Source organism: Neomonachus schauinslandi, chromosome 2, assembly GCF_002201575.2.
Source record: "Neomonachus schauinslandi chromosome 2, ASM220157v2, whole genome shotgun sequence".
In the NCBI taxonomy this organism is placed as follows: domain Eukaryota; kingdom Metazoa; phylum Chordata; class Mammalia; order Carnivora; family Phocidae; genus Neomonachus; species Neomonachus schauinslandi.
In genome coordinates this window covers 197,312,937-197,383,421 of record NC_058404.1, presented here as the reverse complement: position 1 = coordinate 197,383,421, position 70,485 = coordinate 197,312,937, and the positions used below count along the sequence as shown (strand labels likewise).

The window sequence follows — 70,485 nt, the reverse complement described above, 5'->3', positions numbered from 1 at the left end:
TTTGAGCTCTTGTCTTCTCTTTATAGCTTTTCTGTTCCCCAGCTTCCCTAGCGGGTCTCGCTGCTCTCAGACCAGCCTCCTGAGCATCGACAGCACCAGCTCCGGGAGGTCAAAGTGTAGGCTCTGGGGCCAGGGGCCTGGGCTCAAATCTCAGTGCTGCTATTTATTAGCGATGTGACCTCAGGCAAATGAATTAACCTCTCTGTGCTTCTGTTTCCTCCTCTCTCTCTCGAATAGGGATGATAACAAAATTCTGTGCTTCCTGAGGCTGTGGGAGGAATGAATGGGAATGAACACGGGAGAGCTCAGGGACCTGCCTGTGGGTAATGAAAACTCCAGACACAGTCACCATCACCGCTCCACAGCTGTTGAAGACTGGGAGCCCACGGCCATGTTCACGGCACTCGGGCCTCAGGAGTATCAAGGTTTTTCTGTGAGGAGCTGGGAGGCCACAGGCAAGGTCACCAGCCTGCGGTATCTGGGTCTGTCAGACCCAGAATCTTTCCCGTTCTTTCTTTTTGGCAAACTCTGGTTTGTAGCCTATCCCACACAGGGGCAGTTCTCTGGGTGAGTGAGGTGCTGTCCCTCTGTGTGCACCTGTGTGTAGGTGTTGCTAAAGGACACCTGGCCTTGCCCTCCTGGGGCCGACAGACAGAGGGCCCTAGGGGCTGTGTGCCCCTTCACGAGCTCCGCGGGGAACGGTCCCGGGATGGGGAGGAGTGTCCCTCACTAGGCCATCCAAGGGGGGCCGTCCAGACAGAAGGTCACACCCGAGACCTCTGATGCTCACAGGATCTCAGCAGGTGCTGGGTGAGCCTTGGCGGATGCGGGTCAGCTTCCTGAGGCCACAAGGCAGCCTCATGCTCTAAGCCTCCCCAGCACGCTGCCTCCCAGCTCAGCACCCCACCACCAGCCCCCAGCACAGGAGGGGACCCTTGACTGGAGCACACGCCAATAGCTGCAGAGGTGTTCGTCCACTCATTCATTCACGAACTCTCACCATGAGTCGGCCTGATGGGGGGCATTGGGACAGAAGGACCAGATGCAGCATATCCTCAGGGAGCTTCTGGCAGAGTCAAGAGACAGATAAAACACCCAGGGTCCCAGCCTCGGGGTCTGAGGCCCTTTTCCTCCTTTCTATTCCTCTCAGACCCTCAGGGATTCACTAAAAGGCCATGAGGGCACTTAAGTGAGTCTGGACAACCAGGACGTCTCCCTGTAGGAGGTGACACATAACTGAATATTGCTGGGCAAAGCCTGTGAGTCGGGCAGAGGAACTGGCACAAACCAAGACTCGAGGCTCCTTGTCAGGGGCACCCAACAGAGCCAGGGTTCAGGGGGAGCCAGGGCAGGAGAAGGTGCTGGGGCGGCTGGAGAGGCCAGGCTGAGGGGGTCTTGGATGCCGATGAGGGAGCTCGGCTCCACCGCGGGTGATGGGGAGCCCCAGGAGACAAGAGGCTGACACTGACATCCAACATTTGTGGGTCTCCTATCCTTGCTGAGGGCTGCCCCCTGCCACCTCCGTTGTCACCTAAAACCTATGGAAAAATGGGGCAGCCACTGTGGGACATCATCTGGCGGTTCCTCAAGAAGCTAAACATAGAGTTATCAAAAGACCCAGGAGTCCCACCTCTGGAGATCTATCCAATTCTACTTCTGGGTGCCTCCTCAAAAGACTTCATCAGGAAGAGAAAAGAATCCAACAAATACTTGCACACGAATGTTCACAGCGGCACTCCTCCTGCGAGCCAAGAGGTGGAAATAGCCCAAGTGTCCGTCCATAGGTGGATGGAGAACACGGATTGTGGGCTCAGAAGTAGATCACCAAAGGATGAATACCGATGATTCCACTTCCGTGAGGTCCCCGGAACAGATGAACTCAGCCGCGGAGAGGAGGTGTGGGTGCAGGGGCTCACGGGGTGAATAAGTTCATGGGGACAGAGTTTCAGTTTGGGAAGAGAAGGAAGGTCTAGAGATGGATGGTGGTGATGGTTGCACAATAGTGTGAATGTACTTCATGCCACTGAATTGCACACTTAAACAGGGTTGAAATGGTAAATTTGAGGTTATATATGTTTTACCTCAATTTAAAAAAACCCAGTGAAGTAAAGCTGACCATTATCCCCGTTGTACAGGGGAGATGGGGGGGGTGCACAGAAGGAAGGGGGAGAACCAGAGCACAGGGCCCCGCGGAGCACTGTTGGGGTTGGAGAGATGTCCGCAGGTTTGGGAATGAGCAGGATGCGGGAGCCTGAAGCAGGGCGGGCTGGAGGCTGGGGTCCGCGTGGAGGAAGAGAGGTAAGCGAGTGTGCAGGGAGATGTGGTTCTACCTTCCAGCAACTCACAGTGGGGCCCCCCCCCGGGGGTTTGGAATCCAGAGCCCACGAGCTCAGGGCGGAGGGGGTGGGAGAGAGGGTCTCCGTGAACTTGGCACTCTTGGAAAGAGCCGCATGAACACTCACATTCTGAGGGATGGGATTTACCCAGAGGCAGGGAGATATTTATGCGTTCACCCTTCATCTCATCGGATTGTCTTTCTGGCTCACAGAGGTTCTGGTGGGGGCCGGTGGGGCGGCGGCGGGGGGGGGGGGGGGGGCGGAGAACGGGGAAGGCCTTTAAAATAACTCACGTAGTAAGGAAGGCCAGTGTGAGCCGCGTTGAGCACCGCTGGGCATTTTTCTTCATTGTAAGGAGAGCCCAGTGTCACAGTCCCGGGCGGCCCCAAGGACACCATCCAGCATCCAGCCACAGCCCAAGGGCTTCCGCTAGGCCGAGAGAAAGGGAAGCTGACCTGCGGTACCCTGGGTCCGGGGGAGCCTGTGGTGGGTGAGGGTGGGAAGGGTGAAGGGCCCTCTGAGACCCTGGGGGTACTCGGTCCACTTCACAGAGCCCAGCTCCCAGCACCCCGGGGGGCCCTCCATGACCGGGGCGCCTACCACCTCCTTCAACAGCCTCCCCTGGAGGCTGGCTGGGCTCTGCCGGGACCCGCCACCCGGGTCCTTTGCGACGCTGGGCCCTGGACAGCCTGGTCCCTTGCTGTTCCTCCTCAGCCACATGACTGGGCTCAAGAGTCACCTTTTCTGGCAAGCCGCCCCCCCCCCGTCACAGGACAAGGGGAGTCAGCTGCCCCCTCCTGCAAGCCCCCCTCGTTAGCGGGGGGACCATTCACGGGGAGGGGCCCACATGGCTCATGTCTGGAGGTCTGTCAGGCCTGGGCCATGGCAGGTGTGTAATCGACGCTGACAGAACTGAATTGGGTTAAAATGAAATCTACTGCATAGAAACGAAACAAATTCAATAATAAATTCAGGGGCTATAGGTATATGTCACGAGTTGAAAGCTGACTCCCCAAAAGAGCTGTCCACATCCTAACCTCAGAGAGCCTGGAAATGCGACCTTATTTGGCAAAAGGGGCTTTGCAGCTGGAATTACCTGGGTAGGTTCTAAGTCCAGGGTCAGCGTCCGCATGAGACACTCAGAGGAAGGACAGATGAGGCCATGCAAAGTGGAGGCAGAGACAGGAGTGACGCGGCCACAAGGCCAGGAACAGTGGGAGCCACCAGGAGCTGGAAGAGACCAAGAAGGATTGTCACCTAGGGCCTTTAGAGAAGCTCGGCCCTGCAAGACACCTGGATTTCAGGCCTGTGGCCTCCGGGACTGGGAGAGAACACATTTCTGTTGGTTTGAGCCCCCGGTTTGTGGTGCTTTGTTCCGGCAGCCCCGGGAAGCGGATACGGGTGTTGGACAAAGAACGTGAGCTATTTGGATTCAGACAACATCAATGTGCTCTGCGTCTTGCTCTTTTTGTCGGATTCTTAAACCCCGTCAGTCTTGGTTTCCCCATGAGGGCCCTAATTCCTATTTCTGATGGTCATTCCAACGAGTACATTAACCTGGAACTTCTTGGTCAGTCACCACATGGAATTACTGCTCGACAAACATTTAGCGGGTCTTTAGTATGGGCTAGCTCCATGCTGGGCCCCCGTGAGGAAGTGAGAGTCCCTGCCCTTCAGGAATTCATAGCCTGGAGGAGGGGAAAGGGGGCCAAATGACTCATTTACGATGCAAGCAGGTGACAGCTGGGACGGGAGTGGCATAAAAGGTTGCAGAAGCAGAGGAAACTCCAACTCCCTTGGGGACAGTCAGAGAAAGGTTCACAGAGAAGATGGGAACTGATTTGGGTTTTGAAGGATGTGTAGGAGTTTTCTGGGAGTAAATAAACAAGCAGTGGATTTGGGGCAGAGGGAAGAGCATCAGCAAATGTGCAGAACAATGGAAGAGCATGGCCTACGGCTGGCGGGGAAGGACGAGGCTGGGAAGACAGGGAAGCTGTCTTATCCTGGGCTGAATAGCATCCCCCTGAACTTTCCATCCACCTGGACCCTCAGAGTGCAGCCCCATTTGGAGACAGGGTCTTTGCAGACCTCATTAGTTAAAATGAGATCATGCAGGATCCAGTAGGGCTGGGGTCCTTTTAAGAAGAGGAGAAGAGACAGACAGACGCAGAGCAGAAGGCCACGTGACAATGGAGGCAGGGATCGGAGTGGGACAGCCACACGCCGAGGAACACCCAGAGCCACCAGAAGTTGGAAGAGGCCGGGAAGGGTCCTCCCCTGGAGCCGACAGACAGGGTGCAGCCCTGCGTACATTGGTCTCAGGCCTGCAGCCTCCAGGACTGCGAGGGAGGACATTTCTGTTGTTCCAAGCGAGCCAGCTCGTGCTATTTGTTGTGATGGCCACGGGCAGATAACACGGGGCTGGCTCACGGCTGGGCGGGGGCGAGCGGGCAGGCAGAGGACCGGGTCCCCAAGGGGCCCCAGCCCGGGCTCTGCTCAGAGGCTGCGCACGTGTAGATGGCTACAGAGATCCCACGACGATGCTGACCCCAGCCCTGCCTCTCAGAGCCCACTGACGACTCGGGCCAGTCTGTAAGCTCCCGTGCCTCGGTTCCCTCTTCTGTAAATTGAGGGCACTGACAGGACAGGGCACCCCTCTGACACACAGCAGTCGCGCAGAAAATGTTAGTCCTTTCCCGCTTTGCTGTTCTGAGCGTGGGCGCCAGCGTCAGACTGCCGGGGTGCACACTCCGGCTCTGCACGTTCTGAGCGCACTCTACCCCTTGGCAAGTCCCTAAGTGCCCTATGCCTCAGTTTCCCCGTTTGTAAACGGAGCCTAGTACTCATCAAACAAGACATAGCACGCAAAGCCCTTAGGATGTTCCCTGCTCCCAGGAAGGGCTCAGCAGAAAGCAGTTGGTCGGCACAGGGAGCGGTGGAGATGGTGAGGGAGGAGGGTCCTGCCGTGCCTCGATGCTCGGGCGTGGCCCACCCGGGAGCTGGCTGGGAATGCAGAGTCCGCCCCCCCTCCCTGAGCTGCGCATTCTGCTCTGCGTCTAATCCGCCCCAGGTAGTTGTGTGCACAGGTGGAAACGCGGTGTCTCCTAAACTCTGAGAATCACCAGGGAATCCCCTGCCTGGACCAGGTGGTTCCGACTCTCGGAGGTGGGGCCTGCCCAACCCCCAGGTGATTCTCCCCCGCGCTGGGGGGGCATCTGGGAAACACCTCGAGAGGAGCCTTCCCTTGCCATGGGGTGGTTCCCACCTGAGCAGCCGGGGCTGCCCTGCAGTGGGGAGCCCTGCCAGTCGGTGGACATCGTGGCCTGGGGGAGGGTTACAGAGCTCAGAGGAGGGGACCGACGGCAAATCAGAGTAAGGAGTGTTCCAGAGATATTTGTTGACTGATTGACTGACTGGGTGAATAAATGAATGAAAGGCCACAGCGCCCTGCCAAAGGTGGGAAAACCCCCGGATTCTGGTAGACGTGTTCTAGCCCCTTGTGGGCAGAGTATCTGTGCATCCAAAGCCTGCATGTGATCCCACCTCGTGTCATATCTGAACTTAGCTAATATGTACGTGAGTACCTTACACACGCGTGTGCGCACACACACACACGAGTGTGCATGCACGGGGCTCAGGACCCGGCACCCTGGCCTCCCACCTCATCCCCACACCAGTTCCCACTGAGCTGTCAGTGGGCCCCTGTCTGGCAGCTTCTCTCTGCTCCCCGCATCGCACAGCCTTCGTCCTCTGCCCCCCTCTTGTAAAGACCCCTGTGACAACAGAGAGGGCCCAGCCACGTAATCCTGGACAGCCTCTCCGCCCCAAGGTCCTTAACTTCGTGACACCTGCAAAGTCCCTTCTGCTCTCTCCGGCGGCATTTACGGGCTCCGGGGGCGGGGGGGGCCTGGACCGTGCGGCTGCCCATGGGGCTTGCAGAGGACATCTGGGTGGACTGGCCTGCTGGGGGCCGGGGCCCCCAAGAGCCCACATGAGTGCGCACAGAGTGACGGCAGGCAGGACGTGGGGGGAGGCCACGGCCGGGGGCATTTCACGGCTGAGAGTGAACGTGAGCCGCCCACTCTGGCAGGCTGTCCTGCTGTTGCCCCAGGCTGGGGGGGCCGGGCCCACCCGGGGCATGGGAGACCCCTGCCAGACGAGCCAGGGGCAGCGGAGAGTCAGGCTGCACCCTCCCCACCCCGAGAACCAGAGCAGGGCAGGAGAGCTGGCGGCTGACCGGGCCAGACCTTTGATCCCGGGATAACTGAGAAAAGTTACAGACCTGCGGGGGGCACACGGGGGCCGGGTCTGCCAGGGCAGATGTGAGGATGTGGACACTTGCGTCCGCTGTCCCTCACCGTGGCTGCTTGAGCAATGTGCCCCTGGGGCTGCACCCCATCCTGGGGGGCTGGGGAGGCCTCGCTTTAAGAAAACTTGGTACCAGCACCACCGCCCCCGTGGGAGACAGCAAGCCGGCCGAGGCGTCTTCCTTGGCGGGGGATCCTCCCTGGGCTCCCACCATGAGCAAGCCGTACCCTGAAAATCGGTTTTAACGAGCAACAGCAGGGAGGCAGCTTTATCACGATGAATCATCTTTTATACAAGGGCGTCTACGTGTGCCACCGGCCATGACCCTGTTTCCCATGCCCTGAGCTCACGGGCAAATGTGTCTGTGTCCAGAACTGCTCTTGGCATTTTATTTTTTATTTTTAAATTTTTTTTAAAGATTTTATTTATTTATGTGACAGAGAGAGACACAGCGAGAGAGGGAACACAAGCAGGGGGAGTGGGAGAGGGAAAAGCAGGCTTCCCGAGGAGCAGGGAGCCCGATGCGGGGCTCGATCCCAGGACCCTGGGATCATGACCGGAGCCGAAGGCAGAGCTTAACGACTGAGCCACCCAGGCGCCCCATGCTCTTGGTATTTTAAACTAGAACCTGAGCCATGGGCCTCCACAGGGGGTCCTCCAGCCCCCCAACCATCCTTTTCACTCTGCTTGAACACCCACTCGTGTGTTCAGCACGGATGCATGATGTCAGTAAACCAGAGACTGGCTACCCTGGGAATCTCTGGGCGCTGTTGCCTGACTGGTTCTCGAGCCCTTTGTTCTAGCACATTCGTATCCATCACATAAACAGGACCGATGGGCGCCAGGCAGAAGCCAGGGCGGGGGGGCTCCCAGTGGGCAGCGTGCAGCCCCTACCCCTTAGGGCTCTCCCAGAACCAAGGAGCACGGGGCCCTGACAGGGGAGGGAGGACGTGCAGGGAGTGCGGAGGGATGACAGCATCTGGGCAGGTGTCCCAAACCAGGCCAGGATTTCAAGAACTGCCAGACGGCTTGCTGGGGTGCTAGCCAGAGGCTGACACTGGCAGGGAGGAGGGGGACAGAGGCACAGGGGTCCCAGGAGACGGGGCGCTGGGGCAGGGCCCAACAGCCCATCTTCTCCCCCTTTCAACAGCGTTGGGAGCAGTTAAGTCCTTGTCCTGAGCCTCCTCTGCTTGGACTAACTAGAGAGCCCTCTGTCTTCCCTGGGGATCTGTCCAGGGCACCTCGCCTATCATGAGCACCTAGCAAACACGGGGTCTCTCGCCTTCCCATCCCTCGTAACCGTTTTGTTGGGAGGTGTGAGAGGACCATCTGCTCCTTGGGCCCCCAGCACAACACGTCAGATGCCACCTTCTCAGACCTCTCCAGGGCTTAGTGGTTGCTCCCTCCATCAACTCATGCACACACCTGTTCTGTGAGCATTACTGAGGGTCTACTCTGCGTCAGGAGAAAACAGAGAGGACAGCACGTCTCCACAGCACGTCTGGATTCCAGCCTATTCAAGTCGACGATGTTGAATTTTACCTGAGCCCTGAAATCCCCCAACCCTTTGGTGTTCTGGAGAAAACGGCTTCCTGCCAAGCACCAGCCTTCCCATGTGACTTAGATCTGACTCGCAGATGTCCCCTTGTTTACCTGTGACAAGGCCAGTTACAAACCGTCCAACTCCCATTCTCTGCGCATGAAAGGTTAGCTGACCCATTTGCTGCCACCGGCCAGTCTGTCCGTTAAGGTCCAAACGTGCCCTTCTCCCCCCGTCCGGGAAGCCTCTCTCCCCCAGCAGGCTCCCTCTCAGCCTGACCCAGCATGCAGTGCCCCGCGGCTTCCCGAGAAAGCCTGGCCGATGACAGGACCAGGAATGACGGCCTCTGATCTGCTGTCCCCTCCTCCACCACCACGACCATCACGCCCCCACACTGGTTCTTTCCAGCCGGTAGAAGAAAGCCCTTCTCTGCCTGGCTTTGGGGTGCTTGCCTTGGTGAGCCCTCTCCCCAAATCAATCACCCCATTCCACAAAGTCCTTATCTAAAGTCCAGAACTATTTGTTTTGCATATGTGCTTATCTCTTCGGGGGGGGGGGGGGGGGGGGGGGGGGAGGAAAGAGGGAGAGAGAGAGAATCTCAGCAGACCCCGTGCTGAGCACGGAACCTGACCCAGGGCTCGATCCTACAACCCTGAGATCATGACCTGAGCTGAAATCAAGAGTTGGACGCTTAATGGACTGAGCCTCAAGGCTCATCCATGTATTATCGTGTGACGAGATTTCCTTCCTTTCTAAGGCCGAACAGCATTGCATCGAAGGCGCACACCAGGTTTTGTTTCTTCCGTCTGTGGACAGACACGTGGGCTGTTTTCACCTTGTGGCCAACGTGACCAACACTGCTCTGAACACGCGTGTGCAAATCTCTCTTCGAGCCTTCAGTTCTTCTGGATATATGCCCAGAAGTGGGGTTGCAGGATCAATTGTTCGTTTTTTAAAAAAATTAATTCACAATTTCAATTTTTAAGTTTGTTGAAGAGCCCCCACGCTCTTGTCCATAGTGGCGGCCCCATTCGATATTCCCGCACAGGGCACGGGGGCTCCAATTCCTTCCCATCCTCACCAGTGCTGGCTATTCTGTTTTTTCAAGAGTGGCCATCCCAGTGGGTACGAGGCCAGATCTGCTGTTATGTGACAACATCCACAGATATTTCTGAGCGCTTACGATGCTGCCGGCCCCAGTGGGCGCACGTAGCTTGGGTGGACGGACCAGAGGCTGGGGGAACGTGGTTCTCTTTCATCATGAGGGCAGACCATCTGAGTCTGCGCCCTGCAGAGGCCCAGGGGCCGCGGCGCCTGAGCGAGTCGCAGGGGTGTGAGGGAGGGCAGGCAGCAGGGGCTGTGACGTGCCCCGACACGTGTCCACTCGGGGGGAGGCACAGCCTAGTGAGAGACGGACACCCAAACTCACAGACCGCCTCCAAGACCTGCCAGACCGTGAGAACAAAAACACAGAGGATAAGAAGAGCCGTGGTCTGGGGGCCCATCACAGAAATGAGGACATTCTAGAACATGCACTTCTGACGGGGCTTTAGGGATTATTTCCTCCAGGGGCGTCAAAGACCTTCCTCTTCGGTGCAACCGGTCTGGTTGGCAATGTTTGGAGCACAGTGTTGAGAAGGATCCCAAAGGCAGCGTGAACGCAGGGGTCCACTGACTGGCGCGTCTGCCTGAAGTGTGAGCACGGCACACACTGGAGACTCCTGATGGTCTAACCCCATCACTTCACAGAGGAAGAAACAAGGCCCAGAGAGCGCGCCTGCTTTCCCAAAGGCGGCACAGCAGGAAGGGGCAGAATACAGATTGAGGACCCTTTCCTCAGCCATGTGGGAAGACGACCCAGAGCACGTATGTGATCCCAATGCTCTCCCTGTCGCTGACCTTGCGGGCCCAACCTCAAACACCTGGGACGCTCACGTCACACACGCCTGGGAAACGAGACTCCTCTCTCTCCACCAGAACCTGGCTGTGCCCGGCCCTGTGGCTTGGCCCGAGCGCGCAGCTCATATGGATCCCATATCAGCGTTTTCTCTCAAATGAAAACCAACATTAGCCACTGGAAGAGGATTATAAAATCTAAAACCACAGAGCTGGAGGGAAACTTAGCTTCTAGTCTACTATTTTCCAAAGGGATGATATTTGGGGGAAAAAAATTTCAGTGGCTAAAAAATTAAAAACAAAAAAAAATTAAGAATAATAAGAATGCCAGGTAACATTTATTCTTAAGCACTACCTGGGTGCCAGGCACTGCTCTGAGCACCCTGGACCTAGCAGTTCTCTTAATGTGGCCAGCTTAGCTCACAAGAACTACTCAGATTCCAGTAAGAGATTCCTTCTTTGCTTTGGCCACCGGGAAGCTCATGGCTGAAGGTGAAGCTCATGGTTGATTGGCAGCACCATATGTGTATTCCTCAGCCTGCCAGAACCAAATCCCACAAATTGAGCAGCTTAAACAACAGAAATTTATTGTCTCGCAGTTTGGGAGGCCAGAAGCCAGAAGCCCTAGATCAGGTGGCAGGGCTGTGCCCCCTCTGAAGCTGTAGGGAAGGATGTGTTCTAGGCTTCTCTCCCAGCTTCTGGTAGTTTCTTGGTTTGGGGCGGCAGAACTCCCATCTTTACATGGTGTCCTCCCTGTGTGTCTGTGTGTCCAAATTTCTCCGTTTCGTAAGGATACTGGGCATCCTGGGTTGGGCCCACCCTACTCCACTATGGCCTCATCTTGACTAAGTGTATCTGAACAGCCCTATTTCCAAATAAGATCAGTCTGAGGCACTGAGGGTTAGGACTTCAACATAAATCTGTGTGGGACACGCCGCCTTCCTGCTCGCCATGTCCTCACCCAGTCCTTTGTGGTGTGTGGGGGTGGGGAAGGGGGCCGTCGGCAGTTTCTTCTTACAAGGACACTCATCCTATCAGATCAGGGCCCCTCCCTCATGACCTTTTTAACCTTACTCGTGTCATTAGAGGCCCCATCTCCAAATAAAGCCACACTGGGGGGCAGGGCTTGACCATGTGACTTTGGGGGGGGACACAAACACAGAGTCCGTCACCCCCCGTAACCGTACGGTATACATTCCTATGTGACAACCGCAGCCCCGGTTTCACCTTATCCTGCCTCTATTTCTCCTCGTATACTTTAGAAATACAAAAATGTATTTGTATTTCCAAGGTGTTTTTGGAGCAAGGCAGGTCTTGATAACAAACAACGAAATAATGGAACTGTTCTATTTTGACATACAGGAGCCCAAATGGCAGGCAACGTTCCCAGCGGCCTCTTCTGTCCCTGAGGCTGGGGGTCCTCACGCTGTTCTCCTTGGAGTCCCCGAGGGTCTCGACGAGCCCGCTCAGGGTCCGCGGCAGTGGGGACAGTGATGAGGGCCCAGCACACAGGGCTCCGGCCCCCATGCTCGCTGAACCAGAGCGTCTCGATCCTTCTGCTCTGTGGACCGGGCTCCCGTGTAGCCTGTTAACAGATGAACGGTCCCGTGGCCAAGACCGTTGGGAAAACCCTGAGGCCAGAGCAGCATCAGCAGGTCAGCCAGCAGGAAAAAGGTCTCTCCCCAGAGCCGACCTCCATTCTCTCTGCCTGCCTTTCCTACAGTCGAAGGGTCGGGCAGTCCACAGCCAAGGGACTGAGAAACTCTCCTGGTCATTTGAGACTCTGACAGACCCAAAGTAAAATGACCAGTTCTTTTAGCAGTTGGACTCGTGTGTCCCCGGCCTTGCTGCTGATTCCCTCTCGGGTCTGGGAGGCACAGGCAGACTGATGAACTGGGTCACCCAGCGCAGTGTCGGTGCCAGGCCCTGGGGGTGTTCGAGCGGCTGCCTCTGCCCCCCAGCCAGCAGGATTCGTGGCTGCCTCTCTGTGCCGTGGACTCTGGCCCACGCTGTCTCTTGCTCTATGTCGCGGGCTGACTCGTGTCCCCGCCAAGTTCAGATGTGAGTCCCAATCCCCCGCACCTCCGAATGTGACTGTAGGTGGAGACAGGGCCTTGAAAGAGGTGGTTCAGGAAAAATGAGGTCATCTGGGCGGGCCCCAGTCCAATATAACTGGTGTCCTTATACAAGAGGAGGTCGGGACACAGACACAGAGGGACGACCCTAAGAGGACACGGGGAGAAGACAGCTGTCTACCAGGCGAGGTGAGGACGATCCAGCCCTGCCCACACCTTGATCTCCAACTTGCGGCTCCAGAATGTTGGGAGAGTAAATGTTTGCTGTTTAAACCACCTAGCCTGTGGTATTTTGTGATGGCAGCCCTCGCAAGGGAATACATTCTGTGCTTGGAAACCTACCAAATTCAGGCATCGATAGTAAACAGGAGAAAATTTTTGTCTACATCTGGACCCTTTCAGAAGTCTGTTAAAAATAATTTTCAAAGAAAGGTAAAATCCTGCTTCCCATACAGATATGACTATGCATATGTGTTAAAGGTTTTATTTAACTCATTAATGAGGTGGTGAACCGAGCAGATGTTCTAACTGGTTCAAAAGAGAATCCAAAGAACAGACACATTTTCAGATCGGGAACTTTGAAATGAATATGGAGTGGAGGGAGGACGAGCTCCTCGCAGCGGAGAGAGGGGCCCATTGAGGCTCTGCTGGGTAGGATGGAGTCTGCATGTCCGTACACAAGAATGATTTTGTATTCCTAGCGGCCCCAGGCTGAGTCAGGTTTATGCTTTAACTGGAAGGGTGCTCTTTTGAAAATTATTAATTTTATTCTCTTTCGCTTCCGAGAACACGACCGTCCTCCACGATAATCAGAAGCATCCATCTGCCTTGGGTGGGAACGGGAGTGAGGTTAGAAATATTATGGAAGAAGCAAAGAGAAAGACCAAGGGATTTAAGATGATCTGTTCTAAGAGCCAGGGTTTGGGTAGAGAGACGGGATTTTCAGAACTCCTTACTCCTGTCCATCGGTCCATCACAGGCCAGGCCCAACTGGTTTGGAGGGTTCTCAGGAGGTGGCAAGGCCAGTGGGATGTTTTTGTCCCTAAGGTAGAGGGAAGACAGAAGGGGGTTAGACACAGGGAGATCAGACAGGTGTCCCATTTTCCCTCTCCGGGGAGCAGAGGGGAGTCCTGGGCCCCACTTTCTGATTAGCTCCGGCGTCTCTTCTTCTTCTCAAAAGGACACCAGTTCTGTGGGATAGGAGCCCCGCCTTATGACCCCAGCCTATTTTATTGGGGGTGGGGTGGGGACACAATTCAGTACACAACGAGCATTTTCTTTTCATTCTAGAACTTCTCCATCCCAAGTGGAAACCCCAAGCTCGTGAATCATCACTACCCATTACCCTCTCCCCCAAGCCCCTGGCATCTGCTTTCTTTCTCTATAGATTTGCCTGTTCTAGACATGCCATGTAAATGGAATCATACCACGCATGCCCTTTGGATCTGGCCGCCTTCACTTTGCATCATGTTTGCAAGGGTCACCCACGAGTTAGAGCTACCGTTTAAGCTAATTTGTAGAGACACGGAGAACGCAGGGAACTGGGCTGAGTTCACGAGGCTGTTGAGTGGGGTCTCCTCTTAGAGCTGTGAGGGCAGGGCCCAGGCTGTGCCCACCCCACCCCCCCAGGGCATCTCCTGCGTGAACACTGGAGTCTGGGACACGGAAGGGCACTCAGCACGGACAAGGGATCCATGAGCAGGTGACCTCCCTTCTTAGGGCACACCCCTCCAGACTGGGGAAAGAGAACGCTGCCTTGCCAGCAGGCCGCTTGGGGGGCTCGAGGGGGCTCAGCAGGGTGAATGCACTTTGCCACCTACAGCGGGCTGTGGGAATGCCCAGCAGCCCAGGCAGCTGCGGGCTGAGGTCACCAGGCCTGGGTCTCCGCGCACCGTGAGGGGCTATGGCACCATCTGGTGGCTGGAAGAAAACCCGCCGCGAAGCAGCCCAGGATGGCCCACAGATTAACTTGTAAATTGAAGGGAAGACGAGCTTGTTTGTGGAGCACCGGCCACCCGCCCAGGACCGCGCTGCACCCTTCGCAAACATCCTCAAGCTGGGGGCAAGTGCCATGGGAATATCAGACACGGGTTCAGGGCGCTGACGGCAATGCACGTCTTTGTGACAAGGGAAGAGGCTGGGACAATCTGCAATATGAAGAGGCAGAGGAGTAGGCATGGTTACAAGCCGATTAAGGAAATGTCTAAGTGGCTAGATTTATTTGAATCTGAGCGCACAGGGAAATGGCTGCAGGGAAACGAGCCAGGGTGTACACAGGGAATGTGGAAGGGGTACTGAGCCAGGGTGCACGAAGGCTTGAGTGGTCTCAGCAGGTGTAAGCTGCTGTTGTCAGGACAGGATCAGATTCTTCATCATCCTCATCCTCATCCTCATCATCCCTGGCTGATGGAATTATTTTTCCCTTTTACTTGTACGTATTTTCTGATTTTTCTCTGCTGCCTATGGTACTCAAACAAAAGAAGAAACTAAAACAGAGGACGGGAGCCATTCGCCCCCGCAAGAGATGGGCTATGAGTTTCACGAATATCGTGGCAGGAGGTTCTCTCCACGCCCGTCAAGGACCTGGCAGGCGAGCCCCGCATGCCAGGCTGGGTCTGATCCCGACTCTGGGCTCTGCCACCCAGTAGCCCTGGGACACGCGGACCCGAGCCCTCAGGGGGTCACTTCCCTCATCTGTAAATGGAGGGATGGCAGGACCGACCTCCCAGGTGATGGAGTTTACACGAGCTGACTCTGGTAAAGCATGTACCATCGTGCCTGGCGCACAGTAAACACGATGCGTCTTTGCAGCCGTAAACCAGGCAAACCGCCTCCCATCTCAGAGAATCAATCCAGCGAGGGATGTGGACAAAACCAGGGTTTCTGCGGGTCCTGTCCTTACACCTTACACCTAACACCTTCCTCAGAGCCATCTGGGAAACTCGCTGAAAGGCAGATTCCTAGGCCTTGCCTAAAATTTCCAAATCTGCACTGTCAGCAGATTTCACAGGGGGAAACTGCCAGCTGAGCTCACGGGAAGTTGAGACCCATGGAAACAGTATATCATTTCTAAGGTCCCTTCCAGCTTAGACATTCTAAGATGCTGGGTTCTTCTGGAGACCTGCCCAATCTCTTGACCTCTGCACCCCAATTTTGTAACAGGAAAGGCAGTTCTTGGCCCTGGCAGGCTGTTTTCAGAGAATCAGAAAGCACGAAAGCTGGAGAGGCTCATGCCGTAACAGTCAAGACACTGACGCCAGAGTGGGGAGGGCGCTTATTCTTGCTGTGGGTGGCCCAGGCTCTGTGCACGCCACAAAATCAAGGCCTGTCCCTGTCAGATAATTTGCTATCCAAGCACACATTCACACGCTGCTGAGCCTTTTCACCGCTTCTAAGTTTCTCCTTATTACAGTTCAGGCTTTGGGGCAGAGTGATAAGGGGAGAAAGGGAAGCGACAGGAAATAAGAATCAAAAGAGCTTTGAAATTAATTTTTCCCTAGAGTTTTATTCTACAGGAACAAATTCCTATCTTTGCCCAGCAGATTTATTCAAGGGGAGCACCCTGAGCCTAGGCACGTCTTACTCTTAGAGCCTACGCAAACCCAGTATCTGGGGAGGGAGCAGCGTCATACTAGAGGAGCTCCATAAATGTTTATGGACGCGGGGCAACTCTGAGGGTTTTTAGTCTCAGCAAAGGGAAGAATGAGGCTGCCGTTTAATGAGGTCAGTAGGAATAGAGGGGAGAAGGAGAGGCTAAGTTTGGCAAGTTTTCAGTCTGAGTGGCCTACTGGACATTCAGATGAGGATGATGGGGAGGCTGCTGGGTGTCCGATTCTAGAAGCCCGGGCAGGCCCTGGAGGACACAAGTTTGGGAGTCGTGAGCAAATAGCACTTAAGCACTCATTAGATGTGAGGAGATGGCCTAGGGAGGCAGCAAGGACAGGGAGGGGTCTGGGCCTGGGCTCTGAGGTACCCCCGCTTTCAAGTGTGAACTGATGAGAGGGGAGAAGGGGTCTGAGACTGAGCAGCCGTTGAGTTGATGGGAATCTAGAGGGATTGACCCTCCGGGACGTCCTGATGCTTGTCCCATGGAGGAAGGAGGCATTGATTCACTTGCTGGACTTCAGTCCTGCCCAGGAGTCAGTTAAGGTGGGGACCCCTGGGCGAGCAATGGGGACCCGGACAGGACTTGTTTCAGTGGAGTGGTGGGGACAAAAGTTATCTGATTGAACAGGGTTCTAGAGAGAAAAGAAAATAGGAGGATCTATCCAGGAGGCCCAATATTTTGACTAAAAGGTATTCTAAGAACATTCTCTTGACAATCATTTGCTGAGCATCACCAAGTGCCAGGCATTGTCCTGGGCTCAGGGGAGACAGCAGTGGACAAGAGACAAAAGTCCAGGGAGCTCACATCCGGATGAGGAAACCAATACAACAGATAGTAGATCAGGCAGTGGTTAAGTTCTAAGGAGAAAAACAGAACTGGCGGGTCAGGACAGGGGGTGGTGTGGAGGGTTGCAGTTTTAGATGGGGGTGCAATCTACAAGCACAGACCACAGAGGCTGGTAGGGGCGGGGCAGGTTCCTATTTGCTTCTACCTTCTCAGAGGAAAAGGAAGCAAGATCATGAGCAAGACAATGGGGCAAGGGGGTGTGGAGGCTGGAGAGGACTATGAAGACCACGGAGCAGAGTCACCAAAGGCAGCACGGGGTCTAGATCAGCAAGGAAGGCTGTGAGGCGGCCCAAGTCACTGGAAGTGAGTTGGAGTAGAAAGCAGAGAAGGGCTGTTTCTCACCAGCCGGGCTCAGACACCCGCATGCAGGAGGAGGGCAGGATTGGAGGCTGCCCAGATAACTCTGATAAGGAGGCTGGGGGGTGGATTCTGGTGTGAGGGGCCACGGGTTTAGCCTGGGAAGGAGGTGGACAGGGACATGAGGGGTGGCAGGGGCAGTGGACAGATGAGTGGATCGCTGGACTGGAGGTCCTAGGGGATGAGGGCTGTTGGGCCCAGGATACCGGAGGGAGATGTGGAGGACAAATGGAGGGAGAGAGACCCCCGCTCGTGTGCAGCTACCGCGGTTCAAGCTGACTCCCAGGCACACCTGTGAGCAGGTTCCCAGCCTGACCAGCCGCATGCCCCCGAGCAGGCGGCTGTGTCCACGTGAACCGAGTTCTCCCATCTGTAAGACGGGGCTACTACACGCTTGCTGCTCCAGACCTGTAAGGCTGCAGGGCCGGTCATGGCCGGGGAAACCGGAGGCGAACCCGAGTCTGACCTCTAAGTGGACGTTCCACTCTGCAACCATGCTGCTTTCCCCTAAAAATGCTCACCCACCCGCTCCTCTCATTGCTGGTACTCTACTTCAGAGTCCCAGTGGACACAGAAGACACGCCGTCTTCATAGTCCTCTCCAGCATGCACCGTGGTCCTTTGTGCAAGCATTTCACGGGCAAGTGACTTGCGTTGTGCCACACGGGGACCTACATTTACATCAAAGTACTTGAGCTCACTTGACAGTCTGGGGACAGCCCCACGCACACCCCTTGTTCTGTCACACAGAGGCCAGCGGGTCTGCTGGGCAGGCGGGCAGGAGTTACGCACGCGGGAAGCCACGTCAAGCCACTGAAACCTGGGCAGGTACGTGCCAGGGGGTGATGGGGTCACTTGCGCCTTATACGGGTGCTACGAGATTTCTTCCGCAGACTGTAGAAGAGAAAACCCAGAGGAGATTCTGAGAGGTTGAGGAGCTTGCCCGGGACCTAATCAGTAAGCGGCAGCCAGGGCTTCTGAAGCCCACTGTCCCGGGTGGCTGACCTGAACCCGGGACTCACCCTGGCAAGGTGAGCCCTTCCTTGTTGATAGTTATTTTACCACTACGGTCTTTAAATTAAATTAATGAGAATGCTGGAGGAAACACATTATCTAGAAAGTCAAGTTTCATTTATTCAAATTAAATTATAACATGAGTTTCATATACAAATAAACTTTTTGTGGAAATAAAAATACAAAACAGTACAAATTTCAATCATGTAAAAATGCAAACATATTTGTGTTACTATATATAGCTTTCTCCCTTTAATGTGACTGAGACGTACAGTAGCTGACCCCACGTGTGCACGCCGTGCTGCCGGCGAAGGTCAGTGGGATGGTTTCCCAGGCTATCCGCTCCTCCAGTCCCCCGTCTGCGTGCACGGGGAGCCTGTGGGCCTTCTTCCCCGATCCTGAGGCTCCGGAAGCTTCCAGTAATCAGTCACCACCAGCACAGAAATGGTCAAACTATTCTCGGGCCGGTGAGAAAGGGCCACCACGGAGAAAACGCTCTCTCCCGAAGCACGGACGCCGCTCCACTGGGCTTCAAAAAGGCTCTGAGGCTGGGAAATGCTGCCGCCGGACATCACTGGTCCAGCTCGTTTTCATTCTGCAGCGTCTTCATGGCCAGCCCCCACAGCGTCATGCTGGAGAAGAACTGCCCCTCGGAGTTCCTGTACGGCGTGGCGGCCCCGCGGCCGCCCAGCACATCGCCGCAGTGATTGTCCAGCGTGGCCAGGGACGAGCGGCCCAGGGACAGGCTGTCGGGCTGCAGCGGCGGCTCGCTGGCCACGGCGGCCACGTCCGGGTAAGCATACGCCGGAGGCTGCGCCGGCTGCATCGGAGGCTTGGCGAGTTTGCCGGGATCCAGCCCGAGCTTCTCCGGCTCAGCGGCTGCGGGAGGCTGAACCACGGGCCGGAACTTGCAGTAGGAGCCGGCGGAGGGGCCGTCAAACTCTGCCACCGAATCTTCGGCCGGCTGCACGGGGAGCTTGACCGACACGGGCATCAGAGTCACAGACACGTCTTGGGAAAAGGACTCCGAGCCCTGCGACTTCTCCAGGTCGGGGGTCTCGATGGCGTGGGCGAGCTCGTCGAGCGCGGCCCGGCCCCCGTGGGGCCTGCAGTGCATCTTCTCGTGCCGCCGCAGCACCGCCGAGCGCGTGAAGCACTTGCTGCAGATCTCGCACGTGTACGGCTTCTCCCCGGTGTGCGTGCGCACGTGCCTGCGCAGGTCGCCGGATCCCCCGAAACACTTTCCTGCAAAACCAACAGGCATCCTTTTAGAGGAGAACGTTCTCGCTCCCCCTTGCAAAACACAAGGACTTAGCGTTAGCGTGCGCGACCTCCAGCCCTCCTGTCACCTGCTCACTCCGGAAGGCTCCTCCGGTCTTCTCCAGCTGCGGCCCTCCAACCTGCAGCCTTTGGGTTGTGGGTCCCTCAGTGCGAGCCTTCGAGAGCCCCCGCGCCCCTGCCCAGGAGCGCCTCGCTGGTAAGCCCAGGTGCCTGCCCCTGCTGGCCCATGCTGGGAAACCTCGTCAGTTTTGCTTACGTTTTCTGAAGTCTAACATGGCCAATCTGTAACTTAGAAACATCTTTTTGCTTTTGATGTCATTTTACACATGTTTCTCCAGGTTCTAGTTCCTTTCCGTGTATAGGACAGAGGGAGCGGGTCTCCTTCCGTGATTAGAGTAGGTAAGAGGTCAGAAGAGAACCACCAATAAATTACCATACCAAAGACATCACCTATTTACGGAGGACTGAGCACGCACCACGCAGTTAGGTGGACACATATTTCGAACTTCTCCCTTATCTGTGTGAACGCTCAGCTATCCTGCCCTCATCAGGCGGGGGGGGGGGGGGGGGGCATTAAAAAAACCGCACCTCTGAACAATCAAACGGCGTCCACACGCATGCATTACGTTTTGGCACTTCTTCCCCACACAGGCTACCGAGGCACACCGTGGGGACTGTGTCTTCACGTCTACATCTTGTCTGCAGCGCCAGACTCAGCCTCCTTCACGGAACACCCCAGTAATAGCATTTTCACCCTTTGCTGTGCTGTCTACACAACATACGGTTCATACAGATAGGCGCTATTTCATGGATTCGAAGCTTCATAAGCATTCCTCCATCTGCTGCACGTTTGGGCGGTTTCTACCTGTTTGCTACTCTACTTCATCTTCAATTAACATCTTTCTTTTCACTGCTTCCTTAAGATAAATTCTCAATAGTGGAATTACTGGGCAAATGGGAATCATCTTTTCTAGGGTCCTTAAGGCATGTGAATTTTAGCCACAGCCGAGTTCCCACCAGTCAAGGCAGGGGAGCCAGACTTCACAGCCATCCTCACGGCAAGATGTGGCCCCTGTCTGGGAAATCCAGCGAGAGATAAATGGCCAGCTGTGCTGGTGACAGACAGGAGGGTCCTCGTGCATGGCTGTGGCCCGAAGTCGCCGGCAGCACACGACGCAGTGTTTCCATGGACCGGACAAGGGTTGTGCTTGCAAGCGAGCTGCCTGGAGCCATCCTCAAACCAGCCTAAGAGGACTGCCCAGAGGGGCGAGGAGACCCCAACTGAGAAAGTCTCCGGGAATAAACTGCTAGGACCCAGCGCTGGAGGAAAAATGCAGGTCTGTACCTTGGAAAGTGCAGAGAAATGCTGGGAAAGGAAGAGAGGGGAGGGAAGGAAATGGGGGGGCAGGGAGGAGAAATGGAAGGGGAGCTCTAGTGCCCAAAAAGCCCAGGATGTGAAGCCACCTTAAAACTGAACCTGTCTGGGGCGCCTGGGTGGCTGAGTCGTTGAGCGTCTGCCTTCGGCTCGGGTCGTGATCCCAGGGTCCTGGGATCGAGCCCCACATCGGGCTCCCTGCTCAGCGGGAGGCCTGCTTCTCCCCCTCCCGCTCCCCCTGCTTGTGTTCCCTCTCTCGCTGTGTGTGTCTCTGTCAAATAAATAAAAAATCTTAAAAAAAACAAAAAAAAAAAACCAAAAAAAACCTGAACCTGTCTTCTGAACTCGAGAAAATGAAAACACACCCACACAAACTATACACAAATGTTCACAGCGGATTTGCTAAGTGAAAGAAGTCAGTTACGAAAGACCACATGCTGTAGGATTCCATTTATATGAAATGTCCAGAACGTGCAAATCCAGAGAGAGAAGGGCGCTTAATGGTTGCCTAGGCTGGAGCGTGGCAACAGGGAGTGACTGCTAGTGGACACAGAGCTTCTTTTTGGGGTGATAAAAATATTCTAAAATAGACCATGGTGCGTGAGGGTTGCACAACTCTGTGAATAATATACCAAAACCACTGACTTGATTACTTTACATGGGCAAATTTCACAGTATGGGAATTTTACCTCAATAAAGCTGTTAAAAAATTTTGACCCTGTCCTGTAAGAATGAACATTCTTGTTCTCTTTTTCTCTCCCCCTGGCCGCAGGCTGACCTTGTCAAGGTCAGAAACCATGGTTAGTGAGGTGAGGGAAAGGGCTGGAAGTGTAAGGTGGGGACGACAGGGCCCCCTCTGCTTCCTCCTCTACCGAAGTCTTAGCCAGCAGCAAGTCCTAGCCGAGGAGGGAAGAGGATGTTTAACCTCAAATCAAGTTGACAGCTGTAATGATAATTTGGAACCGACATTTAAATTAGTGACTTGAGACTGCATCTGTGATTTAAAGTAATACTACTTTATTTTAGAGAGTGCGCGCGCGCGAGCAGGGAGGAGAAACAGAGGGAGAAGGGAAGCAGATTTTGTGCTGAGCGCGGATCTCAGCATCCTGAGATCATGACCTGAGCAGAAATCAAGAGTTGGACACTCCACTGACTGCACTACACGCGCCCCAACACAATTTAATAAAGAGTAACGAGAATAGTCACGGAGCTGCTAAATGTGCATGCAGGAGATCGGTACACAACTTAAGTGGGAGAGGACAGTGAAGCTCTGCTGCGGTCACACCCCAGAAGGCCCACCCTGAGATGGCAGCTCCCAGGCAGGATGAGCCGCTCGGAGGAGTGCTCGGCTCCTGCCTTCCCACAGCTGGGCCCTGAACAGTCTCCCCATGCGTTCTAACCAGGAACCCAGAAACACGGTCACTCACGCCCTCCTCCGTGACTCAGTTCGCGCTGTCAAGCACCTGTCACAGGCACACGCGTACACGCACGCACACGCACGCACACCCAGTTCTTCCGAGGCTCAAACACTATGATCAGGGGTAGCGGGACTTAACTCCGAGTCCCCATTCCTCACGTGTGCAGCGATGCGCCTGGACAGTGAGGGCCACCAGCCGTGCCTCTCCTCCCGAGACTTCACTGCTGCATCAAATGCCCGCAGAAGGGACCTTTGCTTCCTAACACGGGATCTCGAGAAGCCCTCCCTCTTGACCCCGTCGTGTGCTCTTGATGCTCCTGCCGGACGGTCCAGCCGCAGCCCCCACGCCGGCTCTTCAGGCTGCATGATGCCGACGCCTGCTACGGTACACCACACGCTCCCACACTTTCCCAACTGTCTACACCCCACTGACCTGGGCCAGGAGCACGCAGTGCCTGGGACTCTGTCTCAGCTCTGTCTGCAGAGCACCTTACGACAGCTCTGGACACCTCACAGAAACTCACAGGCATGCGAGAATGCAGGACTGACCGAGAGACTGCCACGGGAGGTGGTAAAGAAATCGCACCACCTCCATTTTACCTTTGAGAACAGGGATGATTTACCCACGACACCAAAACAGCCGATGGCAGAGCGGGTGCGGGGACCGGCACCCCGCCCCCACCGGGGACGGCAGGGTGACCGCCCGCTGCGGGCCCATGGAAACCTACCACAGGCAGAGCAGCTGTAGGGCCGCTCTCCCGTGTGCCGGATCCGGTGCTTCACCAGCTTCCTCTGCATGTTGAAGGACTTGCCGCACTCATCACAGGTGAAGACTTTATCGGCCGTGTGTGTCTTCTTGTGCTCCTTCAAGTTACTGAAGTTACTGAACCCTGGGGAGACCACAACAGATGCTCAGCGGAAGGACCGAGAACACTGCAACTGGCAGTCTTCAGGACAAAAAAGGGAAAACACGCAGCAGTACCTCGCCCACAGATGTCACACAAGTGTGGCTTCTCTCCTGAGTGAATAATGATGTGACGCTGGACATCGCCAGACGCTGCAAACCTGTAATGTAATTTGAAAATTCAATTATGAATTTCTTTCTACACTGTTGCAAATCTTTGTGACTGCAAGTCACTGAGGGAGGAGATGAACTGCTCCCTACATTCCTTCAGAATGTCATCAGAAGTGGCCCGATTCATTTGAAATGTGCACTTTAAAAATCTTTTTTTTCTTTTTTATTATTTACTTTTTTAAAGATTTTTTTGAGAGACAGAGATAACTATGGAGACAGTGAGAGGGAGCATGAGCGGTGGCCCTGCTCAGTGGGGAGGAGATGGAGAAGCAGGTTCCCCGCTGAGCAGGGAGCCCGATGCGGGGCTCAATCCCAGGACCCCGGGATCATAACCTGAGCCGAAGGCAGACGCTGAACCTACTGAGCCACCCAGGTGCCCCATCTCTTTTTTTAAAAGAAAGTAGAAAATGATGCAAGTGTTCTGTTTTTGTTTTTCTACCTAGTTTCACCTTTCTTCTTCAAAGATGGTCAGCAGCTTGGCTTGGGGAGTAATTCCAAGCCAGGCTCTCCGATACAGAAATCTGTTTCCTTTCCTTTCCACCACACCTGATTGTATAACTGGTTCCATCTGGGAAAAGACGTTGCCTAGGGACATGATTTTAAACACATGCCTTACTTTTCAATGGCGTTCAGAAGGTTCCCATTTAAGACATCGTGTAAAACAAGGCCAACAGTGAAGCGACAGGGCCACCTGAGGCAGCTGGGGGTCCACGCTACGAGGCACCAGAAATGAGCGGTCCGCACTACCCCGGCACACAATGGGGTCGTCAGTGTTCAGGTGGCCACGGCAGAAAGGGAGACATGTCAGGCTATGCAGCTCTTCTTTCTTTGTTTCCTCCCATCTGCAGAGACAGCAGGTTTTCCTGGACCTGAACAAGAATTGCTTCTTGCTCTAGCGTCCCCACGGCACGTGCTGCACTGTAGTAGATGACTCGGACTTCAATTGTCCCATGTCTGTCTCTGCCCACCATTCTTGAGGATGACCTTATCAGAGGCAGAACCTGTACGTTTATTTCTGTGTTCCCCTCACAGCACTCAGCACCCAGTAGGTGCCAAAGACATGTTGAATGGTGAAATAAATGGACGACTGAATCGCTGTGACTGGTGGCTGCCGCCTGAGCACGACCGCTCCATGAGTGTGTGGACTTCCGACAAATGACCCAGTGAGGGGAGGAGGGTCCCCCCCGCCACTCCATCACCAGGTCACAGCCCTGCCCAGCTCGGGGCACTTCCTCCAGCCCTCTCTCCTGATGCCCAGGCTTTCTGGCTGCCAAGTCTCATTTTCCCCACAAGAGAGTCACCTCCATGGGGACATTTATCTATGATAATAGACATTCTTGGAATGAATGGAAACTTTAGTACAAAATAATGTTGTTTCATGTAAAATCCCATTTCGTAAGACTCGTGTCCTAGATTTTCTATTAATTAACACTTCTCTTTCTTTTTGTTCTTCTCATCACGTATCCCATGGAAAGCCAGGTTTACCTGTCTTCCTCAGTGACAGAGGGAGCCCACAGGTGGCTCAGAGAACACTGAGTTCAAAGACAGACTACAAGTTGATCCTTACAAATGGAAGAATAAGCCCAGCACTGACCTCTTTCCACAGATTTCGCAGATGTATGGTTTTTCACCAGAATGCCGACGTAAGTGAGTCTGCAAGTTACCTGCCTGCAAGAAAGCAAGGAAAGAAAAAGCATACCAATAATGAAACATTTTCTTACAGGTCCTATAATTTAAAAGGAAAACTGACAGCTTGAACCAGGTCCCAGTCTAACTTTCCCAGTGAAGATTACATACGCACAACTCAAAAGTAGCCATGTGCAAGGAGATCAGGGACCAGCCTAAGTCTAACTCTGGGGAGTCTGCCTTGCCCAACAGCCTGCTGAACACGGATGCGTCTCCATTCTGTGCCTCCCCCACGTGGGCCCCTGGCTTGTCCCACCTCAGGCGTGTACTGTGCTGCTTCCCTCTGAAATGGGCCCGGCACACTGTGGAGGCTGCTGACCTTGTAGTTTAAATAGACCTTGGTATGCTTTATTTGGGGTTTTTAACTCAGACCATCTACATGCAAGCAACTCTTGAGAAAAAAAAAAAAAAAAAAAGGAGCACCTGCAGGATTTCTTCCTTTTTAAAAACCTGCTTTTGCTCCTAGAGAAGGTGAGACACGTGCAAACGGGCCTTCCTGCGGCAGCACAGCTATTCTCCCGGAAAGGGCTGTTGTTTTTTCACCTTTGTGCAAAAATGCACGTCAGGGGCTTCACAGTAGCTGGTTCACTGCAGGACCTTTTATGTTCCTAATTTCTGAAACTAGCAGGGCTTCCCAAAGAATAACTTATTTAAATGAAGATCACAAAATAGATTTCTATGTAATAATCAATAGGAAGTCAATAGGAAATTGCCTAAAGTACACTGAAATTAAAACTGCAATTGCCTCATATGAAAAAAGCTCCTGGCTAATGTTTCAAATTAGGATTTGAAAACAAAATCCTCCGTTGCTGGAACTTAACTTAATAGACTCAATCTGTCATGTCCCCTGCCTACTTTTTTATAGCGTTCTGTTACAAAAACACTGAAATGAATGAATATACCCAAGGGTAACATGTGCAGTCATTATGCACTATTTTAGCCAAAAAGGGAGAACGAACAGTAACACCAACTAACAAATTTGGCTTTGTAAATCTGCCAACTTGATTTTAAATAAAATGCACAGACAGTTCATGGCTATGGATTTGAAGATGGTCTGAAGTCCACATGTGCGTGGAAACTTACAAGCAGTGAAAGTGCGATCTGGGGGTTTTATGTCACAGAACATGGAGATTCTCTGTGTCAGGCTCCGGGAAATCACCGAGTCAGATGTTATCTTTCAGAATACAATAAATATGGCTTAGGAAAAACCCAGATTTATTTCAGATAACGAAAGGGAAAGAATCTGGCAAAACACTGGGAAATCCCCATATTTTAAGAGAATGACTAATGATAACAATAATAAAACAACTGTCAAGAGCAGTCTGGTCCTTACACGCATCACCGAACCACTCTTAGTCACTGCTAGATCACCTCTCTTTTCCAGATGAAAGACTCAGATTCAGATAAATAAAACAGCTTCTCCCGTTACACAGTTGGGCCAAAAATGAGCTTTGGTTTGTGTGAGTCTACACTCTCACGAGTCTCTGAGAATAAACTAGCTTGTGCTGACGATTCAGTACAACAGTCACTTGGGAAACAGCTCACTGGAGGTAAGATAATGCACCACTGTTTTAAGTCAGTCAATTCCAAACTCCAGAAAAGCTCATCAATTATGTAACAATTTGAATAGCACCATCTGCTCATCTGTTAAATTAGGTCCTTCTTGTTTTAAGTTATTTTGTAAACGATGTATCATGACTGAAATGTGTTTTCACATTGACTCTCTGAGTCAATTCTTAGCAGTGCTGCATCCTTTCTTGTTAAGTAAAGCGTAACAATTACTTGTTTTCAAAGCAAGTAGCAATGGCCTTCCACTTAAAATAGTGTAATAAGCAACAGTAAAACAGACCCTTGAAAAAAAATTTTAGCTATTTAATATCAGAAATTAATATCAGAAAGGTACAATGAAAATCTTCCACCAGCTAAAAGGATCTGACCAATGGTATAAAAGTAGATTAAATACTGAAAGAGTCAGGCAAAAAAAGTCCAATAATGCTGTCATTGATTTATGCCAAATTACATAAGCAAACTGGGAGCCTGATTATTTGGTCTTTAGTCAAGTATCCATACTTTTGGTGAACTCTGACTTACTCTAGTACTAAGTACCCGCTAAGTAGCTAGTCCACATCTTGGAGATTATCTATAGCTGGATACGCGACCGCTATCGATCAATAAGAGACCACCAGGAAGGAAGTACTCTGCTAGGTATCTGCAGATAACGCCACAATTCCCTTACAAAGTCGTAGTGCCGCATTTTACCGAAAAGTGAACTGATGCTCTGGGAAGGAAGTAATCAGCCCAGGCTCCTACAGGTGGGATCAAACAGGCCCGACTGTGGTCTCAAAGGCTGGCGGTGCTGCCATGCTGTCTGTTATGTTCCAGAATATTAGCAGGAAAGGGGGCTCTGCTCCTTCCAAGCAAATATTTTAAATTAGGAGGGAGCTGTCAGGATTTTTCAGAGAAAAAACTCTGCTGGAGAAAAGAACTAATATCTGATTTGTTGAGTAATTTAAAAAATAACTCCTAATATGTACGTGAGCATCTGTATTTAAACCTGGACAAACCAAGCATATATTCTCTATCAGAGCATTCTTCTAAAGACAGCAGATTATTTCCAGGAAAAATAGCCAAGGAATCATACCATTTTCAACATAAAAGGAATCTCAGATCTTAAAAGTCATCTAGTTCAGGAGTCTGGGGGCTTCAGGATTTCACAAAATAAAATTAACAGGGAGAAAGAAGTCTGGAGATGAACATGGATCTGTCACCTAAACGGCAATGATCATTCTACTGGATACTGGGAGTGTGGGGGTACCACCTCAGGGCTGGAAGTCTCACGACTTATGAGAAGTTCACTGAAACACTCTGACTTCCGCATGTTCCCTGTGGTGCCAGGCTGTGCCAGTGCCCTGGGGAGCACATCCGTTTCCAGGCGGGGCTCCAACACGGCTGTGCCCCCCAACCCCACCCCATACCCCACGTCCTGGGCCTGGGGCACCCCTCTCTGACAGCACTGCCAGAAGACACTGCACCAGCCCCTCAAAGTGTCCATTTCTGCCTCTTTGGAGAGACCAAACTGCTCTACTCTCCCAAAGCCAGCTCAGTGCCCCCGGGTGTCCTCCTCTCATTGCTCATATCACAGGTACGCAGACCTGCCCCCTCCTTTCCTCTCCTCTGGGGGCACCACCGGTCCAGGTTCTACTCCACGCAGGGGCCCTGGCACTACGGACGGAGCCTCACTCACACTCTAAAGTACGCAGGGCTCCCAAGGGCTGAGACCTGCGCACAGACCGTGTCCAGAATGATGTCAACGGATGGACAGTCTGTTGTGACAATCTCGGATTATGGTAGTTTCTCGAAGCTCACATACCATATGCTTACACCTCATCATCAAGGTTGTGGTTAACTTTTATTTTTCCCCAAGACTGACCCTACTAAATATAAATTAAGTAAATAGCATAAAAGATGTATTCTCGGGGCGCCTGGGTGGCTCAGTTGGTTAAGCGACTGCCTTCGGCTCAGGTCATGATCCTGGAGTCCCCAGATCGAGTCCCGCATCGGGCTCCCTGCTCAGCCCAGAGTCTGCTTCTCCCTCTCCCGCTCCCCCCCTTCTTGTGCTCTCTCTCTCTCACTCTCACTCTCAAATAAATAAATAAAATCTTTAAAAAAAAAAAAAGATGTATTCTCATTGGTAATCTGTTTTCTTGCTTTCAAGTCTTCCAAAAGGGAAAATACTTACAAACTCACTTCTACCAAAGCAAATAGGGCTGCAACAACATGGGAGCTTTCCAACCCAGCATAACCACAAACATTCACCCCATTTCCTTCAAAGAAATGAACACCTGGCTTAAGGTGAAGGATGGCTAGTGGGCACTGCTTACAAAGTATCCCCATATAAACCACCTGATAGCTCTCTTGTCCTAGAATGCCAGAGACCCCCAGGCTTATCAAATGCCTGCTTGTCTTTGGGGCTGACCTAAACAATCTCTTAACACATTTCATGTCCTCACCCACCCCAAACACCACTTCTTCCAGGCAGAAATGACCACTCTCTTTCTTTGCCCATACTGCTCCCTATGTATACTTCTCCAGCTCATGGCAGAGCTCCTTGGACACTGTAGGCTCGCAATAAACACTTGCTGAATTTTTTTCAAAAAGGTCCTTGTTCACAAAAAATTTCACAATTTCGCTATGAAATAAACAGCAATATACATCTGAAAACTGCAACTACACATAATCCTACATTCACAAAAATCTGACAAAAATACAGACAACAGCACAGAGGAGGATTTCAGTGGTGTGTCTGTCAGCCGGGGCTGCCCCTGATGGGACTCAAGAAGGCAAGTGCAGGACAAGGTCTGAGCAGTGGTCCCCAACCTTAGCGGCACACTTCAGAAACGCTGTAATAATCAAGCCCCACCCCAGAGCAACGGAATCAGAATCTCCGAAGAGGAGGGTGGGGCTTGGCCTCGGTGCCAGGAGAGGAGGCTGAAGGCTGACTACGGATGCCTGAATATCTGGTTTTCTTTGATTAGCAATGAAGAGTCACAGAAGGCTCCCAGGCAAGGAGGACAGAACCTACACTGTACCACATTTTAAATGGATGAAGGGCTTTCATGTCTATTGTTCCATTCACTGCTCCTAACACTCACATGAGGCAGTACATCCCTGTTGTAAGAATTAGAAAAATGAGGCCCAGAGAAGTTATGGTTGCTAATTATTGATCGTCATTAGTCCAGGCCTTCGGCTTTTCCCCACCCCAAAGCTGTAAGGTCAGGATGGTGGTGGAAGGCCGGTCTGCAAGAACAGAGGGGCCAGCACCAGGACAGGAAACAGTGATGCCCCCTGAGCACTAACTACGTGCCAGGCAGGAGTTCGTACTCCTAGCGACTCAGGTAGTCCCCACACACCGGCTGGGCTCAGTCATCTCATCTCCCTGGTTTTACAGACAAGGAAGCTGAAGTGCCAAAAGGTGAGGCTGCTTGCCCGAGGTGACTGAGTAGCAAGCCAGCGGCAGGATCCAAATGCACACCACCTGGCTCCACAGCCCCAGCTTGGAAGCCCCGGGCGAGGCTGCAGTGAAGAAGCGAGGCCTCAAGTGCGTGGCAGCTGGAGGGGTGAGGAGCCCCCCTCAGCTCTGCAAAAACTTACTGAACATTTAGTGGGTGCCAGGTGTCCTCCTGATGGCAAGTACGGACTAAAGACGCAAAGGCAGAGGTTAGGACTTGGTCAGTCACTGCACACAGGGAGCCGCAGGCGTGAGAAGTCACCAGAGCACAGGTCTGGGTGCGTGGGAGGGTGAAGGGGACACTGGGGGAGAGTTGCCTCCGTGGGGAATGTGCCTGAACACGGCGCTGCCACTGAGTTTCTGTGCTCTGGGGAGGGCCTGCCGCCCAGCCTTTACCAGCCTAGGGGGCTCTACTCCTGGATCACGGCCCAGCCCGGAGTCCCCACGCCAGGGAGCAGCGTCCGCAGGAGGTGCTATACTACGGGGTCCAGCGTGCCCGCCGGGTGTAACAACAGCCGTGCAGTGGCTGCTTCGCGTGCACCTCTGGAATGCCAGGGCCCGGCACGGGGCAGAGCAAGTCACCTCCTCCTACTTCAGGAGCAGGTTTCCACCGGGCTACAGCCAATGTTTTCTCTAAAACATGAAATCTCTAGGTTTCTTTATGTCCAGTGCCCAGATCAGCACACGGCCCATGGGAGGGTGCAGCATACGCGGGCTGGATGAGAGAACTCATACATGTCCAAATGAGCTATGGGAGGTCAGCCAAAGGCAGTCGGAGCGGGAACGAGAACTGCTCGCTCTGTTCCCCACCTCCGAACAACCTTGGGCCGCTAAGAGTAAGACGCCATGTGTCCTGGATGTAGCCCAGCCGTGTGCAGCCTCTGGATGTGTGCTCGCTGTGGTTCACCGGAAACTTCATTCATGAAAGAGAAGAAATATACTTGGACTGGACCCATCTTTAAGGGGGTGGGATGGGGGGAGTTCACACACTTACAAAAAAATGTTACTTTTCCCCCAATGAACTAAAAATGTGTTTTCTTGAAAATTATTTTCTCCTGATTTAGTGTGAAGTCAAAGTTACAGATACCATCAGAGGCTTCTCTCTTAAGTCCGAACGTATGTCTTATTTATAATAATAATGATAATAATAATAATAATAATAATAATTAAAAAAACACTGGGTTTCAGGTTTCCAATTATTAACAGTAAATAAGAGTATTCCCACCTGAGAGAAATGTTTCCCACAAATGTTACATTCAAAAGGTTTCTCACCTAAAACAAAACAAAATAACAACTTGTAAAATCATTAGTCATATTTGCACGATTATTTTGCTTAAAATGTTCAAACTGTCTCCCATGTTCTTTCAAAAGGGAGCGTCATGTTCTTTATCAGAGTATGAAAATGGGCGGTCTCTACATCCTTATAATTCTCTCTGGCTCTTAGACAGCAAGCAGAGATGATCAGCTCAACAGCAGCATCTTATTTACCTACCCTTCAGCCTCACACCTCTACCACCAACTTCTGACACCACGAGGGTGACTCATTCACACCACACGAGGTATACACACGGAGGAGCCCAAAATAGAGTGTGCCAGGGAGAAGCCCCTCTCCACTGCCTTTCAGCCTTGGCTGACACACGCTAATGGGGAAAACAAGATTTCAGCACGGGAGATGTGCTTCCCTGCCCACTTTTCTCTCACCTCTGATTTTAGGAACTCTGAATAACTGCGTTCCGGAATAGAACAGATGCAGAGTGGACTCCACTATGAAGAAGCCACAGCAGCTCGGAATAGTCTCTAGAACACAATCTGTTGAAAAGTGTACTTCTAGGTACCACCTTTCACCCGTAAAACACTTTTAGGCCTTGAAGATCAAGAACCTTCCTTTTTCCCCATTCCCCTCAAATCAAGTGGTTTCATTCAGATTCTTTTAAAAAATTAGCGTTTCCCTTCTTACTGTGTTGCTCGGGTTTGCCACCTCACTAGCTTTCTGAGCTCTTGCCAGGACATTTTCATGTTGATCTTTTCCTAAAACTGTTTTAAGGCTTCCTCAAGGCCAAGGCGGAGGTTTTGACCCTGAGCAATTATAATCACATGAATCCTGTATTCAGTGACTACATTTAGGTCTGAAACTATGGGGATGATAGATAATGTTAAATGAAAGCCCCCAGTATAAGTTACAACGGTTTGAAAAAAAGAGGCCACCGGTCACTAAGACTCACACGTGTCCAGGGTCAGTAACCCTACTGTTGTGGTTCTCAACCTTTTTGCTCTTAGGACCCCTTCACACTCTTAATAATCAAGGACCCTAAAGAGCTGTTGTTGACATAGGCTGTATCTGCTGGTATAAGTCATAGCAGAAATGAAAACAGCGACCAAACATTTCATTGGTCACCAGAGTAGCTGGGTGGCCTTTAGCTGACTCCACTACACACTCGTGGGAGAAGGAAAAGGTGGCAAGTAACGTCACAGACTATGCTGGAAACCGTATGGGCCTCAAAGACCCCCTGAAGGGGTTCTCCAGACCATAATCCGAGAAGTGCTACCCTTCTCAGTTTCTGTCTCAGGAAACATCTGCGCCATGACTGTATGACTACGGGCATCCAAAGATGTTCCTTCAGGACAAACAACGTAATTTGTTTCCTTTAAAGCTAACTAGATATGTTTCTCAAATAAAAATTCTAATGATCATTCGGCTCTAGGAAAGTTATGCAAACAAAATCCTAAATCAAGTTTTTCCAGGGCGAAACTGAGTCAATGATACTGCCTTCATATAAAGTAATTCCAAACTGCCCCTCCTCCTCCATGACAGCACTTTATGTTTAAATACATTAAAACTTATGAAGGGCTTCCATCTGTATTAAGTCTCTCAGTAATACAAGAGGTAGCAAACACCTACGCAAACGGGGAATCCAAAGTGGTAACAGAATGTCAGGTCAGCAACCACAATTACATATGCACCGTAAAGCGGTCACGCTAGAGACATCCTTTAGAGACATCTCATGCTTCTAACTGTCATTAATTTATTACATGTATTAGAGTCATCAAGTTTAACCACAAGAAGGAAAGTAACACATAAGTATTGCGTCATGTAACGTGTATGTACTATGTAACACCTTCAAATGAGCACCTGGAAAAATAAACTTTTTGGAAAGGGGACGAGGTATGAATTAAGGTAATAAGGCTTTGAAAATTCAATGTTCAAAGAGGAAGAATCTTCATTTGAAAATATCAAATAGTTAAAGCTGATCCTTATTAAAAAATTTACCTCCTCCCAAACCACAATTTAAAAAAATCTGATAGGAAAATTACTTCCCAGAGAACTTTTACTATTACTCTTATTTCAGTCTGAATGGAACTGACAATTATCATGCTTTAAAAAGATAAACTTACTTTAATTCTAAAGAGCAAATAGAACTTATCCGCTTTAGAATATATTTGAAATTTTCAGTGCATCAAAACAATTCACTCCACTTCTTTAGAGATGGAAACTTTATCATATAAAACCATAATTAAAAACGAAAAATGTGCCATCTTTTTAAACCAGTTCTATGACAGCATCTACAGAACTTTGAGATTATTCTTTAAAAGTAATCACCAAAAACATAAGAAGCAGCTAACGCTCCTTGATTTGGGGGGAATTATCGATGACATCATCAAGCAACAGCAAAACTTCTTACAAAAGCAGGAGTAGGTCGTAGTGTCTGATTGTCTGCACCATCTCCTTTCCTTTTGCCTGTGGGTACTGAATCAGTGTACCTGTATGTGACCGTCTGTGAAGCTCCAGATTGCTCGGGTGTTTAAAAGGTTTTCCACACAATTCACACGTGTACTGTCTCTGTGACTGAAGCATCTGGGACTGGTCCTCCAGCGCCGCAGGCTCTTCGGGCCTCTCCATTTCGTTAGTGCAGTTAAAACGCTCAGAAGTGACGAGTTCTTCACCTTCTTTTTCCTCAGCACCGTGGCTGGTGGCTTTCTCTGTAGTATTTGCACTAGCGCACTCCACCCTCTTCGTTAAGCCGTCATCCGGCTTGCCTTCGGATGGCTCCTCTGCAGATTTCTGGGACTTGAGGAAATTTAGCTTCTTAAGGTGAATGGCCTTTTTGAGCCTCATCTGTCTGGTGGGTGGTTGGCACGGGTTGTCTGAGTCAGGGTCTGGGGCAGATTCACTCAAGGGCTGGGCCAAGAAGTGGGAAGGCAAGTGCTCCGAAGACTCCAGGACACATTCGGAATGACTGCCGGCACAAGGCTGGTTGTCGCCGGCACCGAGGTCCGCGGCTGTGCTGAAAGTGAAGGGCTGCTCATTCACCCTCTCGTGACCAGGACATGCAGCCTGTTTGTAGTACTGCTTGCTGTAAAAGTTTCTGAGTTTGTAGTAGTAACTCGGCTGTCTGAAAGGCAGCTCTGGGCAGGCGCCATCCAGCGTGTCGGGTGCCTGTTTGGATGCCTCCCCTGCAGACTGATGGAGATTAATGGACGGTGGAGCGTGAGAATGTGATTCATCCAAAACCTTACTCTGCTGAACATCGGCGGGACACTCTTGCAGCAAATGAGGAGGGTAGTTTTCACTTACTGCACAGTGCGCATCGGCAGGCGGGGTGCTCTGCAGGGAGAACGCGCTGTTACAAGACACGCCCGGGGGCTGTTCCACAGTGGTGGACTTCAAAAATGTGTGACACAGATTCAGAACATTTTGAACTTGCAAACACTGTGCTATGTCCAGCATTACTTGGATATTATCCTGGTTAAGATCTAAGTGAGAAGTGTACATGAAGTCCAGGATCTGCCCAATGCCGCTTACATTTTTAATATCCAAGTGAAAAACATCACTTTTTTGGCCTGAAGAGTTCTGAAAGAGGCTCCTGATAAAAAAAAGATTATGGTATGATAATTTTTTTCTTATAAATAATGCTCATGATACCATTAAAAAATACTATCCTTCTATAAATGCCACGATTTTAAAATTAAGTATATTTCAATCCTTTAAAAAATTTTGGTAAGCCATTCAATAAAGCAACTCAGATGAATTAGCGTGCTGGATATCCAACCTTCCAAACAGATCTCAAAGTAAAGTTCTGAAATACACTCATTGTTCTTTTAAAATATAATTATTCATATATATTACTAACTGCATACAGAGTATAATATAGGATATTACAGGATACATTTTTCAGTATTTCATGTCTAGCTTGGCAAATTATATTTCAGGCCATAAAACACATAACAAAAATATTTCCATATCTGAGTGCCTTAAACATGTCTAAAAATAAAAATAGTAAAATAAACCAACATTTGATACATTCACTTTTTTAATTTTAATTTTTTAATTGTGGCAAAACATACATATTTACCACTTGATCCTTTTTTTTTTTTTTTTTAAGTGGAGACCAATGCAGGATTTGGATTTGCAACCCTGAGGTCAAGACCTGAGCTGAGATCAAGAGTCGGGATGCTTAACCGGCTGAGCCACCCACGCACTCCACATTTGATCCATTTTTAACTGTTTAGAAACTCTGTACTTAAATATAGTTCAAACTGTCAATTCAGTGGCATTAAGTACATTCACACTGTTGTGTGACCATGACCACCAGCCATTTACAGAATCTTTCCTCTTCCCAAACAGAAACTCTGTCCCCATTAAACAGTAACTCCCATCCTCCCCCCCCCCCCCCCCCCGCCCCTTGCAACCACCATTCTACCTTCTGTCTCTATGAATCTGACAGCTCTAGGGACTTGAGATACACTCATTTTGTAATCTGACCTGTTAGGGGTTTCTCAGCAGTGAGAAAAAGAACAGGCCTATGAGTTAATGAGGGGAAGGGGGCACCATGCAGCCCAGGTACTTTATTCTGGGTACTCATCGAGTTCCAGGTGAACGAATTTGTACTGCATATAAACTAGCAAGCTGACTTAGGTAACTGGTCTTGCAAGTTTGTTGAAGACATCTTATCTAATGGGATCACCTGCTTTCCCCAAACAGCCTTCAGCTTTGTTCTTACCTAAAGGGAAGAACACATTAAAAAGGAGTAGGGAAAACCAAGTCTGGGACCAGGTTGCATGGGGACAAATAGTGCTGCCACCTCGGTGAGCTGACCCATTATACTATGTACTAGGGCACACATGAGAGCTGAGTTAGTTTAACTGGATGATTCAAGATTATCAAGGCAAGATGAAATCACGTTCCATATATTGTTCACTAGAGCAGTAAAATGGTATGCATTTTAAGGGGAAAAAAGGTATTAAAAAAAAGAAGCTTTAGTGCTTCGAGAGATAAATCTCAGCTAATCAGAAAATGTATGTAAAATACTTAATTCTAATAATCCAAAAATGATTATATTAATAAGTAAATTGAATTCAAACTTATTTTCTTAGAATATTCAAATGAAAAACACTAAAATATTTTAATAAAAAAATAATACATAGGATGTTTCCCCTCTCCAATTTCTTTTTTTTTTTTTTAAAGATTTTATTTATTTGTTTGACAGAGAGAGACACAGTGAGAGAGGGAACACCAGCAGGGGGAGTGGGAGAGGGAGAAGCAGGCCCCCCGCGGAGCAGGGAGCCCGATGCGGGACTCGATCCCAGGACCCTGGGATCATGACCTGAGCCGAAGGCAGACGCTTAACGACTAAGCCACCCAGGCGCCCCCTCTCCAATTTCTTATCACAAGAAAGTTCTTACCAGGAATTCTACTCCTCAATCTTTTTATCCTGAAAGGATAAGAAATATATAGAGAAAACTGACATTAATTAGAACTATTAAAATCAAAGACAGAGTGCCAAAATACATTCAATCAGCCCAAATATATTTTAGTTAAAAGGCTCTTTTCCTCTCGGGTTACTCTAAATACAAAAAGCAAAAAATCCACAATCTGCTACCAAAGATAAGGACCGTGAAATCCAAGGAGAAAAGAAAATTTAGTCAAAATATATCCATGCTAGAAGAGCTTCTCCTCCGTACAGTTAGAAGAACAGAGCGTAAAATACGTACCTAAAATACTGACTGAACGCTGCCAGAACATTCTTATGTGCTTTAAAGCACACCCCTTTCACGACCAACATGCAGTCACAAAGCAGGCCTTGAATGCGCTGCTCGTGCAGCTGCTGGAGAAGATGGCAGCCGTGAGTAGCGACTGGGTCCATGCTCAGCCACCCAGGAGACCTGCAGCAAAGAACGTGAATGAGAGACTGAGATTTGGCGATACGACTGGCAATTATGGCCCCGGAACCCACTGATTGACGGGCAGCTCGTGGTCATGATTCCTTGTTGGTCACGCTTCAAACAAACCAACAAAAAAACCACAAAAACTTTGTGTCTTGGGCATCAGACCAGTGCTGGTCAACAGAAACATCTGCAGTGATGGAAATGCTCCGTATCTGCACCGTTCAGTACAGTGGCCACTGGCCACATCTGGCCACTGAGCACTTGAAATGTGGCTAGAGTGACTGAGGAACTAAACCTTTAATTTATTTAAACAGCCACTGTATTTGACAGCGCCAATGTAGAATATGACCACGCTAACGCTATGTGCACTTCTCTCGTTTCTACTTAGGAATAGTTCAATGAAAACATACAGACACCTGAAGTTAGAAAAAAATCAACTGGATGAGATCAGTCAATATTTATTGAGTACCCGTACATGGGGCACTAAATTAGAAGGTGGGAAAATTAGGAGCTTATTTAGGGAGATAAAAAGTCAAAATAAACTAGCACCACTAGAAAGTAATAAAAGAGGCATCACAAAGCAGCATATCGGCTCATTTGTTCCCATTTTTCCCTGGATTTATTTTAGAGAGAGAGATCGAGAGAGCACACAGGAACAGGGGGAGAGGGAGAAAGAGAATCTCAAGCAGATTCCCCACTAAGTGTAGAGCCTGACATGGGGCTCAACGTGGGGCTCAATCTCACAACCCTGAGATCATGACCTGAGTCAAAACCAAGAGTTGGACGCTTAACTGACTGAGCCACCCAGGCGCCCCATACTCATTTGTTCCTTCTTACCTCTCTGCTAAGGCACTGCTGTAGCAGAGACCTGTCTTGCAGGTACCCTGGGCAGAAATACTAGAAAGCATAAGGTGCCTACTGAGCTTGAGAGTGCTGAAGCCAAGAAAGTGTAGGACATGATGTACGAGAGTGTGTGTGTGTGTGTGTGTGTGTGAGAGAGAGACAGAGAGAGAAGATGAGAGGATCAATATAGAAGGGATCACATCTATTCAACATCTATTTACTGACTGACTACCATGTGCCAGGTACTAGGGCTACAACAACAAACAAAATATGCCAGGTCCCCACACTCATGAAGGTTAAATTCTATTAAAGGAAGCACACACACACAAAAGTACACGACACACAACTAAACAAATACAGGAGCACAATCCAGTGAGATACGGTTACGGGAAGAAATGTAGTGGGGAGAAATGAAGTCAGACTGGGAGAAGCCTATGGAGGCTAATGTGGCAGTTTGGTACAATAAAAACCTAAAAAGCCATTATCTGCTTTATTTGCTTTCATCCTCAGTGCATAAGCATTATTGAAAAAGCCACTAAACCACAAAGCCAAAACCTAAGCTTTTTAACCCGGCTCCTCCTTCTCTATCATCACCACCATCACCATCACCAGCATCACCACCACCTTATCCCCCACTGTGCCCACTATGTGTCAGCCAAAATAAACTACCTGCACCTCCTTAAACAAGCTGTACCGGGGACAGTTTGGAGCCCTAACCCACTGCTCACTACCTCCATGACTTTGGGCAAATGACCACTTTCCTCATCTTATCTCACGGGTTACTGACACAATTGTGAGAGCCCATGTGAACATCTGGTATAGCAACTGACATTAAGTATTCAACAAATGTTATCTATAAGGAACACCTGGAAAGCCTGTTAGAAATGCAGATTCCTGGATACCATCAAGAGTTCTGCTCAGTCTAGCATGGGATGTAGGCACCTGCACTGTAAGCATCCAGGTAATTGTGAAGCAGGCAGATTACAGACCGCTGCCTTACTCTCTCCCCAGAAAGCCTTTGGTTCTGATACTTCCTGTCCTGGGAATACTAAGGCCCACTCCCCTACCAGGGCTCAGCTGAGCTGTCAACAACTCCTAGAAGCCTTTCCTGCCATTTTGAAATTTGTTCCTTCTTCCCCACTGTTCCTTCCTCGAGTCTGACTCTGGGGTCCCTCCTCTGCGATCTTATAGCCCCATACATACTTCCACAAGACAACTTCTCATTATGCTCCATCATCTGTGTCTCCAACTCTGCTGTGAGCTCTGAGGGGACCATCTTATTCATCTTTGCATGGCACACAGCAGATACTCGACCATTAAAATCCATGTGAGCTAACCTCTGTTGCTAATTAGCAACAGTTAATGTTTATGTCTTTTTCGACTCCCTCTACACTCTCACAACAGCTCTTCTGAGTCCTTTCCGGTCTCTTCAATCCCACCATGTCTGTCTCCCTCATCCATAAAAGTGACTGCGACCCGACCCTGACTCCACTAAGAAGGTTGAGCCCACAGACAACTTGATATAACCTGAGTGCCTTTAAATTCTTTTCTCAATTCCAAATTTCTCACTCATCCCTCCCTCAATCCCTTCAGCTTCACAGGATGAAGGGTATCTTCTCTTATGCAAAGCCAACTTCCCTTCTCCCCTTGACCCCACCCAGCCTGCCTCCCCCAGGACTTGGTTTCATCCTCAGCTCTTTTGCTGCTTCCCTCTGTCCCCGACCTACCGGCTCACCAGCTCCTGCAAACACCAAGACAAAACAGGACAACAAAATCCTCCTGCTAGGTACATCTATTCATCATAGGCCTCTCTTTTACGCCTCTCAAAACAGCAACTCCACATCCCACTTTACCTTTTTTATAAACTTTTTCAATTTAAATTCAATTAGCCAACATATAGTACATCATTAGTTTCAGATGTAGAGTTCAATAATTCATCAGTTACTTGTAACACCCAGTGCTCATCACATCACATGCCCTCCTAATGCCTGTCACCCAGTTACCCCCCCACCCAGTTTACTTTCTCTCGAGTCCTTTCCCCCTGTAGTCTTGCTGCCATTCTCACTCTGCTGCAACACATGTGCCCACAGTGGCCTTTCCTCGGTCCCTTCTCCCCCGCTGTGCTGCCGCATGTGGAGTATGGTCTGCCCAGCTCGACATCCTCTCTCCCCAGAACCCTTCGGGTCCTCTTACTACGGCTCTGACCTGTTCCATCTCTATGCTGTGCTCTGCGAGCCCCCAAATGTTAATGTCCCTTTAGATTCAGCCCCTGAGCCTTCTCTTTCCCTTGACAATCACACCTATTCTCAACTTTCATCTGTTCTAAGCAGACAACTCCTAAATGTGAAACTTTAGCTTTGACCATCACTTCCACATTTCCAACTTCCTGCTAAACGTCTACAACTGTACGACCCCTCAACTTTGAATCTCTAAAACTTACCCCCATCATCTCAGCCCCAGCTCTACACCTTATTCTGAGTCCCCTATTTCTTTATGGAAAGCTTAGTTTCCGATATGTAAGGTTTGGAGCATTGGCACGATCTCCTGGTTTGAGATCAGAGTGGGATGCAAGGAAAACTGGTGATATCACCTAGAGAGAACAACATCAGCCAACACAAGAATACAGAAAGGGAAAGCATTATGTCAGGTGGTGGGGCACTGTCCCGTGCTGAATCCTCAAGGGAACTGAACAGCCAAATGATGGAGCAATCAGGTACCTACCCTGTCCCATCGGTGGCTTGAAAAGAAAAGGATTATTGGCTTATTCTTATTATCTCTCATTTACTATTCACTATGGGTCAGGAACCGTGCTACGCACATTCTATCCATTAACTCAAACAATGCTACCAGAAGCCTATTATCATCATTTTATAGGTGAGGAAATTAAGAAATGGGGAGTTTAAGTACCTAGCCCAAGATCATGAAACTACTGTGTTCCAAAGCCAGGATTTAAAGCCTGGTTCCTAACCGTGGAGCCCATGCTCTTGGGCTATGCTATGGCCCATGAGAAAAAGAACATTAAAAAGACAACACAAAACCTTCCTCTACAGACTTAAATGCTAAACTACAGCAAATATTCTGAATCTGCTTTAGACGTTTTCCAGCCCTATAGAAATAACACGCACAATTATGAACTCTTCCACCTAAGTTTACGCTGACTGTAAAAACCTTAACTCTTTCACACTACTTGGTATAGTTCTCTAACGGCTTCATGACGTCAATCCTGTACCTTCCCAACAAGATTATAGAGAGCTCTGGAAAAATAATTTACGTCTTATATTCCTCGTGTGTCCTATGAATAACAACTACAAATAAAAATGTATCATGAACCTAAGATCAATAATAATAAATGGCACATATTTATAAAATGCTTCTAACATGCTAGCCACTAGGCTAAGCCCTTTACCCATATCTTTTTAATTCTCACGCTCATTTCATACTTAATTCACACTCATTTAATTCTCATGATAAACGCAGGATAAATACTACTATTATCCTCATTTTGTAGATGAAGACAATGAGGTACCTGGAGGATTAAAGACAGGTACAACTCTGACATTCCGATTCCAAGGGGAGGTGGGATCTAGGTCTCTCCTGCCTCGAATCTGAGCAGCCTCTGCCTTAACCAATGGAACAGGCAAAAGTAAGGGTGCAAAACTGTCCTCATTTCTGCGCTGAGGCCCTAAGAGCTGAGAGCTGCCACTGTCTGTCTTCTGGAAGAGTGACTCTGGAGGCCTGAGTCAGCTGTAAGGCGCCCAACTGGGGAGAATCTGTGGCGCCCAAGAAGGACTCAGCTGAGCCCAGCCTTCCAGCCCCCCTACCCAGGTACCAGATATGGGAACAAAGCCACACCCGACATCAGCGGAGTATCACGCAGAGCTGAAGAACAGCCCAGTGGAGCCCTGCTTGAATTCCTGGCCCACAAAACTGTGAGATAAAATAAATTTTTGAGTCACAAAGTTTTGGGGTAGTTTGTTGCGATGCAAGAGATAACCTGACCAGGTACAGAGAAGATGGACACAGCTAATAAGTAATAGTAAGAGGCAGAGTCAGGATTTAAACGAAGGGAATGGTTCCAAAGCCCACGTGCTTAACCACTACTCTGAGTTACATGTGACAGATGAAAGGCCTTCCTTGGATCAAATCAGCTGCCCCTTCAGTCTACCACCCATGTGTGACTGCCCAGTTAAGCACAGCATGTATGAGGATGAATGCGTGCTTGGTGTGACACAAAGAGCACAGACCTACCTCCACCTCTGCAGCTACTCACTCTGTGTGGTAAGGAACAAACATCTTCTGTGGTAAAGACTGTTGTATTGATCAGCGTATCTCTGGTACCTACAAGAGCGCCCTGGACACAGCAGATGCTCAATACATAGCTTCTGGATGGGTGGAGACTCTGGGCTTCCGTTTTTGGACATGTAAAAATGGAGGGTTCCCACTGGGTTAGATAATTTCTAAAGTATCTTCCTGTTTTATTTTTTTAAAACATTTTGTTTATTTTTAGAGAGAGAGCACGAGTGAGCACATGCGCAAGTGGGACAAGAGGGGGAGAGTGAGAGGGAGAGAATCTTAAGCACGCTCCACACGCAGTGCGGAGCCTTACATGGGGCTTGATCTCACAACCCTGAGATCCTGAGCGGAAATCAAGATCGGACACTCAACCAATGGAGTCAGCCAGGCGCCTCAGTGCCATCCTGTTTTAAATGCTACAAATCTATACCAAAAGTGTGATGGTAAAAAGAGGGACTGAATGGCATCAAAAGGAATGAAAATATGGGAAAGAGAGAAAAACATAAGAAAAAGCTTAAATGTGAATGAAGAGGTGCTTTTAAAGGGAATAAGAGCCAGAATGGAATTTTATTCTGTAGAGAGGCTCCTGGAGCAAAGACCCTTCTGTTCTGTGGAAGACTTGACCAACTGGTGAAACGTGAAGAATTTGTACAAGTTTGTTCCCTGGGGCCATTCATGGATCACTTCTCCAAGGGTCCACAGTTCACACACCTCAGCACCCAGCCTGCCTTACCGTGGTCCTACCCTCGTCTTTGGCCATGATGGTTTTCAAACGGCTTATTCCTAATCCGCAGCCCCCTCCCGGAACCCCGAACCCCAAACCCCATGACAAAAACAATGGCTTCAAGCAAGCCAGCCTGGTTCTTGCCTTAGCTCTACACTGACTCTACGATGCTTTGCAGGCCCACGTGGTTGAACTGCTACCGTATGCCTGACCCGTGCAAGACGTTGTTGTGAGGAGGAAATGCTGATAAAGTGAAACCCTGTCTCAGTTTTCACATCATTCACTTAACTTTACAGACTGTCACTACATGCCGGACACTGAAGGTACGAGGGAGAAAAAACTCACATGTGGTCACCTACACCTTCAGGAAGCCTCAGTCTACAGGACTGAACGAGCAATTCAACTCACCTCGGTCTGTACTTTCTAACTGATTACATTCTTCTTTCTGGCTCGTCTCTCTTTTTTTTTTTTTTAAAGATTTTATTTATTTATTTGAGAGAGAGAGAATGAGAGAGAGAGAGAGAGAGCATGAGGGGGGGAGGGTCAGAGGGAGAAGCAGACTCCTCGCTGAGCAAGGAGCCCGATGCGGGACTCGATCCCGGGACTCGATCCCGGGACTCCAGGATCATGACCTGAACCGAAGGCAGCTGCTTAACCAACTGAGCCACCCAGGCGCCCTCTGGCTCATCTCTTAATCAGGCAAAAGACCCTGCAGGCAAAGCATCCCCTGATGGAAACTGAAACTACCTCATCAAGCCATAAGGACTGCCCTGAGCCAGGAAGACCCCACGTGACTGACTCCAAGACAACGATGGACTTGACCTTCGATGCCCACCTGCACATATCCACCAATGTTTGTCCCAGATTTTCTTTAATATAAACCTGGAAGCACTTCTGAGACTTTGGAAACAGTCTTTGGGAAGCTAGTCTGCGTCTTCCCCGTGTTGGCCTCCCTGAAATAAATCCCTTTCTTGTTTCACCACCACCCATTTCTCTGCCTTTGGATTTTGTCAGTGGTCTGTTTGGGACCCCCAGAGCCAGGTGCTCTTGTACCCCGATACCCCAGACATAGGAGAAACAAGAATAGCCACTTCCTGGAGATACTGAGTGAGAGAAGTACAAATTAATCTGAAGGAGGAGGGTGAGGGAAAACCTCAAGGAAGAGACGTGTGCTGAAAACGTGGGTTACAGAGAAAGAATGAAGAAAGCGCCCCCCCCCCCCCCCCCCCCCCCCCCGTTTCCCAGGGGGAGCAAATGAAAAAAAAAATGCAGGAAAGTGTAAACAAGAATGAGGCACACATATGTGCCCGGCACACAAAAAACCTCAAGCACCTGCTTTTTAAAACCTCGAGGCCACGTTGTCACTTCTGTTGGAAAACGTTTTCTTCCTTGTCCATTCTGGTGAATTCCTTGTGTGATGGGCTGAATCGTGTTCCCTCCAAAATCCCTATGTTGAAACCCTAACCCCCAGTAACTCAGAATATTTCTGGGTTGGAGATTCGGTCTTCAGAGAGGTAATTAAGTTAAAATGAGGCCATTAGGGTGGACCCTAATCCAATCTGACTGATGTCGCCGTAAGAGGAGATCTGGACACAGAGACACCAGGGATGCTCCTGCACAGAAGAAAGGCCCTGTGAAAACGAGGCACAAGGGTGGGTGTCTGTGAGCCGAGCTGTGCAGCCTCAGGAGAAACCAATCCCGCTGCTACCTTGATCTTGGACTTCCAGCCTCCAGAACTGCGAGAAAATAACCAGTCTAACCAGTCGGCGGCATTTTGTCAGGGCGGGCCTGGCAAAGGGATGCACTCCCTGCTCCAGGCCTAAACCCCCTCGCCTCGGGAGTGAAACCCCCCTCACCGTCCTCACCGCCCCGGCCGCCCCGGGGTTACCGTAGCTCACAAACTCTGCTCACACCCGTTCACCGGCTAGTCACTCGGTTAGGCACGCTCACTGACCACCGGCGTGTGCCAGCCCCGTCTCGGGGGCCGCGGAGAGCAGCTAAACCACGAAGCCGCAGGCGCTGTGCGAGTGCCCTTCGTTCACCGCCGCCCGAACCGGACCGGGGACGACGTCCCTGCGCCCGCCGCACGCGCGCGCTCAGCTCACACGGAAACGAGGCCGCGCGGGGCCAGGGGCGCCGTGGTGCTCAGCACTGCCGGACTACAGGGTGACGGGAGGGGACCGGGAGCGCGCCCGGGGGCCGCGGAGGCGGCGCGGGGACGGCACGGGGGCGCAGGCTCCGCTCCGGGTCCGGGGGCCGCAGCCAACTCCCGCGCGACCCTCGCGCTGCCCGGGGGCGGGGGCGGGGGCGGGGGCGGCGGCTCAGGGCCCCGCCCGCTCTCCCGGCCATTCCCACTGCACCGCGCCGGGCCCCCGCGCCCCCGCGAGGCCGGTCCCCGGCCCGGCGGCTACCTACCCTCAGAGGCCGCTCCTGCCCCGCCGCCGCCTTGCTTCACCTGCCGCCGCCGCCGTCCTCAGCGCCGCTCGCCGGGCTCTGGCGGCCGCGGAGCCATCCCGACAACGCCCCCTCGGCCGGCCGGATCCGCGTCCGGCTTCCGGGGCCGTCGCTTCCGCCGGGAGTGTAGCCGCGGCGCGCAGGCGCGGGAGGCGGCCCCGAGGCGAGCTCTGCGCCGGGACGATCTGGAGGGAGGCGGCTGCGGCGCTGGTCGGGCGGCGGCTTTTCCACGTGCTCCTCGCGGCGGGTTGAAGCCGTTGGCGGGCGCTGGCTGAGAGGTGAGGGGCGGCGGCCCAGAGGTCCGACCCGGGAGGCTGGGGCTCAGGAGCGGGCGGTGGGGCCGATGCCTGCGTTTCCACCTTTAGAGCCCCTCCTTGGGCTTACCCACGGAAGGAGGAGGCGGCCCATTCAGATCTCCCTCGTACTCTGTCTGGGTGGTGGAAGGAGGGTTGGACTTAAGATGACCGATTCTTCCCGGTTTTAAGACGGAAGGGTCCTCGTGCCGGGAACCCCTTCTGTCCAGGGTCACCGCGGGACTGGGCTTCAGCATGCTGCGTGTTGGGGACAAGGCTGTCGTCCTCCCCGAGGCTTGGGGAGCTCTGCCCCTAAGGAGGAGGCCTTAGGGCACAGTGCTTGAGACCACCGACTTAGGGCCGCTGTATATAACTGCCTGGGAGTCCAGGTTTGCCACTAACTGGATGTGTGGCCTTCTGCAAGTTACTTAATCGTTTTGTGCTCCGTGTCTTGGTCTATCAAAAGGGAATACTATAGAACCTAACTCGGAGGAGTGTTGCAAGGAGTACATGAGCACAAATTTATTAACCACCTAGGACAGAGCTTGGCACCTGGACCAGTAAATGTCAGGATTTTCTGCAGCGCCTACCCTCTGGGGAGACAGGTGGGGTGTACTTGCAAGGCTCGCTTCCCTGAAGAGGGCTCACTTGGGACCCACACAGCACCCCCAGGCCCCCAGGGCCTAGCATAGTGTCTGACACGTGGTAGACTTCCACGGATGTTACACCAGTGAAGGGATGCTGGTGATGTAGTGCGTGGGGAGGTGGAGAGACATGGCTCAACTTCTCCCAGCCTCCCTCTGCTCATCTGTTAAGTGGAGCTAGATGTACCTACTCATAGGGTGAATGCACATGGAGAGCCTCCTCACCTCACATTCAGGGGCTTAGGCAAGATGGTGGACAGTGTGTATTCCTCTGTCCTTCCCTTGCACCATACTCTTGGTTTCTTGGAATTCTACCCCTGGAAGGGGCTCCTGACCCCTTGTTTCACAGATGGGAGAACCTGAAGTTCAGAGGGGACAGTGACTTGTTGGAGGTCACGGGGGGCTCATTGGGGATTGTGCTGAGGTTGCCAGCCTGCCCCCCCCCCCCCAAGTGGGCTGTTTTAGCAGTGGTGGTGGGGTTTAGGTCTATGTGCACATGTCTGTGAGAGAATGTTTTGAGAATAGTGAATGTAGTTTTTGTAAAAATAAACCATATAAAAATGTAGAGGCAGGAAGGTTTAAAGAGAACTCCAAATCGCAATTCCAGAACTAAAGGTGAGGTCCTTGTATCGGGGAACAGGGTGGTAGAGTAGGCCCCCATGGGGCGGGGAGCCAGAGGAGATGAGTGAATTTATGAAGCTAGATGAGTGAGGGTCATGTTTAAGAGACATGGGTTTAGGAGGGGACCGGGGGTAATAGCATTGATGGGCAAATTAATAGGTCATAAGAAATCCTTTCTACCATTGGGTAAGGATGAATCTTTCCTATCTCCTATTAGATATTAGACCCATTTTATAGGTGAACAGAATCTGGAAAGTTAGGATAGCTTGAGGTCATTTTTCATTGGCAGGTGCAGGCTCCAGCTCAGATCTCTGGCCCTGAGTCAACAGAACATTCAATAGAACGTGGCCACCATCCTGTTAAGAGGAGCCTGAGGTGCCCCAAGTCCCTCTCAAGTTCCCAGCCCCTTATTGTTGCCACTTGCTCGCCTCAACTCAGCCTCATTTTCAAACACCTGACATTTTCAGCTGTGACACAGTGGTATCCTTGCTCAATGTGTGAGGACCTTAGAATCCTTTCAGTGTAAAATGGAAGGTCATTGTAGGGTCTTTTTTTGTTTTTGCTTTTTTTTGTTGTTGTTTTTCTTTTGGGGTGAGGGTCTCAGGGTCCCACATGCTGAGTAATGGCCAAACAAATGGCCACAAACATGACAAGATGACAAGGCACGGCAGAAGCTTGGGCTTGTCTCAGGCCACCTCTCCCACTCCCTGTGTCTCCAGCCTAATCACTTAACCTCTTTGAGCCTCCATTTTCTCTTACAGATGCTGGGGTGGTGGTGTGATCACACCTGTTCTGGAGGTGTTGGGTGCAGTTATGATTGTTAATGTGAAATGGCTGTATGGAGAGCTAATGATCGTATTTTGTAATACGTCATCTTTTTCTTGGGTTATGGTATCTGCTGAGAGCTCAGTAAGTTGACCAGACAGATGAGTAGACAGCCAGAAGCTCACACAGGGACTGACTGGTCTCCTTTGCGGAAGGCACCCAGGTGTATCTGGATCCTGATGCACACTTGGCATTGACCAAAGGTCTGCCAAAATGAATTACAGTGACTTACCTGGGGTGAGAACCCGAGTATGCTCTTGACCAGTGCACGAACACTGCTTTCTCTTTTCATGTGTCCACCTCTAGAAGGAAGAGTACAAAGAATCTCTGTGGCTATACTGGGACCTGGCCTTGCCGTCAGAGAGTTGGGGAGCCAGGGAAGGAAAAGGGGATCCGTATTTAGGCTCAGCCCCATAAAGAATGCCATCACGTCTTTACACTTGGGACTAAATGTTGAAATATGTAGTATCTGAGCCCTGCAGACAGGGTGTCCTAAAAGTCTTAATACAGCTTGTTTCCAGCTTTCCAAGTTTCTGAAGTGTAAATGTTACAAATTTACCAAAAATATCCATATGAAAGTTTATTTAAAGTTCTTTCACATTTACTTTTGTGAAATTTGAGTATGTTTCATTTTTTGTTCTAGGCAGTGCTTGCTATCTTCCATCAGCGGGACTGACTTTTCAGAAGGCATCTTTTTGTAAGCTTGTAGCATTTATGCTTCTGCAATTGTTAAGCCTGCACTAAGACTTGGGCCACCCTGCCCGCTGTGCAGTTAGGATGGTTCGGAGCTTGCTGTCCTTGCAGCCCCCCCCCCCCCCACGTGTTTACTGCATACAGGAAAGGTGTTCAGATATGAGGCATCATCAAGGTGACTCTTGGCTACTGCTGTCGTGTCCTCAGGGCTCTAAATAAGGGAGGGGTAAGCTCCTTATAAACCTTATCTCGTTAACAAGCAGGTGGCCACACTGTCCCCATTTGAGATCAAGTGTAAAAATGCAGCGGTGGCTCTAAAAATCCCTGAGGCGCTGAGAGACTGAGTTGTGACTTTCCCACAAGCTATCCGTTCTGCTTAAAAAGAAAAAAAACCCCACAAATTTCTAAATGTGAACATTTGCCACAAAAGACCAAATGAAAAGGGTCGAAGGGTATTTTTCCAATGGGACATGTGACCAAATTCCAGTCCTCTTCTGAATTGACGTTTACACCGTGCATGGCTAATCCCCGGAGAGATAACATGTTTTGCACAGATATTCCGAGCATCTTTTTTGTCAACATCACTTGCTTCTTTCAGTTGATACGTTTTGTTTCCAGCCATCCTCCCTGGGCCTTGAATTCCTGACGTTCTGTGACAGACTGAGTCTCCCAGTTGGCTCTCAAAGCTTGCCAAAATCACCTCCCCTCCCCTCGTCCCCTCAATCGAGAAACAACAGACTTCTGCAATGAAAGTCAGAAAGCTCTAGGCCATAGCTTAAGTTCGAGGGGGTATTTTTCATCATTGGATTTCATAATGAAAGTACTTTTAAATTTTTCAGCAGATAATTTGGCTTAACGCAGCTGCTTGTACCTTGTGGTTACAATGGCATCCATTTCTTGGTGACGAATTAACGATTTGCTCTCGTTCTTACACAAAAGTGCCCCCACAGACTATTGAATAACATGTTGGTTCTCGTTCTGGCCTTTGTTCTCCCCTTGTGAGGCAGAGCAGCTGGCCATCTCATTGTCTGCCATTGAGTGTCCATCTGCGGCCTGCAGAACGCAGGGTTGGAGGGAGCTGGGTCGTAGTCCACGTGATGGCAGCTCCCTAGCACTTGTGACTAGCTGACCATCTTTACGATAACCAGATGAGAGATAGTCGTGGTTACCTCACATCCCAGAACAATCATGTTCGCTTCCATCTGGATTGGGTGCGAGGCTGCAGCTGACCACGTGCCCTCCCTTGCCACACCGATGGCAAGCTGTGCAGGGGAACCCGGAGCCGGGGACCTGCCTTTGTATGTAGCGTATCAGGCAAGCTGATGTCCAGCAGTGCCCCACAGGGCGAGAGGCTTCCACGAGAGATGGCTGGGCCTTTGTAAACCCTGGGGTTGCAGCCAGGATGTACATTTCCATTCAAGGCTAAAGGCAAGGGAAAGCCCTGACAGTGACCCAGAACATGGGAGTGGAAGAGAGAGCATGATTTCGTGCATGGGAATTCTCTTGTGAACCCAACTGCTCATCTGTGCTGAAGGATTTCTGTACAAATCAGAGTGCACCAGTTTACTTGACCCTCACCTTCGCCTTTATAATAAGGAGGAAAAAGGTGCTGGATCAAACAGTTGTCAATATTTTTGCTGTGAAACTCATTTATAACATAAAATGACAATATTCTTTAAGGATGTAGTGATTAAAAAATTATGTAGCCATGGAAAGTTACTGTGACTCTGTAATACTTTTGGATGAATTTGTGTTTTGTTGAGCACAGGAGTGTTTCCATGAAATCTGTAAATTGTGGTTATGTATTTGCAACAGACATACTAAATCTCGGAGCAATGCTTGGGACACGTGGGTCTGAATGCCGTCCAGTAATTCAGTGCCCAGCAGCTGGGACACCTTGATACATGGTTCCACTTCTTTATTGATCTGATAAGAAGCCACATGAAGGTGGCCCCTCCCTCACCTACTCCCTGTCTACTAAAACTGAGGGGCACATCCTCATATTTAACACCTGTGGATACACAGTCATGCCTATATGAATGTTTTCTGTGCTTTGAGAAATATTTAGATCTCTTCATTAGACCTCTTCATTTAGACCTCGTCATTTCATATAAGACCTCTTCAGAAATATTTAGACCTCTTCATTTAGACATCCTTCCTGAATTCCCCACTCACTGTGTTCTGAAATAATTTGGCAGTTCACATCTAAAGGCAAGGGGGAGGTGGGCAAGCGAGCTTAACATTAGAAAAGGTAAGACATTTTGCTTAATGCCCCTAAAACTTCTTCCGGAGAGCCAGCCTGCCAAATTTAAATCCTGGGTCTGCTACTGTGTGACCTTGGAGAAGTAACTTAATCTCTGTGTCCACTCGCCATGTAAATTGTGCACAGTAACAGTCCTTCCCTCACAGGGTTGCTATGAAGACTAAATAGGGTAATATGTATAAAGCTCTTAGAACAGGCCTGCACATGGTAAGCATGTGCTTAACAAATGCCAGCCGCTATCACTGTTCGTAATAACTTCACTTACATGCTGGTAGAGTTTTATGTAGTTTGCTAATCAACTTTGATTCTGTTTTTTGTAGCTATTTTATGTGAAATTATGGTTGAAAAGTGAGCTGTATGATTGTTTATTGGGAATAGAAGTTTCAGATTACGATAATTATTTTTTCCTTTCTTTTAATTTTCTCTTAGGACAAGACTTCAAACCTGCCTTGGATAGAGAATACTTCACCATTTAGCTAAAAATGGTATTTTTTACATGCAATGCATGTGGTGAATCAGTGAAGAAAGTACAAGTGGAAAAGCATGTGGCTATTTGCAGGAACTGTGAATGCTTGTCTTGCATTGACTGCGGTAAAGATTTCTGGTAAGTTCTACATAATTCATGTAGATCAAAGTAAAGGTCCAGACCAGTTTTAGAAGCCCTGGCCCCATGAAGCCTTAAAAAAAAAAATGGAGGCAAGTTTAAGGAAAGAAATTAAGAAAAAAAGTGCTTTACAGCCTATTTGCTTTCTAAGGACAGTCCAAAGAGAAGATAAAGGGAGGGGGGCTGAGGATGTCTGGAGCATTTGGTCCGTCGGTGGCACTCAACGACACCTCCTAGCCACCATTATTAGACCCTGAGAGGTGACCACCCATCATAAGGCTTCAGGAGTACGGTGCGCTGGTCACACTGAAGAGCTGGATTTAGAAACCAGAAAAAGAGCTGACTCATTCACAGTAGCGGGGGCCTCGGGGGAGACTGGGTCCCCCCTAGAAGTTCACAGATGATGGCAGGAGTGAGCTCCTGGCCCCCCTAGAAGTTCACAGATGGTGGTAGGAGTGAGCTCCTGGCCCCCGAGTGTGTCAGGTACTTCCACTGAGGCGTCTCTGGAAAGGTGAGGACTAGGGCGTGGGGGCAGGACAGATCTTTGACTTGCTTGCCTACTCTTTCCTGAGGTGGGTCATTATTTGCAGACGGCTCACCTCAGTCTTCTACTGAGTCCCCTTCAGCTTCACACGGTTTACATGCAAAGGCAGTTTTTGGTGCATCGGCTTCAGTGTCCTCTGTGGTGTTTGGATGACATTTGCTAAAAGTCCATTTTAATTTCATTCTAGAGCAGTGATTTTTTAAAAACAACTTTCAGAAACTGCTAAAGACTTTGTTCATAACTAATCCTGGGAGGAAGCCTGATCTTTAAAACAGGTGAAAATTGGGTTGTTTTTCATTGGGGGACCTGGTCCCAAACATTTCCCCAAGGATCCCATGGAGCTTCAAAATGATCGTAGGAGACAGAACCAAGTCTCCTTGTTTGCCAAGACTTGCACATCTAGAACTTTTTAGTGACAAGATACCACCATTTTACTCCAGCTTTTAACTTATTCTACAACGAATTAGTGACGGCCTACTATATTACCAGAAAATCATAGGGATTTTGTTGCTTAAGCTAAAGCCACCCCATTGCAGAGAATTACTTTTCTTTCTTATATTCTATATATACTCACTTAGGACCAAAAAAAAAAAAAAAATACTGCCTTTCAGTGGGGTTTAAGACATTTGTATAAAAATGGGTAGACAGTTTGGGGGCGGGCTTTATATTGAACAGTTTGGAGGAAGGAGGTGATAAGCATAGTAAAACTGGCGTGCAGAAGGCAGGAGCAGCATGTGAGCATCAGATGGAGCCTCCAGTTGGGAACCAGTCTGATGGTGGAACTTTCTATCACTTTGAAGGGGTGATGACTACAAAAACCACGTCAAGTGCATCAGTGAAGAACAGAAGTATGGTGGCAAAGGTTATGAAGGTAAAACCCACAAAGGCGATATTAAACAGCAGGCATGGATTCAGGTAAGGTCTTTCTAATTCATCAGGTAGCTTCTTCTGACATCTTCCGCTTTCTCCGGAAGCCTAAGAACAACCGCATCATATGTGCAGGCAAGACGCAGAAACCTCATGTCTTGGAACAGAATGAGGTTTTGAACAACTGAATCATGACAAAGAGTTCTTTATTTCTCTGTTAATACAGTTGCGGTGTATTTTGTCTTTAACCCATATGTTTTGCAGACTTCTCGCAAAAATGTTTTAGAATTCTCACTATCTTTTCCTTGGCTATGAGGCTGAATGGAAGCTTTCTAATTTTTATCTGCTTCTAGTGATAATTCAGCTTTTATCACATAAACCATGTTGTAATCTGCCACACCTATCAGTCATCAGAAAAGGGCAAAATAAAGATATTTTCATAAATATAAGTAATTTTCTACTTAAATAAAATGGAAACATGCACAGTAAAAATGGCAAAAGCAGCAAAATCCCTAATTCACTGAGAGATGGTACCCACCATTTACAGAACAGATAGCAGGAAGGATTCAGAATAGAAGGCAGGAGAAAGAAAAGACAGGGGTGCCTGGGTGGCTCAGTCGGTTAAGCGTCTGCCTCCGGCTCAGGTCATGATCTTAAATTAAGGTCCTGGGATCAAGCCACGAGTCGGGCTCCCTGCTCAGCAGGGAGTCTGCTTTCTCCCTCTCCCTCTGTCTGCCACTCCCCCTGCTTGTGCTCTCTCCCCTTTTCTCTCTCTGTCAAATAAATAAGTAAAATCTTTAAAAAAAAAAAAAAAAAGAAAAGACAAATGCCGTCTTCGTGGAAATTCTCTATTCTCCTAGAAACCGAATAAATAATAGTTAGCTCCCTTTAATGTTAGAGTTTAAATGTGGGTTTTCTGGCATTCACTACCTTACTGAGTTGGCAAACTCCTGGGAGGCAAAATCCTCCATTCACAAAGAACTAGGTGCCTGGTGCAGATTGAGAAACTCCTTTTTTTAACAAAGATATTTAGACCGGCGACCACCAGCCTCACTTTTGGGCTCGTACTATATCTTGATCCCCCTCAAGAAACAGATGACATTCTAGGCCCCGAGCTTGCGGTACCTGGGTGTGGGAGTTCTACCACGTCTTCAATGAAATCCTCTAAAGGCAGGGGTCCACAGGCTGCAGCCCACCACAGCCATGCCCATTTGTCTGCATGTTGTATGTTGTTACTTAGAGCTACCAGGGCAGTGCTGAGTAGTTGGGACAGAAACCAGGTGATCTGCAAAGCCTAAAATCTGTACTACCTGGCCCTTTACAGTAGAGGTTTGCTAGGGCCTGCTGTAAACTGTCAGGCTTCAGTCGCGCTCTCACTATATTCTAGATCAAGAGCTGTCCTTCAGCTTCTGTCCTGGTCCACCTGCCCACCAGCTGTCGGACTCCTCCCTGAGCCCCTAGCTGACCGTGTGAACAGATGGATGAGGCTAAATGGGGAATGCTGGGAGAATAAACCGAGCCGGCTGTGACCTCTCCTGACAGCTGGACTTGGGGGTTTTGTTCTTTTCTTTCAATCCTAAACCCTTCAGTTTTAAAGACAGAATTTTGGAATCCTGTCAGTGTTATTGTTCTCGGAGCATCGTTCTAGATGTCTCTGTGCTCACAGAGTGGATAGATGGGTCAGGGAGAGGTCGCCCGCTTGCTTGGGCCACGGTGTTTTCCTCCGAGCTTTGTCACCAGTGCCCTTGTCTCTTCTGACACTCGTGCCATTCTGGCCAGTGCCCAGCCACCGTGACTTCGTCCTTGTTCACCTGTGTCATTGTCTTGATTTGTTTTTCTGCCTGAGGGCCTACAGAGTCTTTGTCTCCCCCTTCTCTTAGTCTCCTGTATCCATTTTTTCTGGTCTGTTTATATGTAGCTTTCTTTCCTAACGCAGACCATTGTCCTGCATTATGTTATATTGATTTGTCCTGTTGGCTCATGGGTGACCATCTGTCTTGTGTGCTGTCATTGCCCTTGCTTTAATAACTATCTTTCTCCTCTGCCTTCACTGAGATTGCTGTAAGCATTTCCTAGGTCACTAATTTAATTTTCATCTCTGTTCTGTTCTTGCCATTTCAGATTTATTTATTAGGTCTTAATGCTGCTTGTCGTCTTGGTCCTCAAGTAATTTCCTAGTCTGTAATAGTCATTTTTGTTTGATACTTTTGGTTTATTTTCTTTTTTTTCCAAGTTTTTATTTTTTATTTTTTTAAAGATTTTATTTATTTATTTGCGAGAGAGAATGAGAGACAGAGAGCACGAGAGGGAGGAGGGTCAGAGGGAGAAGCAGACTCCCCACTGAGCAGGGAGCCCGATGCGGGACTCGATCCCGGGACTCCAGGATCATGACCCGAGCCGAAGGCAGTCGCTTAACCGACTGAGCCACCCAGGCGCCCTTTTTTCCAAGTTTTTAAAAAATTGCAAGTTACACATGACATAGCATTTACCACTTTAACCATTTTTAAGTATACAATTAAGTACATTCACACTGTTGTACAACCATCACCACCATCCATCTCCAGAATGTTTTCATCTCCCAAACTGAAACTCAGTCCCTGTCAAACACTAACTCCTCATGTTCCCTCCTCCCCAGCCCCTGGCACCTACCATTCTGCTTTCTCTCTCTCTGAATTTGACTACTCTAGGGACTTCATATAAGTGAAATCATACAATATTTGCCCTTTCACACTGGTTGACATGTCCATCATTATGCCAGTGCCAAGCTTTTGTGATTACGCTAGCTTTGTGCTGAGCTTTGAAACGAGAAAGCATGAGGCCTCCAACTTTATTCTTTTTCAAGATTATTGTAGCTATTTGGTGTCCCTTCACATTTCATGTGAATTTTAGGATGGAGTTTCCTATTTCTGCAAAAAACCCACAAATGTCAATTGGATTTTCATAGGATTGCATTTGAATCTGTCCATCACTTTGGTTAGTATTGCCATCTTAATACTAAGTCTTTCAACCCACACGATGTCTTTCCATTTATTTGTGTCTTCTTTGTTTATTTTTTAAATCATCTTTTTTTAAAAAACATTAATTATTAAGTAATCTGTACATGCAACGTGGGGCTTGAACTCACAAACCTGAGATCAAGAGTCACACACTCCTCCAGCTGAGCCAGCCAGGAACCCTTATTTGTGTCTTGTTTAAATTCTTTCAATAAGGTTTACAGTTTTCAGCATATAAGTCTTCCCCCCCTTAATGATTATTTATTTTTAAGTATTTCATTCTTTTTGATGTTATTGTAAATGGAGTTGTTTTCTTAATTTTATTCTCAGAGTGTTTGTTAGTGTATAGAAATCTAGAACTTAATTTTCAAGTGTGGATTTTGCATCCTGTGACTGCTGAATTTATTGGTTCTAATGGGATTTTTTGTGGAATCTTTAGGGTGTCCTACAGGTAAGACAAAATTATTTATGAACAGAGATGATTTTACTTCTTTCTAATTTGGATGCCTTTATTTCTTTTTCTTGCCTAATTGCTCTGGTTAGGACTTCTAGTACTGTGGTGAATTTGTAAGCATGGACAACATTAACGTAAAATCTAGCCTTGGAATGAGAAACCTCTAGCCATGGGAAGGACACTTAATTTGGCTTTCATGAAACTCCTGTGCCAGTTGTTTATTATTTTTGTTTTATCTTCCTTTTTTGTAGAAAATTAATGAATTAGTAAAAAGACCCAATGTCAGCCCCAAAGTGAGAGAACTTTTAGAGCAAATTAGTGGTTTTGACAACGTTCCCAGGAAAAAGGCAAAATTTCAGGTATGGATTTGCGGTGCCTTCCCTAAATGGAGGGGATGTGTGGCGGCCCATTGGTGATGGAGCATGCCATGTACCTGTCAAAATGGAACAAATGGGTGTTTGTTTTTTTTCCTTTGTTCCTTACAGAATTGGATGAAGAACAGTTTAAAAGTTCATAATGAATCTATTCTGGAACAGGTGTGGAATATCTTTTCTGAAGCTTCCAGCAATGTAAGTCAGATCTAATTTTAGATTTGCAGTGTGGTAAAAGTGATTAGTAATAATGAAATGGGAATGTCTTATTTTTGGAGGTCAAGACAGCCTTCTTTTTCAGAGAGCCTCTTTGTGCCTTCATTTATGGGAAAGAATAAACTGAATGCACTGCAGAGAAGATTTCCTTATTGTGCAGAGAAAGGTATTTAATCCCAATGTTTGATAATGGTACCAGCTAACATGAGACAATTTGCTTAGAAACCAGGCAGTGGGATGTACTGGAAAGAGCAGGAGCTTTGGGTGTCTGACAGACCTGGTTTGAACCCCTGCTGTGCTGTTGGCCAAATGTTTGATCTTGGGCACTTTATTTAACCTCTCTGAGCCTCAGTTTCCTTGTCTTAAAGAAAAATGGATAGTCCTATTCATGCATTTATTCAGTACTTGGTGAGCACCTGATCTGTGCCAGGCCTTCAACAAAAAATGTATAATATCTCAGGTGGCGACAGTGCCATGAAGAGAACAGTGAGGACATAGGAGTGACTAGGGGTTCTTTTAGGTGAGGGGTTCACAGAAGGCCCCATACGTGGATTAAAGCAGCTGAGGCTATGAAAGCACCCCTTTCTGTGGGTGCTTGTGGGTAGTGGGCACCTGCTAAGCATCTGTCTCCTTCCCTCTGTGGAATGAGAACCCCACTGGAGTAATTCAGTTAACCACCTCTCAGGTTCGATCTGAGAGAGCCCTAGATGTGGACTCCATGCAGAGAGTCTTGGTTTGATATTGTGTGGCCACCTTATTCGTGACATTGTTAAATTAAAATTTTTTTCCCCATTAATTCATTTGCACTTTGCTCCTACTTGGAGCTTACATCCCGTTTGGAGACTTACATCCCGTTTGGAGACTTACATCATTAGTAGTTTTAAAAACAACAGTGGGGTTTTCTGACCGTATTTTATTCTACTCACGTTGCTGGGAGTTGACTGACTTACCTAGAATAGTTTGGGCAGTGAAATTGTCCTGGCATTTGTCTCTTTCACGACATACAAATTGGGCCTTTGAAATCTTAGAAGCAGTTCTGTGCATGCTGTCCTTGCATGGGGCCACGCTAATCTCTGCATTATTCCAATTGTAGTCCGTGTGCTGCCCGAGTGAGCACCGTCACCAGTCATATAATTAGCATTTCTGTGGCACGTGCCTTCTAAAGGTTATTTCCATTATTTTTAAGTAAGAATCAAAGATTTGGATTACTTAGTTTATTGCAAAGTTCAAAAAAAAAGTTTTTTCTGATTTCCCTTTTGAAACCGTGAGCGTATTACGGAATAAATGAATAATCAGTACACAGCTCATGGTAACTGAGCTCTGTAAAACACAGCTATTGCCACTCTGCCCCTGGTGTTGATCCAGCCAGCTGGAGGCCCTGTGTCCTCGTCTGGTGAGGCCTCCTCTGCCCCAGCACAGCTCGCCTGGTCCTTGCGCAGGCAGCCGTAATCAGGCCGAAGTCCTGCCCTCGCAGAGCTGTGTCCCAGTGTGGGACAGATGACTGTGTATGTCGATCTGGGCCAGAACAGCAGGACAGGGCGTGGGAAGCTCGAGGAAGAAATGGAAAGCAGGAGGAGGGGTGCGGGGTGGGAGGGGCTCTGTTCAGAAAGAGGGTCAACGAAGGCATCACTGAAGAGACCACATTTAAACAGAGTCTGGAATGAAGTAGAAAGAAGATGGGGGATGAGTTTGTTCACCCATTACCGAGTGGCTGCAAGATGGGGTGACTATCCCCCCGCTCTGGGTGCAGAGCGAAGGCACCAGCTGGAGACATGGTCTGAACTGGGCAGAAGGGAGGCTGAGGGCTGTGGCTCGCGGTGGTCATAACAGTGCCTGACTATAAGATAGGAATGAGGCTGCAGGCCAGGAGTAAGGCGACTTTGCCCTCTTCGTCCTCCTGAGTCTGTTTCTGAGCTCATTCCCTGCCCGCCCGCCATGTGCCTGGCCTGGCTGATTTCCCTGAGCTCCTGGGGAAACGGCAGCTAGTAGGCTTATTGTTCCTCTCCTGGGGGCTGTGCTCTCAGCCAGGGCTGAGCACCGAATGAGGCGTGAGTCAAAGCCAGTCCTTTTTGGCTCAGTTTGGGGGGTAGGAGCTCCCTCCTTGAGACCCAGGATCCCAAAGGAAGAAGACTGGAGGTGACTTGGCCTATCACCTGGCCAGTAACTAATGAAGATGGGACTGGGGTGCAGGTCTTAGGTGAGGAGTCCAGCGGTTCCTGAAGCAGCTCCGCCCAGACGCGTTAGGACTCACGAAGCAGTTCAGGGCTGTGCTGGGGCCATCTCGAGAAAGGGCTGTCATGGAGACCAGCATATGTTCAGAGTCGGGGGGGGTGCAGCAGACAGTGGGGCTCGTTCTGCTGGAGTCTGTTCTCAGTCGGATCTGTGTGCTGGCTCAAATAAGGTTGTGCAGCAGGTGGAGGTTTATCTTACTCCAGGGCATGTAGCTCCTTAGCTTCCTCTGCGTCCTTACTCCACGTGTCCCTGAGACCCTTCCTCCAAGGGTCATCCTCTGTGCAGAATAATGAGTAGATGAGACCTGTCTAGTACTGCAGAGTTTACAGAACCTTTTCTGTACATTAAGTGGCTTATTTGAGCATCCTCAATCTACTTACTGAGCCCCGTGAGCTGCTATTAGCACATGCCATAACTTCCCATTTTATTCATACATCAGCTGTATAAGGTACATCTTACTAGCTTTCATTCTATCAGTGAGGAAATCGGTTCGGAGCAGATAAATAACTTGCCCTGAGTCACCCGGCTAGTAATTAACCAAGCTGGTGCTTGAACCCAGGTCTGCAGATGCGTAAATCCCATGGTTTCTGCCACACCTAAGTGCTCACTAAAATTAAAGGTCTAGCTTAAGTGACATAAGGATTCTTCACTTTTCCAGTGGAATGAAAATGTCTGTTAAATGCAGGGTGGTGTGTGGGCCGGGGGAAGTTTTTTTCCATTTGATAATATTTACTGCTATGTTTTAGTTCTTGGGGGGGCGGTCAGAGTTATAAAATGGTAAGTAGTAGACATTTTTCTTGGAACAATTTGCTCAGTAGACATGTGCAGTGACGTGAACAACGGTCTGGAATGAGTATTTATGTGTCTTTCGGTTTTGCCTCGTAATAAGGAAGCAGTCAGTAAGGGTCAAGACCAGCAGCCCCTCACCCAGGCGGCCAGCCCGTCCCGCCTGCCCCACACAGAGGTCTCCGCCAAGGTCCCAGCCTCTGGAACACGTGACAGCACAGAAAAGCAAGCAGAGGTGAAGAAGAATAAAAGAGAAAGGAAGGAAGAAAGGCAGAAGAATAGGAAAAAAGAGAAGAAAGAACTAAAATTAGAAAACCACCAAGAGAATTCAAAGAATCAGAAGCCTAAAAAGCACAAAACAGGCCAGGAGGCCGAGCAGGAGGCCGGAGGGGAGGTCCCGGGCTCTGCAGGGAAGAAGAGCCAGAGCAAGGCGGGCAAGGCCAAGGGGGCCGCTGACAGGGCAGAGGATGGAGCTGGGGCCCACGCGGGAGACGCCGAGGAGGAGCCCACGAAAGCCCGGCCTGGGAAGAGAAAGCAGAAGCACTCGGAAGGTGTGTGGCTAGCGTATGCTCTGGGCTTTGTGAAGCAGATCGTAAAGCAGTGAATTGGGGCTGGGTGCAATCTGTTAGACCTCGCATTTGAACCAAGTAAGGCAAAGAGCATAAGCTTTGGGCTCAGACCAGGCCAGTGAGCACCTCTCAACTCGCCATGTGTTCCTATGACGTGGAGGAGGAGAAGCCCACGGTGCTGGGCTGCTTGGGCAGTGGGCAAGGTGGCGGATGTACACGGCTTGGCCATGCGTGCCTTCCATTAAATAGTAGCTGCTATCATAAATGCAAATCTTTTTTTTTTTTTTTTTAATCTTTCTACTTACCTAGATGACACAAATTCTAAGAAGAAACAGAGAAAGGTCTCAGGACCTCCTGAGGGTGGAGAACCGGAAAACCATGAGGCTCCTGCAAAAGGTATCACTGCTGTCATTTGGAGAGGTCTGCCCCCCCAGGGTGGGGAAGAGGGAGATGACCCGGGGCCTTCAGGCAGATCCTCCCCTCCAGAGGCACTGTCTGGAAGACAGAGCAGATTCAGGTAGGGTGTGGCTCTTGAGGAGCCGGGGAGAGCTCTGTGGGTCACTCTCCAGTGTCTGTCTGGCTTCAAGGGTAAAACTGTCTCGACTCGAAATACATGATCTTTGGACCTGAAGATAAACCCAGCATGGCTTTCTGAGACCATGTTCCCTTTCCTTTCTCCCTGCTTCCCTTGACCCTGCCCCCCTTACTTTCCTAGAAGTGCCCCCCAGACTTAGCTGTTCCCCACATCTCCTTGCTTGGAACTCCCTCAGCCACAATGTGTACCTGTCAGAATCCAGTCCTTGGCCTTCATCGTTCCTCTAAAATGCTGCCTCCTCCACAGAGCTGCTCCTACTTCCTTGAGCTCGAAGCATTCCCTGGGGTCCTGCTGATCAAGAAGAGACCCCAGGATTCCAATGGAAATAGAGGCTTTATTATTAATGGAGGTTCAGTAACCGCCTACGCTGGGTTAGACCTCTGAGCTTGGAATCCACCCACACCTGACTTGGAACCTATGAGGCTTTTTAAAATTCCTTTTTTGTTGTTGTTGTTTTAAGACAATAGTAGATTCACTTGCAGTTGTAAGAAGTAAAAAGAGGCCTAAGTATCCATGTATCCTTTTCCCAGTTTCTTCCAAGGGTCACACCCTGCACAACTAAGTGTCTCCACCAGGGTGCTGACATCAGTGCAGTCAAGAGGAAGGTTCCCACCGCCACAGGGAGCCCCACTGGGGGCCCGGTGGAGCATGTCTGTTTCTCCCCCACCCCACTTGCCCCCAGCAATCACTGATCTGCCCACCACTTTTGTAATTTCGTACTTTCAGAACGTTACCCAAATGGCATCATTTAGTATGTGAATTTTTGAGATTAACTCTTTTCCCTCAGCCTTATTCTCGGGAGGTATGTCCAGGTTGCTGCACAAATTGGTAATCCAGTCCCTTCATTAAGTCCTACTCCATGGCATGGATGGACGAGTTTGCTTGACTGTTCATCTCTTGAAGGACGTGTGGGTTTCCAGTCTCTGGTTGCTACGAATAAAGCTGTGTCAGCAGTTAGGTACAGGTTTTTGTGTGGAGCACACATGACTTTTTCTGGAAGAAATGTCCAGGAGCGCAATTGCTGTGTGGTGTGATGAGTGCATATTGAGCTTTTAAAGGAACTGCCAGCATTTTCTAGAGTGGCTGTACCGTTCAGTATCACCCCAGCAGTGTCAGACTCACCCATTCTCCCACGTCCTGGCCAGGCTTTGGCGGTGGTACTATTTTTCTTTTCCATTCTGATAAGTGTGTAGTAATAGCTTGGGGTGATTTTATTATCCCTAATGATGTTGAACATCTTTTCATGTACTTATTTGCACCATCTCTGTTATCTCTTCATTATAACGTCTGTTCCTGTCTCCTGCCCATTTTCATATTGGGTTTTCTTTCTTACTGTTAAAGATTTGAGAGTTCTTTACATATCCAGTCCTAAATACTAATTCTTTGTGGGATATGTGGTTTGTAAGTTTTTTTTTTTTCTTCAGTTTATAGCGTGTCTTTTTATTCTTTTTTTTTTAAAGATTTTATTTATTTATTTGAGAGAGAGCATGAGAGGGGGAGGGTCAGAGGGAGAAGCAGACTCCCTGCCAAGCAGGGAGCCCGATGCGGGACCCGATCCCGGGACTCCAGGATCATGACCTGAGCCGAAGGCAGTCGCTTAACCAACTGAGCCACCCAGGCACCCGTCTTTTTATTCTTTTAACAGAATCTTTTTTAAATTTTTTCCTTTTTCCTTTTTTTTTTTTAAAGATTTTATTTATTCATTTGACAGAGAGAGAGAGACAGCGAGAGAGGGAATACAAGCAGGGGGAGTGGGAGAGGGAGAAGCAGGCTTCCCATGGAGCAGGGAGCCCGATGCGGGGCTCGATCCCAGGACCCTGGGATCATGACCTGAGCCCAAGGCAGACACTTAACGACTGAGCCACCCAGGCGCCCCTCCCTTTTTTTTTTTTTTTTTTAAAGAGAGAAAGAGAACATGATGGAGGGTGGGGGGCAGAGGGAGAGAGAGAATCCCAAGCAGGCTCCACGCTCCGTGCAGAGCCCAGGAACAGGTTAGATCTCATGACCCGGAGCCAAAATCAAGAGTCAGACATTCAAGTGACTGAGCCACCCAAGCGCCCCATTAACAGAATCTTTTATAGAGCAAATTTTTTAGTTTTGATGAAGCCTCATTTGTAATTTTCCGTTTAACAGGTCATGCTTTTGGTGCCAGGTCTGAGAACTGTTTGCTTATTAGCCCGGGATCCCAAAGATTTTTTTTTTCCGTATTTTTTCCTGAATGTTTTAAAGTTTTATATTTTATTCTTAAGCCCGTGATCCCGTTTGAGTTGATTTTTATGTAAAGTATGAAACTCAGTACAAGGTTCACTTCTTTGTCCGTCAGCACCATTTGTTGAGAAGGCTCTCACCTCATTGAACTGCCTTTGTCAAAAATCAGTTTGGCGTATTTGTGTAGTTCTATTCTGGTTCTTAATTCTGTTTCATTGCTCTTTGTATCTGTCCCTTTACAAATACCACACGGTCTTGATCACTGTAACTACATCAGAAGTCTTGAGACTGGGAAGCTTATTCCTCCTGCTTTGTTCTTGTAGTGGTGATGGTACTTAGGATGCCTCCATGACCCGCTCCCTCTGAGAGCGAGTCCTGGAAGGCGAGTCAGGCTTTCGGCCACTGTGCTCGGACAGGTCAGGCACCTGCTAGTCGGTACCATCAGGGGTGGGTTCATTTCCTGGGTGGCAAACATATGTCACCCAGATGGTTTCTTTATCCCTCCGGTAGCGCACCAAAACAAAATGTTTGACGTATCATTCTTTATATTGTAGGGAAGTTCAACTGGAAAGGAACTATTAAAGCAGTTCTGAAACAGGCCCCAGACAATGAAGTAGCCATCAAAAAGCTAAGGAAAAAGGTATGGTGCCGGAACCCAGGTACAGAAGCTGGGGAGAGCCCCTTCTTTATTTTAAGATGTACAGTTTGTTTGTTTAATCTAAAATACTGCACATTTGTTTGTATCTCAGTGACGTCCGAGCTGCTCACTAGCTCCTCAGCGAATTAAACTCCTCCCATATTAAACTCGAAAATGACTGTTCTTGGTATTTTGCTCTCTTTCGCTTATTCCAGAGCAGTGGTTTCTTCTGTTTTTGTGTCTGACTCTGTGTCTCGGGGTAACACACACCCAGCGGGGTGCTCCCACGTGTGCAGGTGTCTGGATTCCCACAGAACACACCTGTGCTACCAGTACCTGGGTTCCTTTTATTTTTTACTGTTGGCCTCCTTCTGGGTTAAAGAAAGAACGTTCTAGGTAAATTCTCAGGAAAAATCACCCATTTGATGATTGTTTTTCTTTGTGAAGGTTTTAGCTCAGTATTATGCGGTGACGAATGAATATCACAAGTCTGAAGAGGAGCTCCTGGCCATCTTTAACAAGAAAATCAGCAAGAACCCCACCTTTAAGTTATTAAAGGACAAAGTCAAGCTTTTGAAATGAACATTTTTATATTTAAAAACTGAATCCGTTCTGTTGATTTCTTTCACTGCTGTTTATAAAACATGTAATGAATTATAACAACTTCCAATTTTGCTTTCCAAAGCTGTATTTTTAAGTTAAGGAAAAAGTCTATTTTTGGTAGAACTTTTATGAGAAAATATATTCTTACCCAAAATTCTAAATCTGTGGTGGTGAAAATTATTGTACTTTAAAGAATACTTTTATGGTGGAAAACTTAAAAATGTGACAAGTCAAAAAAAATTCCTCCTTTGGTCAGACAAAAAAGTATTTGTTTTAACTGCATCACTTCTATACAGTTTTAATTAGAGGTTTGGGTGGGTTTGTTGTGTCGTTAAAACATGTGAGTTGTAGTATTTGGTCCAGAGATGGTCACGACAGTCCTCAGTGTTTGACAGCCTGTGCCTCTCCAGAACGCCCCCCCTTGAGAGGCGGTTTGTCTGTAACGGTCCCCCGTCCGCGCTGTGGCCCTGCCCTGTCCCGCTTCAGCCTGAGACAGACTGTGACCACGTACGGGAAATCACTCACCTGAGACAGAGCCCGTCACTTAGCTGTGTTGCTGTCCCAGGGCTCCAACTGGATGGAAATGCTCTCGGACATGGTATTCTGAGTCCCGGTATGTGGTGCCGGAGGAGAGCTGTGTCCTGCCACTTGCTGAGATTGGAGTAGGCTTTGTCCCTTACTCACCCCCTGAGCTCAACAGCGACGTGTCCCATTCCGATTTGGGGACGTGCCGCCGTGACGATGGGATTCAGGGGCACCGTGTAGGGAGGAAGGCTTTGGAATCGGGTCTGGAGTCGGGTCCTGGCTTGGTCCTTTAATAGTTAACCTCTCTGAACCTCCCTTTTCTCGTCTGAACGGTGCCTCTTGGGCTGTGAGTGAACGAGCTAGTATGTGCAAAGTGCACAGCACTGTGCCCGACACCCAGCAGTCGCTCCCTCGTGGCTGCTGCACTACTGTTCGCGTTATCAGTAACCATTTTTGAGCCATGAGAGGCTTTAGACATTCTGGAAAGCCAAGGGGAAAATGAGGCTTGACCCAGACCACACACTCAATTAGGGACTCCTGAGTGCAGTCCAGGAGGCCTTCTGGCCCCCCTGTCCTCCCCGTGCACAGTGGGGGCTGCGAACCTACTCCCCACCCCCTCCTCCCAGTTACATGTTCAAGTGCAAGCTCCACAGCATTTCAAGGTCCGGGCTGGTTTTCATTTTTTGGCAGCCTTACCGGGATGCATTTTTAAAAGATTTATTTTTGAGAGAGAGAGAGAGCCTGCGCGCACGGGGTGGGGGTGGCGTGGTGGGGAGGGGCAGAGGAGGAGGGAAGGAGAATCCCCAGGAGCCTCCCCGCTGAGCACAGAGTCTGATGCGGGGCTCCACCTCACGACCCTGAGATCGTGACCTGAGCCAAAACCGAGGGTCAGACGCTTAACCAACCGAGCCACCCAGGCGCCCCTTTACTGGGATGCATTTAAGGCAGGATCGGGCAAATGTGGCAAAATTAAGGAAAACATGTACTTAGGCTGTCATCCCGTCTGTTAACCCAAGGTTCTCGAGTTAGAACTTGCTGGCAGTAGCCGGCAGCAATGCGGCTGACAGCTAGCCCAGTGCCCATGCGCCAGGGCAGGAGGAGGTGGCCTCTCAGTCCCCTCAAGCCCCACAGGGATGACGAAGCAAGGCCAGCTATGCGGGTTCTGACGGTCAGTGTCATGGAGAGATGTCTTCAGTGGTGCAGTTGGTGGTGGGAAGGGCTCCCCAGGTGTATAGTCACGCCTCTGGGTCTGGCGAGGGGCACAATCCGCAGACCATTCCCGAGGTCCCTGCACACAGACCACCCTTTGGTTTTGGCAGCTGCCTGCCTGACTTGGACTCAAACACAACACTGGAGCCCCAGGGACTTTAGAAACCAATCTAATGATATTTGTGTCTGGCTTTACAGCTTCATGTCTAAGTTGAGTGTAAGATTGAATTCTACCATATTCTGCCTATTTCCATGCTGGTCTGCTGGGTCTGGCCCTCGGGTATCCCTGAGCCTGCCAGGGATGCATTGGGACACACCGCAGTTTTCGTATGGGACACCTTACTTTCTGGCATTGCCTGGCATTTGTCAGCCATGCGCACTGCCGTTTTCCATGATGCTGCTGACAAGCAGGATTTGGGAGAAGACGGGCTGTATTGTTCGCTCCGAAAGGTGAAGACGTGTGACTGTCCCGGGCTGGGCCCTCCTTAACGTCAAGCACACTAGGCATCTTGCGGTCCGATGAGGAAGCCACAGCTCAGCACAGAGAGGGAGGCCAAGCAGGACTGGACCCAGGGCTGCCCCTCCCCCTGCACCGACTAGTCAGCCCAGCTAGACGTGGGCCGATGCAGAAGCCTAAGAATGCAGCAGCCGCTGACAGAGGGGCATTTATGAGAGAAAGGTTAAAAGATAGCAAAATTAATGTGGAGAACCCTGCATGACCACTTTGCAAAATCCACACGGGGGTCTCCGCACTGATTTTGCTTCAGGTGAGTACAGGCGGCTTGCTCCCGTGGGGCAGGAAGGTGATCTGAGGAAAGAGGCTTTCAAGGACCCCGGTTCCCAGTCCTCTGTTGAAACCCACCTCACAGGATGCTTGTGAGAATAAGCTCATAAAAGTCAAGGTCAATAGCATTTTGACAGGCCTGCAGACTTTCATGAATATTTCTGAAAAGCTCTCATCCTAAACATATTATTTCTCTTTCAGAGTTAAAACTTGAGCTGCCCAGGTCCTATTAAGACAATTTAATTTAATCCCAATTAAAGACCACTCAATTTAAAAATGGGCAAAGGATTTGAATAGATATTTCTCTAAAGAAGACATACAGGGGCACCTGGGTGGCTCAGTCAGTTAAGCGTCTGCCTTCAGCTCAGGTCGTGATCCCCGGATCCTGGGATCCAGCTAGGCATCGGGCTCCCTGCTCAGCGGGGAAGTCTGCTTCTCCCACCATCTGCCTGTCCCCCACCCCCGCTCATGCTCTCTCTCTCTCAAATAAATAAATAAAATCTTTAAAAAAAATTTTACTTTGAGAATCTCACTAGCCTATAATTACCTCTCTTTTTCCAAAATAGATTTCTCGGAATTGCGGAGGGCGGGAGGGAAGCAGCAGTCTTTGATACAGATTGTTGTTTTCTTTAGATAGCACTTCTGCAGTTGAAGGAGGCAAGTTTTCAGAGATCAGAGGTTTTATCAAATTTGTCTCCATTAGTGAAAGCTATGGACCATGCATCTTCCTTCTTTATTTCACCACTGAAAACTGATCCTCCTGGCCAATGTTATTCTTTTTTGTCTCAGTGATGAAGCTGGACTCCAGCACAGAGTAGATAACCGTACGTTGTTGACTTATGCCTAGATACGGAACCACCATCACACTGGTGGATGGGAAACTGGAGATCAATTATTATATTCATCTAAGAGAAAAGGCATATTCTATATATTTCCCTGTACTCTGTGGTCACTAGAGCTTAGCATATATTCAGCTTTTATTACCTTCTTCCAATTCAGCTTTCAAGAAATGGCTAACATAGGCCTTCTAAGTTCTTTTTCTACAAGGTGAGCCACAGAGGGCATGTTCCAGTTCTCATTTCCTAGGTACCAAAAGTTTACCTTTTACACGGATTCCTAAATTACACATGGACAAGAGGTGGGTTGTGTAGTTCATCTTTGTTTTCATTCCAGAAAGCTGGATTTTGGCAGAAGAGTGGGTACACGTGAGAGAGCTTGCCACTCTCGGGGTCCGAAGACAGATCACACCCCAAGCCCGTAGTGGGATTTCACATCGAAAGAGATTCTGTTGGGAAGCTGTCTTGCGTGCACTGGGTTTTGCTTTTCCTCACAAACACGTTTGGACCTGAATCCTCCAGTAGCCCTGGGTTACTGAGCCCTCTTGTCACTGAAACCGAGGTAAATCACAAGGACTAATGAGGTGATACGGGAGCGCCCACCCTGGGCCAGGCTCCATGCTGTCTTTAGGGAAGGGGAGACAAACCGCCTCGAGGCAAGCCCAGAAACCTGTCATGGGGGCATACTGGATGTGGGCCTGGGGTGGGGATGGGGGGCGCTGGGTCATTAAAAGCCCCCCTGGATTGATTGTTAAAGGGGTTTCTCACCTACTTGCTGTATTAGGCCGTCTTTCTCCTCCTGCCACTGGACCCACTGTCACCTCCAGACCTCCACCCCCACCCACGTGGGAGGCAGCATGAGGTGATGTGCTCTCAGTGGGGCTCCATGTGCCAGAGTGAGACCTCCATGGAATCTGACTTTGTGTCTCACTAGCTGCGGGCCCCTCCTGGGCAGGTTATGTAGCCTCCCTGAATCCCGGGGGCTCTTGTCGGCCGTACTGACTCCCGGGCTAGATAAGAGTGGAATGAAAAAGCAGCACACAGGTGTCTGCAAGTATTTCCCCTTCGAGGACATGAAGTATGCACAGCTGCAGGGTTCTCCACTGCTTGTCTGAGGCTCCGGTGACAGGCCCCACCCTCCGGGCCCCTGGCTCTGTCCAGTGCACACAGCTGTGCCATGACCAGCCAAGTCAAAGCAGCCATACCCTCCCTTCCGCGGCCCGGATCCGTTAGGCCTGGTTTTGAACTTCATGTCAGTGGAATCCTACTGCATGTGTCCTTTCATGTCTGGCTCCTTTGCTCAACGTTCTGTGAGATTCACCGTGTTCTCTGTAGCGGGAACGTATGCTGTCTTTATGGATGCCCAGCATTGATCCCTTCTGTCGATGACTTGCTCGGCTGGCCCCAGGGTAGCCGGATTTCTAGCGATATCAGTGTCCTCTGCGAGGCTCCTGGTGCAGGCACAGTGCTTTCTCCTTTCTGCTGAGTGTCTGCCGAGGAGTGGGATCACGGAGTCATCAGCTGCATTTCAACTTTAAGAGATGCGGCCCAACGGTTTTCCAGAGCGTTCTCACCAGTTCATAGGGCCACCCTCAGTGCATGAGGGCAAGTGAGTTTGTTTTGCCCAAAAGTGCACTGAAATTTAGTGCTTCTCAAATTACCATCTCTGTGTCTATCTTCTCAAAATAACTCTGCCACTCAGTGCTGTCAAGTCACTGGGGTTGCTGCTAGATTATCAAGCGGCAGAAAACGCTATCTCCAAGTTTTCACAGCATATTTGTCTTGAGTGATGTTGAATCAGCACAGCAACCCCCCTCGTAAAGGATGACATCCTCATAGATACTCTACCACTGCCCTTTTAGCATTTAAAGAAATTCAGGATCCTGCTTAGCTCACTTCCTAGATTTTTGAACTTCTGTAATTTGGGCTCAGACCTCCCTTCTAACTCTCCGTCTTGGGTACAAAGCAGTTGTACGCCCTGCTACACAGAGGTTTCTTTGTTTCGAGCGCGAAGACTCGTCCAGTTCTTTTTGTGATGGGATCCAGGGAGGCTCTAATTTATTCCCTTTGACATAAACCATTAAACTGCCCCTTTGGTGGTTTAAGCTGTAATTGCTGAGTAAACACCAATGTCAGAGTTGAAAGGTCGGACATGGCTCGGAAGGTCAGGCCTTGGCTGGGCCGCAGAGCGGGTACTGAGCTGCTGAAACACAGACTTTGCCGCTCTGACTTCCCGGGGACCTCAGGCCGACCTGTGCTGGAGGCCCGAGGTGGTCCATATGTTAGATTTCCCCACTGGAGATCAAAGGTGGGCAAAGCCTCGGCCCTCCTGGCTAGTTTCCAACAGCACTGCTCTTGGGGCCTGGCATCAGCTTTGCATCGGGATACTAATGGTAATGTTCTAGGGTCTCCCTGCTCTGACCAAGTAGATCCTGAACAGAGAGCTATTTTACAGCTAAAACTGAAACGGCCGTCCCTCTTCCAGGTTTCAGGAAAAAAAAAAAAAAGGTCAAGGCAACAGAACTTTCTCAATGTTAAGGTGTCCCTGCCTGGAGAATCGTCAGCCTCTTGGCATTTGTCACCATGCATGCGATTCTAGCTCAGATGCTATGGGAGTGGCCATAAACTTTTATAGCACTGGGTCATTTTTCAAATTTATCCGTATTTCACGATATTCCACAAATGCACCTGGCACTCTATGATCTGGGAGTGGTTTTGGTACTATTCAGTAGTTGAATAGTTGAGTAGTATTTGAACGAGTTTGAGAATCGTGGGTTAAGGGGCGCCAGTGGTTTCCAATCACTGTCATGATGGC

General features: G+C 49.5%; 2 protein-coding genes across 3 annotated transcripts; one reads left to right on the top strand and one right to left on the bottom strand.

Annotated features, from left to right (window-relative positions):
- Positions 1-18,090: 18,090 nt before the first annotated feature.
- On the bottom strand, positions 18,091-45,360 carry ZBTB49 (zinc finger and BTB domain containing 49). Of its 2 annotated transcripts, none has more exons than XM_021677600.1 (8): positions 45,300-45,360; positions 36,811-36,981; positions 33,580-34,682; positions 31,046-31,092; positions 24,721-24,794; positions 23,034-23,116; positions 22,780-22,941; positions 18,091-19,223 (listed from the first exon to the last, which is right to left on the bottom strand). In XM_021677600.1, the coding sequence occupies exons 2-8, from the start codon at positions 36,960-36,962 to the stop codon at positions 18,550-18,552; spliced, it is 2,295 nt and encodes a 764-aa protein (XP_021533275.1). In that variant the 5' UTR covers positions 36,963-36,981; positions 45,300-45,360; the 3' UTR covers positions 18,091-18,549. The 2 variants fall into 2 exon arrangements, with proteins under 2 accessions (XP_021533275.1, XP_021533273.1); XM_021677598.1 differs by lacking the exon at positions 45,300-45,360 and adding an exon at positions 45,260-45,289.
- An 84-nt stretch (positions 45,361-45,444) lies between these two features.
- LYAR (Ly1 antibody reactive) lies at positions 45,445-64,477 on the top strand. Its single transcript, XM_021677597.2, has 9 exons — positions 45,445-45,576; positions 51,067-51,241; positions 52,586-52,700; positions 56,351-56,458; positions 56,585-56,668; positions 59,808-60,255; positions 60,583-60,669; positions 63,631-63,716; positions 64,161-64,477. The coding sequence occupies exons 2-9, from the start codon at positions 51,120-51,122 to the stop codon at positions 64,293-64,295; spliced, it is 1,185 nt and encodes a 394-aa protein (XP_021533272.1). The 5' UTR covers positions 45,445-45,576; positions 51,067-51,119; the 3' UTR covers positions 64,296-64,477.
- Positions 64,478-70,485: the final 6,008 nt, after the last annotated feature.

Coding starts and splice junctions, on each gene's coding strand:
- ZBTB49 (XM_021677600.1), bottom strand. CDS start 36,962: ATGGACCCAGTCGCTACTCACGGCTGCCATCTTCTCCAGCAGCTGCAC. Junction 22,942..23,033: donor GTGTGACATCTGTGGGCGAG/GTACTGCTGCGT, acceptor TGGTCTCCCCAG/GGTTCAGTAACTTCAGTAAC. Junction 19,224..22,779: donor CTACAGCTGCTCTGCCTGTG/GTAGGTTTCCAT, acceptor TTGGTTTTGCAG/GAAAGTGTTTCGGGGGATCC.
- LYAR (XM_021677597.2), top strand. CDS start 51,120: ATGGTATTTTTTACATGCAATGCATGTGGTGAATCAGTGAAGAAAGTA. Junction 52,701..56,350: donor AACAGCAGGCATGGATTCAG/GTAAGGTCTTTC, acceptor CCTTTTTTGTAG/AAAATTAATGAATTAGTAAA. Junction 63,717..64,160: donor TCAAAAAGCTAAGGAAAAAG/GTATGGTGCCGG, acceptor TTCTTTGTGAAG/GTTTTAGCTCAGTATTATGC.